This window comes from Xenia sp. Carnegie-2017, unplaced genomic scaffold, assembly GCF_021976095.1.
Source record: "Xenia sp. Carnegie-2017 unplaced genomic scaffold, XeniaSp_v1 HiC_scaffold_23, whole genome shotgun sequence".
Lineage (NCBI taxonomy): Eukaryota > Metazoa > Cnidaria > Anthozoa > Malacalcyonacea > Xeniidae > Xenia > Xenia sp. Carnegie-2017.
The window spans coordinates 4,064,779-4,116,639 of record NW_025813486.1 but is presented as its reverse complement, the minus strand read 5'-3'; the positions used below and the strand labels follow the sequence as shown (position 1 = coordinate 4,116,639).

Genomic DNA, 51,861 nt, shown 5'->3' with positions numbered 1-51,861 from the left:
CACTATCAAACAAATCCATAAACCATTGAGTTCTATAATAACTGGAGGGGAAACGTCAACAAAATTAGTATAAATTATTAGCGCGCGGCCGCGTGGTCAAAAACATGGCGGATTTTGGTGGTCAAAGTCAGCGGAGAGACGCAGGCTCATGAAATAAAATTTTTGTCGCCCACCCTGAATTGACCACCACGATTGCGAGTATAGAAAATATCAAAACTATTTATTTTCCTAACATAAACACTTTTTTAAAATTTTATTTATTAAACTGCCAACTTGTGTGGTTTGCGGATGCTGAAATAGCGACAGAAAAGGGAACATTTCTTGACTCCGGTAAGTAGCACAGTATTAGTTTTACTATTTTGTTTTTAGCACGATACTTGAAGAGTGTTTCTACTACTAAGTTTTAATTTAAAGTTATTTTGATCCAGTCTTGTTTGTTCTTCACTTAATCGCTCGCCAGACGTGGCGAAGCTGTCAATTTTTATCGAGTTTTGCATCCATCTTGTATCATGATCAAGGCATCAAGCTAAACTCTCCTGATTTGAATTGAGTTTACCTCCCAAACATGGGGCATAATTTGTTCATGTTTTTTTTTGAAAAGATGAAGGGAAAGTTTACAACAGAGTTGTGTTGAAATTGAATGCAGTGCCATGCAAAATTAATGAGAACTATGGTACATGTTGTATAATAAAAATAACTATTAAACTGTTTGTCTGCTCAATTTGACTGACTGTATGGTGTAGACATAATGAGATTGGAAAGTTGTATTTATGCAAACAATTTTAAAGTACTACTTAGCGTTTCTGTAAATGAAGTATTTATTGTTATAGTAAGCAGGTTAATACTTCAAAACCAAGATAAAAGTAGTGTGTTGAACAATGTGCTAAGATTGTTTCTACCTTGAAATTTTTGTTCAACAGTAGCTTATGATTATATCATTAATATGCATGAAAAATTAAACATATTATTGTCTCATCTCATTAAATCCATACTTGGTATGATTCCAGGTGATCCACAAATTCACATCGGATGCATTGGTTACAATGAAGTTGAATGTAGAAGAAGCAAAAATAGATGGCAAAAAATTCTTTGTGTCTTATGAAGAATTAGTAGAAATCAATAAAAATAATTCTTTAAACAAATTGTAAACAAATTTAAATTTGCTCATGGTCAAGCAACCTAGTCAAAGAAGCAAAGTCTGTCTTCAACATGTGACCTTTCCAATTATTTAGTTTCTTTGTTCAAAATACTATTTTCGAGAAACTTGATTTGTAAGTCTTTCATTAATATTTTTTTACCAAGAGATAAAAGGAACTAATTCAAAGGCTTGATGTAAAATACAAAGATTTTACAAGTTGTTTATCATTTAATTCCCAAATGTTAGTTTGTACATATAAATAATTAGTATTGGTAGCTGTCAGTTGTTTAAGCAAAACAGAAGAGTAGTAATGCTCGAAGGGGTTAGCATTTTTGAAAAATTATATCTTGTTCATGACATATATTACACAATTCCAAAAAACTGTAAGTAATGCACAATATCTATAGAACTTGATGAATTTCTTCACCTACACTGTCAAATAACTATTTTGCCTTCATGCAGCAATAGACAGTGTTTTTGTCAGCGAAACCAATGCACTTTAGTTTCCAAGTTTGTAATTTCAATGGAAAATTAATGTAGTTCTGTTCAGTAATAGATCCAAGATTCTGCCAAGCTGTTTACAAAATACAAATTACCAAGCAACAGTGTCATGGTGTTTTGAATTTTTTTCTTTTTTGTAGCTCTTCTAGTTCAACATACTTTCTTTATGAGTTTTCAGTAGATTTATCAGGTAATGACAATACACATATGATACTTATCCATGGTAAACTTTCAGTTGACTTATGTCGTAGGACTGAAGCAAACATTTTATCGCTTCCTTAGGAGTTAGGAGCATTTTACACATATTTATCCATTTGAAGCAAGAAAAATAGGTGCACCAAACTGTTTACAAACAGTCAAACACACAAAAGCATGAAATAATGTATAAGTTTGACGATATTGACAGGTCTAGTAAAGAATGCCGTTTGATTTTCACTTTTAAAAGGCTAAAATGTCATAAAATTACTTAAATGTTACATCCAAAATATGCGTTTCTCTACCGTCGATCTTCTTTATTTTGATGTGTGTCTGTACTGTGTTTTTCACGCAATGCTGAAGCATTATTTTCACATGATATGCTGTCGGTATCGTAATTGTTTTTTTCTCACTTGTTTTCGTTCATACAAACAGTATTAGAAATCAGGAGGGAGTGAATATTGAAAAAAATTTTTAAAGTGGAAGTTTTGACCACCAAAATCCGCCATTACCGCCATGTTTTTGACCACGGGGTCCAGGCCCCTTTGCCCCTCCAGGTCTTATAGAGCTCAATGCCATAAACTCTTGCCATTCTTGCAGCCGTCCGCTAAATTTCTTTACTTCCACATTAAGGAATTTTGCTCTTATAACTCTGCGCGTCTCACTACTCAAACTGCTGTACAGCGTGCCATTTAATGTCGTTGTTGCCGTTTCAACTGTGACATTAGACTCCTTGACGACGTCGTTCACATCCAAAATTCCTTGCTCGAGTTCTGCCCGTATCTCGTCCGCATCTTCAATTTCGTTTCCCAATTCTTCTTCCGCATTTTCCTCATTGCTTTCGCTCAGCATATTGATAATCGCGTCATCAAGGATTTTTAATGTTGCGATCTTGTCGTTCAATCCATCTCGTAGTTGTCTTAGTTCGTTTCTATCGATCTCGCCCTCCGTTTCTCGTATTTTCTCTTTTAATTTACTAGCAATTTTCCTCGCTGATCCTCTGTCTCCTGCACGCACTCGTTTCTTTCTCATAAATTTATCCATTCTGCTATTGGACTAACAAACTTGAATTTCCACATAGATCTCCAACTAAAATATCTCCGACTTGAAGAGCCACGTGTAGGAATTTTCTCCTTTGTGCGTTAGCACAAAGCGGTTATGCGTCTGCCAATTCGTTTTTGGGACTGTATCCTATCCTACTGTACGCGCAGTCGACACACAATTCTCAATTTTACTCAATATAACTATTCCGCATCACAGGTAATCTTAAACAGAAGAACCCTGACTTCTAACTTGTCACAACTAATAAAGTATTAACATAAGTTCCTATTTCCGTTCTTCCATAAATTCCTAGTATCAAATAACAATTATCAATTACTTATTTACATAAGTTCCGACAATTAGATTTCAAATACATATTCCATTATAGTGCAGTCAATATTGAAGAAAAGAATTAAACCTGTTTAAGGAAATATTTTTCATTGGCCCTATAGTCGCTTCAAATTTACAACATGCACGAAAAAACAAATTTAAAGTGGTACTAAGACGAAAACTGAACGTTAAAAAATCATCGATTTTAGCATTCAATAGTTTAAACACATATCAATTATTGCTTTCGTAAAATTTAAGCAAAAATAATAGTATAACGAGGGAGTTATGAACATTTGAAATGTCTAATTTTCATGTCCGCCATTAAAATCGGCCATTTTGAATATTTGCAATCAGCAAAGGTCTGTGACGTCATAGTCTTAACACAGCAAGAAGCGCACATTGGAAAGTATACAAAGTAATACATAAATAGAGCAAAAAAATGTCAAATTCATCGAGATCTAGCTCGCTTTCTGAGTCTTCGATCGAGACAAACGCATCGATTTCTTCATCGGAATTCATGACGGCAAATTCGGACGAATCTAATTCGGAAATTTTGCCATTTGCCGATAATATTGAACCGCTTGCTTCGCCCGATGAAATTGCTGAGTACGAAACTGCAGTCGCAGAAGAACAGCAGGTTGAGGACATGCTGCAAGATCGTTTTGATGCCCGTGTTGATGTTACTTCATGGTAAGATGTCATTCTTAGTGTGTTACTTTGATCTGAATCGTCTGCCGTTAGCTATGATAACTTTATGGAAACATACAATTTGGCCAATATTAAAGGTGTGAATGTGGCCATTGTTCGTTGGATCTTGTTGTCAACCCTCAAGAGTGCCGATGCTGCATGGAATTAGAGCAATGCCGTGGCAAAATGAATCAGTTCGAAGTCGATGAAAGGAAATGCATTTTGGATCACCCTGGCTTTAACGAAGTTTGCCTGAACGAATTTGTTCTTCAAGCAGCTTCGTTAGGTTTAAAGACCAAAGGTCATCGCAGTTATGCGACCGTTTTTCGAGATGGTCAAAAGACCAGAGAGGAGTAAGCCTTTTTCTTTGTGAAAATTGCACGAATCTTCTTTCTTCATGCATGATACAGACACTTCATTTTGTATTTCCTTTAAAACCTTAGTATAAATGTATATTATATATTGAAAGTTTGCCTGGATGTATTATTGGTCTCTCAAATTGTGAAAATTGATCATCTGCAATATGTGTAAGTATATAATAGTTGTAACTTGTGCTAACCTGACGCCGCTCTCTTGACGTTGTTGGTGTTGGCGATTTCTTCCAAATAGTAGGTACGGCACCAGGTTTGAGCCGTCTAGTCATACCACCCAAATGGAAAAAACGCTCAAAACAATCATCCGAGAAGTGATTCGAACAAATCATAAATCGAATTTCGCGCGAACTCGGATTAAAGTTTGCGCGCTTCGTCTCAACAAATTTAACCCAAATTCTTCTTAAAGACTCGTCGTTTGGGCTTTTATGTAATGAAATGCCTGTACTTCTATCAGACGTATTACTGCAATCTTGCACGACACAGCGTGTTGAAGGCATGTTAAAAAATTGAGTTATACAACCTTTTATATCTCTATTTGTATATAGTGTTATATTGTAAACAGCCGCGAGTTAAGACTATGACGTCACAAGCACCTTCCTTCTTGAAAATTCAAATATGGCGCATTTTAATGGCGGCTCTTAAAGTACAAGTTTTATCGCTACGTAACTCGAGCAGCATTAAATACATTGCGCTAAAATTTCGCCAGAAGAGATTTTTTTACATACACTATTAATCTATGAAAAAAAAACGGGAGGCAAAATTTTCGTTTTAGTACCACTTTAAGGTACGCTAGACACATAATATCTTATGATCATTACTCAATATGGTGACAGTCTCACTTTCCCCAAGGTAGTACGGTATTTAAAATCTCAAATATAAATGTTGTCAAAGGCATTTTTTAATAAAACGATGTTTTAGTTCAAGCAACAACATCCAAACTAAAAAACTGTGGTGAAATTACTAATATCCTCTCAGTGGCGTGCTGGACGGGGGGGCAGGGTCCGTGGCTCCCTCAGCTGTTGGTATTTAGGAGCGCTAAAATAAATAAGGGCGTCAAATTTTAAAATTGTATTGGAGAAACGCATTTGGCATTATACAGTTTGTATGATTTCACTCCCCAAAGTCCAGGAAATGGCATTTTAGAGCTTCTTAATAAAGAATTTTCCTTGGGAGCATTTACCCCCGGACTCCTGAAATACGACTCGCACCTTAGGTTCTCGGCTCAGCCTTTGGGCCCCGTTTCTAAAGTGTGTATATTTAGGGCCCATTCTCAGTGGTAGCTGACTGCCCCCCTGGAGTGTTCCTAGCACGCAACTGATCCCCCCCCCCTTATATTAAACAAAATTATTCAAAATACCTGTTAACCCAACAGAACTTTGTCGAATCAATTTGACGGCCGCCATACTTTTTCCGTTTCAAAAAAATGTGTTAAATTTTACTTTTCTTACATGACTCACTCACATCACATCACTTTCGTGCATAGAATTTAGGTGTAGTTTCCTTGACGTAAAGTATGAACTTATAGTTTCCTAATTATTTGTACATAATTTCCCTTCTTTAAGTCACATTTGGAACGAAAATTTATTTCCTACGCACGAAACCATTGGTATAAATAGAAGAAAAATTAGGGACTACGCAGTAGAGTTGTTATTGGATAAGAAAAGTCGTAGTTCTTTCTTAATAAAAATTCCATAACTAAGAATCAGAGTACAGATCAATTTGTTGGACGAACCAAACGAATTCTGTGACAATGGTCAACTGTTGTGTTCCGGGTTGTACAAATTACTCGTCGAAGTCAAAATCTTCTGGTGTTAGTTTTCACCTTATTCCGAAAGACCCCTCACGTCAAAAGGCATGGATTGCTAGAATACGGAGAGAAAATCTACCTCCTCTCCAATGCTGTTACGTTTGCAGCGAGGACTTTGCTCCCGATTGTTTTGAATCGGACCTAAGACAAAAACTTACACCATGGCAACCTTTAGAAAGGCGTCTGAAGCGGGATGCAGTACCATTGATCTTTTCATTTGGCCCTCAACCCAATAAAAAGCGTCTGTCTAGCGAGCATCGTACAGAGAAACGTCAGGCTGATCAAGACAAGGAGGAAGTTAGTAAAAGCATTTCTTGTTAAACTTTAATCAAGAAAAAATTTATACCTAAAGTATATTCTAAATATTTCTATTTTTTCTATTTTCAGCTTTCAAATATTTTAGAACAATGTTCCTCCACAAGTACAAATGTTTTCTCAGTGGTTGAGTCTGAAGCAAATGACAGTTGTGATTTGGGTGCGTCTGACAGTCCTGAAGTATTGCCAACTAATTATTTCAAGCCAGAAACTAAAGATGCGTCAACACAGTGTTCATTTGTTGTGAGGAGTTTACATGCCATGGAAGTCCAAACTACACTTTCTATGCTGAATACTGCGGATGCAGAGGTTCAAGTTGAGGAATCTTGCTTTGAAAGCAACACCTCAATGTATGAACAGTGCTATTCTTCTGATTTTGAAGAAACATCATCGCAGATAACAGAGGAGTCTTGTGATAATGCTCATGACGACTGGTTCACTCAGGTGTCAGAAGACTCTGCAACTGATGATGAAGCAATCCAAATTGAACCCCTAGAGGAAAAGAAATATATTGTTTTCAAGTCCTGCCTTATTAATCTTCTTTCAAAGTGTCTTACATGTGGAGAGACAGTAATTGAATGTGAAGAAAACACTGTAGATAGTTTGCTATCATTTAATCTTTTTTGTATAAATGGTCATCACACAACATGGAGATCTCAACCACTCATAAGGAATGCCTCAACTGGAAATTTGCTTTTGGCTGCATCCACTTTATTTAGTGAAAACACTTATGAAAGGATCAGCCAATTTGTATCTTTTATGAATCTCAAATTTATTGGAAAAACCAGTTTTTACAGCTTTCAAAAGTAGTATCTTTTTCCTGTTGTTGACAAGGCTTGGAAAGAGGAGAAATCAGCTGTTATTGTTGAAGCTAAGAAGTCTGGTAGTCTTAATGTGAATGGTGATGGTCGATGCGATAGCCCAGGGTATAATGCTAACTATGGTACTTATACAATAATGGCTGACTTGACCCATTGGATTAAGTCCATTCTTTGGCGGTGCTCTGCAAGTTGTAACAAGAATGCAGAAGAATTGGTGGAAAAATGAAAGTCTGTCCTTAAACACATTTCCAACAAGCATTTCTGGAGGGGGAACTCATATTTCCATCAATGTTGCCACAAACAATTAACAGAAAGAGAAACAAAGCAGAAGAAGTGGTTATCTCCTACTTCACAAGCATATATTGCTGCGGAGAAGGTGATATGTGACAAGAGGCTTCTAAAAGACCTGCGGAAGCTATCTGAGTTTTGTCACACAGGAGAGTTAGATGTTTACTATTCCCTTTTACTGAAATACAGCCCAAAATGAGTGCATTTTTCATTTCCTGGAATGGTAGCCCGCACTCAGTTAGCAGCATTAGATCACAACAATAATATTAAACGTGATAAAGCAGTCGTTAAGTCAGGGACAAACAAAGGGCAAGACCGTTAAAAAATGATTTTTGCTAAAACAAAGAAGCAATGGGTTGTAAAAGCAATAAAAGAAAATAAAGAGTACTAGTACATTGATAAACTACTTGCCGAGGTTGTGAATGCATGCAAAACTGAGGAGATTGAACTTGTACATCATGGCGAGAATCTTCCAAAGAACATTTCTAAATCATGTCCACCCAGGAAAGAAGTACTTGTAAAGGAACATCAGTCTAGATTTGCATAAAATATCAGTGGTGAAGTTAGCTATGGCAATAGGTTTTGCCATGCCTATATAATATGACGTTGAATCAGTGAAGACAACTTTTGTACTACTTAAAAAATGTTCATTCTTAAATATTAATATAGCAAAACTTTTTGCTATAGCTAATTTCACCACTGCATTACACAAACTATTCATGTAATTAATTATAGTTATATTATAACCAGTGTAATAGCCAAGCCACATTTATATTTTACAGTACCGACCTCGAGTAACATGACATAACTCGCGAGTATCGAGTGGCGAGTGGGCGAGTGATTCGCGAGTCAATTGCGAGTCACTCGAGAGTGACGAGTTGCGATTGAGCGAGTGACTCGCGATGCTGTTTGCGAGTGAATCGAAATAACTCGCAAAAATTTTTCTTTCTCCAGTATTTGAAATTGACAAACATAATCTTAAGTGTAGTGACAAGTAAAATTTGTTCAACATTTTGAAGTCAACGGTTTTATATCTTTTTATGAAACATGGAAGCAAAACGACTATTCATTTGAAGCAATATCTCGGGACCTAATGACGTTAAAATCTTTTGAATTTTTTTACAAAAGCATTTTAATAACTTCACATATCTCGTAGCACAAACGTTATTCGTAAAGCGGTAGAGACCATAGAGAATTTAGTGAGAAAATCAAAGTAACTCTCAAAGATTTTTTCTTCTAACAGTCTGAGATTGTTGACATATATTATCTTAAGATAGAATACATTCAAAAACGAATATTGTCTGAGGTCAAATATTTAAGGAATGTAGCTATGCGATGAGTGTGCGTACAATCTTTTAAATTTGGTTCTGAAAGAACTTCATTGACTTCACGTTTTCGATGTGTTACACGGACGATATTGATAAAGGCCATATAGTCCGTGATCTGTGCCTCAAAAATATGCTTTAAAAATGAGTTTCGTTGGACACCTCAAGGAAGGGCGCAAAATTTTCAAAATATATAGAAAGTCACTTGCTGTTTGATATTCTTTTTATTTGTCACTTCTAAAAAGCTGCAGTTTTTTAGTATTTCGCGGTTGAATTTCAAAATTCCTCGCTCCTTCAATTTTGAATGTCGCCATTTTTTTGGTGCGGAACTCTTTGATCTAACTGCCGTTGTCATGGTGAGGCAAATTTATTCACGGGCGCCATCTTGAAAGGTGGCAAAAAGGCGAGACTCTTAATAAATGAATGTTTTATGAAGTGCGGTATTTGAAATTAAATGAAGATATGATCTTCGCACTTTGCTGGACAATTTAAGCAATCGTCTCAGGACCTGAAAAAATCAGGTGACTCAACGGGATTCGAACCCATGACCTGGGTTCGAATCCCGTTGACGATTGCTTAAATTGTCCAGCAAAGTGCGAAGATCATATCTTCATTTAATTTCAAATACCGCACTTCATAAAATATTCTTTCGACATTCCTTTCACGAGAAAACTTGAGCCCAACAATATTGACCTGCTCACCACTGTGTGACTTCATAGCTCAGTAGGTCAGAGCACTGCACCGGCACCGCAGAGGTCATGGGTTCGAATCCCGTTGAGTCACCTGATTTTTTCAGGTCCTGAGACGATTGCTTAAATTGTCCAGCAAAGTGCGAAGATCATATCTTCATTTAACTCTTAATAAAGTCCAAGTAAAATATAAGTTTTAAATGAAGAATTCTGTCGAAAATTTTGGAAGCAAACCTAAACTGTCACCTTTGCACTTATGTATCAACATAGGAGAAGCCTGTTTTAGACCTAAATCTTGTCAGTTTTAAGAACTCATGGTTAAATCATGCGCAACTTCACTTTTCGAAGGTTAGCAACGCATCTTTCCATAAATTTTTCCTTAAACACTAAAGCTTGGTAAGAAATTGATCATTACCACTAAAGAATTTCTTGTTAATAAGCTTTTAAAGAGGCACATCATTATGCATAGGCCTAAGGTAAATGTAAAAATTGTAGAACAAACATTTAGCAGCTTACAGCTGTTACAGATTCCATAAAGTACATGCCTTTCTGATTAACCTGCTGTAAGTGATGCAAGAGCAAAAATAAAGTTTTAAAAGTATTGCTATAAGGCTATTAGACTCACTAAACACAAGAATTACTTTAATTCAATGTTTTGACCACTCTTTCTACAAGGTCACTCCACATAGGATAAGTGAAGTCCATTCTTTACTTTGGAAGAGTAGAATTCTGAAATTTCTCTTTTTAAATATAGAAGGACAACATTTTTTTTGGTTTTGTAGAAGCTGCACTAAACATTAAAGTGCTTGCTCACTTACTTCAAACAGAGGATCTTGTCTCTATTATATACCAATGTCCCAAAACCATCTTTAGTTGCTGTTTCCATGCATTTATTATATAAAGACAACAACAACAAACAAACAACATTTGTATACCGGCCAGTATCAATCCCCACCAGGGGATCCAATTTACAATCCCCGCCAGGGGGGTTGACCGGTCCATGAACTTATATATTTATGAACTTATTTATTATATAAAGAATGGCTTCAAAATTAATTCAGATATTCTGTATTTTAAATCAACATTATAAACTTTTATCAACGGACACAGAGTAAATTAGTAAATTAGTATGTATAGATCAGAATCATAACTGCATTTCTTGTTGAGAAATATATATACAGGATCACTTTTTTAATCAATGTGCCAGAACTCTTTCACTCTCCTTTTCATGGTATGACAAAGACAACTTTTATCTATGATAGTCCTTGCTAATCCAATTTACAATAAAACAAAGTTTCAACCCAAGCAAAAAACCCCCAGCTTTCTGGCTTCTGAAATGGCTCACTGAAAAATATTCTTTCTTGAACTGTAAAACATGATCTTGAGCATAAAGCCTTAACTGAAGGTTAACAATCATCACAACCTATGAAAGAGATTGTTGAAAAATACAAAAGTTTACCACTTCTGACATATTGTAAACAAATAGTGACTAAGTTTGTTCTAAGAATCATATAATGTTGAGTTGCAGCTTGCTGTTTTGAGATTTTATGCTTCTTAACTGAGATTTTTAACTTCTTTTGGCAAAATACCTCACAGTTGTATACAGAATGCAATAAGAATGACTTTAGCAATATTTACACTAACTCTTGATTAGCAATGGAAGTTTATGGAACTTACAGCCTTCTTCATTTTTGTACCAAGCTGCGCTTTGGCCTTTCTGTTTACAACCACAAATGGATATTACTCCTCCGGATGAAAATGAGTGGCAAACGAGTGACGGGAAACTGCAAGTCTGAAGTCGTATGGATGACCATTCCCCTAGCGCCGGATTCCCTACTTGACAACGTTCATTGTGGTTGTAAGACTGGCTGCAACGTGGCTGTAACTCCCAACGTTGTTTATGTAACAAAGCAGGAGTGAGATAGAGATGTATGGTCGTGTACTACAAACACGAATGTAGATTCGTGTAATAAAAATTAATGCCCAACATAAAGTTCTGATTAGAACCATAGAAATAGACCAAAAAAAAACAAATTGTAAAATCAAATTTATTGTAACGTTTCGTCGTTAAGGAAATGTAGATATTGATGACGACAATGATGTTGAGGAAGAGGAGTTTTTAGATGATGACATTGATGACGAACTCGAGGCAGACCTTTAAAAAAAGCGCGCCTTGTCTTGCACAATACGATTATAAATTTCAAAATATTATCTTCGCAACAATTGCTAAAATCCAACCTTATGCAGGAGTGAAATATGTATTTCTTTTAGGCATTTTATTTATGTTGCCAGTATTATCGTGCGGAATAGCTTTCTATTAGGTCTGGCACTAGCACACAAAATATAAATAACATGAAGTTTCCAGGGAAAAATGGCGGATTCCGAAATTGTAATGAGCTACAAATTTTAAAATTTTAATGTAATATAGCAATAAAACTGCAGCTTTTTGGAGATGACAAGAAGTAAAACTGCGTTAAGCATGTAAAAGTTGTTCTGTCTTGAATTTTTCACGACCTTCCTTGAGGTGTCCAACGGGAATGAAAGAAAATCGGTCACAGATCACGGACTAATAGACATTTAATAGCAATCAATGAAATAAAACCACGTGTATAGTTAAAGGACACATGCAACGTAAAATTCGGATTGTTATTTTTGTACTTTACATAAAGGTATAGCTCCAACTAATAGTTCACCAAAGTTTGAGACTCAAAGGATAAATATTTTAGAAGATATGGAGGTTTAAAGTTGATGCTTTACTGATAACGTATTGAAAATGCCCGACGAGCTAACGACGGCTACCGATTGGAAAAAGGTCGTTGTGACGTAATAGTTGACATTCGCTAAACGCGGTCAATTGCGCGCTCGTTCAAAATATATTGGTAAACGACAATTTAGCATTGAAAATTTGGTTTATTGTGCCACATTTAATTGTAAAAACGGTTCTTCTAAGAACCACCAAACGCAGCAAAAAGTTTTTTTTTTCGTTTCCCGAAAACAACCGCATGCGAGATATTTGGATTGAACAAATCCGACGCAAAAATTGGAAGCCAACAAAGAGCTCAAAATTGTGCTCGCAACATTTCGAGAGTTCGTGCTTCGTGCAAAATTTTGAAGCGATGCAATCAGTAGGATGGACAGCAGGACGGCTTCGCCTTAAGAAGGATGCTGTACCCACGATTTTTGAATACTCTGTGGAACCCACAAGTGTAGCCATCTAAAAGGAAGCAGCCAACAAATGTTAGAACTGCATTTGAGAAGAGACGAAGGCAACAGGTGATTATTATAGTTATAGTTAGCAATATTTGTTTACATTTATCAACAACTAAGCTATTAGCATTACCAAATTGAGGACAATTTTATAATTTTAGATTATTAACGACGTTCTTGCAGAACATGACGACTTTCTTGTAGACGACGACCACGATGTGTCGAAATCGGCTCGAAATGTTTGTGCGTTTTAAGTCAAAGGAAGTTTGTCTAAGATAAAAGATGTCAAAATATATGTAGACAGCGAAACACAAACATATACAGTGGTAACTAATTCAGACTAATGTCGTTTGATTTTTTCTTTTTTATTTTAACTCATAGAAAATTCCTTAACGTACCTTAGAAGCGCAATGTGAAATGCCAAGCAAACATAACAATCCGTCCGCAAAAACACGTAAGGTCAAGAACCACTCAAACAAAAGTGCAAAATATGATAAGTAGAGGTATCGACTTTCCATTTCGGCCGTTTTGATTTTTGTGAAAAATCCAGCAATACGATAATTTTATGCTAAGGTACAGAGGTTGAGTTAATTTCAACCACAAATCACAGCACACAGACGACGTCATGTGAAATTGAACATTTTGAGGATAGCGCTGTATGGTCTGATACAGAAAGCACGTCGACGATGAGCAATAGCTACAATGGATCAGACTCTCACTCGTTTTCTTCACTCTCAGGCATAGGTCCAATGTCATGTGTGTACACGACCATAGCTGTTTTTACGACAGCTTCGTTTGTACACACTGTGGCAAACTCTTCCTCTTGTGTGATGCAAATATGATCGCCATGTATCAGTATTGTTTACCTCTTGGCAAGATATACTTCCCGTCCTGTACTCATGACCACACAAAAGCCACACTCACACCTAAAAGATAAAAACATTGTTTTTACTTTGGGAAAAAACAATGAAGCATCAATAAAATGCAACTAACCATTCAACATTTCCAATTCTGTGAATGTGTTTATCTTCGCTTTCCGATGATGGAGAATTGTCATCATTATGACCACCTTACGCGTTGGCCAAAGGCTCAAACATGTAAGGTTGTACCTTATTGTTATTGATGATAATATCATAATCGGCTTCTTCTTCAGAAGAATCTATTAATCTTTGATAAATAAAAAACAGTAATAGCAAACTACCGAAAGCCGTGCAAGCACTGCATGCAAGTCGTAGAACGATATAAGAACGATGCTTGTTTATGTCAACTAATACGTCACTCTTTCCCAGCTCCCAGACTTAAACAATCTCACGGCGTTTTAGCAATGGTCATCGAATATCGTGTTTTTACCGATTATAACCCTAAATATCTTTTGAAATATTTTGCGGACAACTTTGAAACTTGGTAAGTCTTATTTTCACGCTATAGGCATTACAATAAAATAAAGTTGTTTTCTAGCTTGCATGTGTCCTTTAATGGCTAGAACTTTTGCGATTCACTTACCAGTAGAAATGTTTAAAAATGAGATTAGTTTCTGAAACAATCTGTCTACGTATTTAACTATTTATAGGACATGATTTCATTTCATGGACCAATTGATAATTGTGAATCACAACATCTCATTCATTTTTGTCGGCATGTCATTTGTACACTGCTCACTCGCAAAATGTTTTTACTCGCAAGTGACTGGAACTTTTCGAGCTGCTTACTTTACATTTCTCTATGGCCTCTGTTGCTTTACGAATAACGTTTGTGCACATAGAAAATAAAAAATGAGAAGTTATTAAAATGCTTTTGGAAAAAAATCAAAAGATTTTAGAGTCCTTAGGTCTCGAGTTCAAAATGCTGGACGAAGTTTACTATTCACAACACTTATGATTATGTTTTTCAATTTCAAATACTGGAGGAAGAAATTTTTGAGAGTTATTTCGATTCACTCGAAAACTGCTCACACTCGAGATTACTCGCAACTGCATCGCGAGTCACTCGCTCAATCGCAACTCATCATCGTCGGGTGACTCTAGTGACATACACCTATCGACAATATTTCCATGCACTTTAGTTGGCTTGCGTTATACGTATGAGTCATTCTTCGTATATGTAACTATTTATAGGACATGATTTCATTAATTGCTGACTTTAAGTGTCTATAGCTTTTATGAGTAGAGTTTGTATGAAATATGGAAAACGGAAGTCATTACTCGAACGATAATCCTTTTACCACGAGGTGACTTTTTTAAATCAACTATATCTATTATTAATTATTTTTTCATATAAATATTCCTCTTTGCGTGCAAGTTTTGCAGTTAATTTAAGGGAATGACTTTATATTGTACTTTACAACACGCAAGAAAAGACGAATATTTATAAGACAAAATGATTGAATGTATTCTATCCTAAGATAATATATGTCAACAATCTAAGACAGTTAGAAGAAAATCTTTGAGAGTTACTTTGATTTTCTCACTAAATTCTCTATGGTCTCTACCGCTTTACGAATAACGTTTTTGCTACGAGAAATGTGAAGTTATTAAAATGCTTTTGTAAAAAAATTCAAAAGATTTTAACGTCATTAGGTCCCGAGATATTGCTTCGAATGAATAGTCGTTTTGCTCCCATGTTTCATAAAAAGATATAAAACCGTTGATTTCAAAATGTTGAACAAATTTTACTTGTCACTACACTTAAGATTACATGTTTGTAAATGTAAATCGTCCAGGTTGGTACAGTCCTGAGAAGGACTGTTTTTGTTGTTGTTGACTGACGTTTCGACAACCTTAGCGGTAGTCATCTTCAGAGTCAAATGAGGAGTAAACGTCAGGTTAGCCGTATTTGTTATCTGGTTCTTACGTCATTGTATTGTGTTTACAGGAAATGCGTATTGTCATTGTGAATTAGTGTGAAGTGAAATATTTTATTTTTAGTTGTGATGTGTGATTTAGGTGTGATGTTTTTAGTTGTAATGTTTGGGTGTCAATTGTTTATTGTCATTGTGAATTAGTGTGAAGTGTAATGTTTTTAGTTGATCGTTTGTTTGTATTTTGAATAAGTCGTTTGTAAGGTGCCGGTAATTGCTGTGATCTGTTCAGGGGTGTTTGTTCCAAGTTGGTATACCAACTTTCTAATGTAAGCCGTTATGTATAGTCAGTACTGTAAGTAATGCATTTTGCCGAGTTCCAGTCAATGTTGTGCTTTGTGATTCGGTGATGTTCAACAATGTGATTAGTTTTGTCTTGTTTCGTAGTAGCTCGTTTGTGTTCAGTAAGTCTTGTGTTTAAGTTCCTGTCAGTTTCCCCGATATAGGAGGCGTGGCAGTCGGAGCAGTTTATTTTTTAAACTGCACCTTGTCGTTCGTTGGGTTGTTCTTTGTCCTTTATGTTCGTTAGTACTTGTCGTAACGTTGTGATTAGTTTATGTGCGACACGTATGTTGTATGGTCGTAAGATACGCGAGATAGTCTCAGACGTACCTTTGATGTAAGGTATCGTTGCTGTTGGGAAGGGGCGGGGCGGGTGGCTGAATGGCTAATTGCGTGAGCTGTAAGCCAGACGGCGCGGGTTCAATCCCGGCTCGTGGCACATCTGGCAATGTGTCTGTTAAACCTAGCCCGGGTTGACCAAAGCCATGTGAGGGTAATTTAGTAGAGGAAACTATGTCCTCGGATGGACTGTACCTGTATCTGCAATGTTGCAGCGTTGTCACACTGTGTCACGCTGATATCAGCGTTGTAGTTGCGTGAAGGGTACGAGTGATTGTAGTCTGGTCAGCTGCCTTCACTATAATTTCAGTAACCAGGATGTTCCACTTTGTGGAACCCTCATACGTCGAAATCGACGGAGTCCATATTATTATTATTATTATTATCGTTGCTGTTGACATTATGGAGCTACTGGAGCTCTGCCTCACCTCTACCTACTTCCAATATAAAGGTACACACTACAAACAATTACATGGGGCAGCAATGAGCTCACCCGTTTCTGTTGTAGTTGCTGAAATTGTAATGCAATCTATAGAGAAACGGGCGCTCACGACTTACAAACATGCACTACCTTTTTGGTTTCGCTACGTAGATGACACAATCACAGCACTACATGCAGACGAGATTGATGACTTTCATACTCACATCAACAAACAGAACAGCCACATACAATATACCAAAGATGTCGAAGAAAACGGAACTCTTCCTTTTCTCGACTGTTTGGTAAAACATGACAATCAAAAACTACGAACAACAGTTTATCGCAAGCCAACACATACTGACCGACTACTAGACCAATCATCTTACAACCCTACATCACACAAAGCCACCACAATCAGAACATTAACAAGGCGTGCACAAATCATATGTGATTCACCGGACGCTCTACAAAACGAAAACAACTATCTCAAACGTGTTTTTGACAAAAACAACTATAACTCTGACTTTATCAAACGCAGCATTTACAAACCCAACGAACCCAACGAAACGAACAACTCAGTGACAACAGCAACGATACCTTACATCAAAGGTACGTCTGAGACTATCTCGCGTATCTTACGACCATACAACATATGTGTCGCACATAAACCAATCACAACGTTACGACAAGTACTAACGAACATAAAGGACAAAGAACAACCCAACGAACGACAAGGTACAGTTCACAAAATAAACTGCTCCGACTGCCACGCCTCCTATATCGGGGAAACTGGCAGGAACTTAAACATAAGACTTACTGAACGCAAACGAGCTACTAAGAAACAAGACAAAACTAATCACATTACCGAACATCACCGAATCACAAAGCACAACATTGACTGGGACTCGGCAAAATGCATTACTTACGGGTACTGACTATAGACAACGGCTTACATTAGAAAGTTGGTATACCAACTTGGAACAAACACCCCTGAACAGATCACAGCAATTACCGGCACCTTACAAACGACTTATTCACAATACAAACAAACGATCAACTAAAAACATTACACTTCACACTAATTCACAATGACAACACACAATTGACACCCTCAGATTACAACTAAAAACATCACACCTAATTCACACATCACAACTAAAAATAAAATATTTCACTTCACACTAATTCACAATGACAATACACATTTCCTGTACACGCAATACAATGACGTAAGAACCAGATAACAAATACGGCTAACCTGACGTTTACTCCTCATTTGACTCTGAAGATGACTACCGCTAAGGTTGTCGAAACGTCAGTCAACAACAACAAAAACAGCCCTTCTCAGGACTATACCATTCTGGACGATCATCATTTACAAACATGGAACGATACTCCCGGGTTCAAACCATTTACTTTACTTAACATTATGTTTGTCAATTTCAAATACTGGAGAAAGAAATTTTTGCGAGTTATTTCGATTCACTCGCATACAGCGTGTCAATTATTCACTTGCAAACTTTTCGCACTCGAGAGTGACTCGCAACTGCATCGCGAGTCACTCGCCCCTCGCCACTCGATACTCGCGAGTCATGTCATGTTACTCGAGGTCTGTACTGTAAAACATAATTATTCGTTTCTTTGTAAATCTGTTTGTTTTGTAATAAATTAATATTAATAACTGTGCATAGCATGACCTATAAATGGGCTGGCTATGCCACTTTAATATTGACATACAAAGTAATTGTAATGGATATACCTATATCATAATAAAATACTTCATTCATCAGCATAGTGGAAGCCTTCAAATTGAAATTCCTCAGCAGGGCCAGGTGGAGGAAATGTTTCTCTAATGGAAGTAACTGCACATGATGGCAAGACAACTCTTACTTCTCTACCCAAGATACCCCAGCACCATCTTGCCAACTGCCTATAAGCAATATGGCGGTACAGTTTGTCTTCGGGCCCATCATACGCTACCTCATATTGCTGCTTGTACTGGTACCAAGCTGTTTGTAAAACCCACCTGTTAAGACAAACAGGCTCAAAACCAGGATGTTGTGTAATGCACAAAGGGACTTCGGTGGTCTCATTCGTTTCTACTGCCTCTACATTTTTGTCACAAATATTGGAAATCTCTTTGCAGCATAAACATTCCTCGTTATTATCCATTATTTGGCAGTTACCACATTGACACCTGAATATGTTAAAAGAAAGGATCTTGAAAAGTAAATGTCTAAAATTCAATAAAGATTGTATCTTACAATAAAAACTTTAAAATGTACAGTATTATGTGTGTGCGGACGTGGTCAACTTCAAAAACTGAAAACGTTCTTCCTAGATCGAAACATTGGTCTAGAAAGATATTACATTTTATTACTCACCATTCAAGATTTTCGTGCCGAGGCTCATCCTCAATATACACAAATTCCTGTTTTTCGTTGTCCTCAAACTGGTGAGCTTCTTCGTGTTCATCAGCCGGCCATTCGGGCTCAAACTGATATGGCCGAATATTGTTTGTTGGATTGTATTCCATTTCACTATCGATTGCTGTATTAGGCCGAGGATCTTCCAAAAAAGCCATTATAAGCGATTGTTTTGTTTTTTTGTGCTAGGCTGTGCGTTATTATTTTACTTTGTTGTAAACAGAGTAAAATCCAAATCGGTTTGACAATATGACGTCAAAATAAATTCCGCTGACGCATTCTGTGCCCACGCTGCTAAACCTCAAAACAGCTCAAATAGCGCACTTGAAGACGCGATTTTGTCATAAATAAAATGCCTGATTTCACATCAATCTTACCTTGAATAACTTCGTCAATATAGACAATCTAAATTAAATATTTAGCACATCACCTGATACATTATTGAAAACATCTTCTGCATCACCACGTTCTTAATCAATAGTCTGGCATGGAAGGAATCACTAAAAAAAGAATAAAATTTACCAAATAATTTTGAAAACTTTCTATAGTTGTCTTGATTTGAGCAAGAGTTAGATTCATTATGTCCTTTAAATGCCCGCTCTTTTTTAGACAAGACAACATCACTGTTATTTTCTTCTCTTTTCTGGCTTTCACTCTCATTATGTTGCTTCACGTCCATTCTTATTGTTCTTAAAAAATAATTTCGAAACACTTGTTTTAATCCATATTTATCGTGTTCAACATTTTTTACTTCTGAAAAAGCAATTTAAGTTTCTATGTTCCTGGAAACCGTCCAACAAATGATGTATATGTTTATATAACCAATGTTTGTCTAAGTTTTGATTTAGAGAAAACCGAGTGTAGTGTAAGTAAAAACTGATGTCCGCTGACAATAGCACACAAGTAATCTTTATTTTCTTGCCAAGAAGGCTAGAAGCTTATCTTGTTTTTTCTCTGAGTAGCATATCATAGGGATGGCTTACGGCTTACGATCATAGTTTTTCTGCTCTTTAGTATTTTGCCAACGGAAAGGAAATATTCAACAAGCCCATCTTCAGTCAACTGTCAAGCATAAGTCTCTTTATAATTTTTGAAACTGAGGTGATGATCGATGAACATCGAGTACGGTTGAATGCCTTTAACATGTTACATACAAATGCAAAAACATTGAAATTGAAAGGATGGAAAAATTTACAAATGGTACGACATATTTACATTTTCCTAACCCTTTAGTAATTATTTTATAATCAGCAACAACGAATTCGTTCTGCTCTAATTTTTATGATGTTTGACTAATGAATTCATAGTCACATAATGCATCATGTAGCAAAATCTTTTAGTAAGCCTTGGCTCCCGGCTTTCATTTCCCAATGTCACTGCTTTTTCTTTGATTCTATTTTAACCATTTAGACTTCTAGGTATTATTTGCAAGAAATTATATCTTTTTTTCCGTTCTTACATGCTTTCTTTTTGTCGCTTTTGTGCAAATAGAATTCCCACCAAAAAGAAATGAGCACAAATCGTTGACATTTAAACTTAGTATAAATGCAAAAAATAGTTTATCTACAAATAACTTAGTAATTAAGGTACGATATCAATTGCTAAAAGTTAAAGTGCTCCAGCAATACATACACAAATATGAAGTATAAAGAGAGTTTAGCGATATTTTTGACCTTAATAATATGCAATAGCCATTCAATTCAGGATTATAGTATTTTTTATATCAATGAATTTAATGTAAGTCAGTTTTCGTTTTCGTCAGGCCGAAATATGTCAGCACCCCCAATTTTTTTGCTCCCGCACGCCCATGTTTGATTTCCTCATCAAATGAACTCTCAACTTCAACTAAGAGTTATTTATAATGTATATTGAATTTTTGGAATTTCTTCATTTTAATCATGTTGATATATCAATTTTTGTACAGATGGAATCAAGAGGAACAAGAAATCTGTCTTACATTATGCAAATTATTATTGTGGTTCAAAAGGAACTTGCTCAGTTCTTTATCAAACAATGGAACACTTGTTACAAATCATCTCATGGAGAATGGCATGATACACCTAAAAGTGGCAATAAATTTTACAATTTAGAATCACGAAGAAAGTTAGACGAAAAAACACGACAAAAATATCAGGATGGAGACACCAGTAAGTGGGACTGTACGATATTATTTGATGCAATAATTTTTTCAAATTCAATTGGAAAGCATCTTGACAAAAAAGCAAAGGACGCTGTTCATGCACTTCGTTGTGAAAGAAACAAATACGCACATTGGTATGAAAGGGAATGCTCAGATGATGATTTTGATAAAATAGTGAATATTATTGAAAATTCATTTCAAGATTTGAAATTTTCTCTCGATGAAATCATTGAAATAAAAAATCATCGAAACTGTTTTAACTCGTTCCAAGTTCTTCCTTCAAAACCTAATCTTTTTTTTGTTGAACGCACTGAATTACGAGATAAAATTACAAAAGATATTGAAAAGTTAAGAAATGATAACAATGATAAACTGACATATTTTTACATCACTGGTAATCCTGGCAGTGGTAAATCCCAACTTGCAAGACAGGTTTGTGAAAAAATATCGTGTGATTGGAAAAATAGAACTTCGTTTGTAATGACTCTCGATGGAAAAAATAAGGAATCTCTTTTAAAAACTTACTGTGAACTTGGATACCGTTTAAACTGTGACAAGTATATGATTAAAAAATTTGAAGATGAAAACTGTTCCATCACAGACAAAGTGAAGAATTTGCGATCGTTAGTATCCACACGATTAAAATTCTGGCAAAATTGGTTGATCATTATAGACAACGTGGAACAGCTCAGCACAATTTCTTCGTTACTTCCCCAAGTTGGTGATCCCATGTGGATAAATGGTCAAATCATAGTAACTATCCAGAACACAGATGCCGTACCTCAAGACGATGAGTTTAACAAACATATTTCTATCAGAAGTGGAATGAATGATAAGGAATGTTTTCAACTGTTGAAGCATTGCACTATTGAACATGATGATGATAAATTGTTAAATAAAGTATCGCACGCATTAGGTCGTCAACCGCTGGCTTTGGCTGCTGCTGGTTATTATGTCAGTCGTGTAAACAAAGCAAACTGCTCATTTACTTGGAAACAATATTTAAAGAAAATATCTTCAGATGAAGAAGAAAACATGGACGCCACTTTTGTTAAATTTAACTCGGTATATCCTAGAAGTTTGTTACAAGCTTCACTTTTAGCTGTCAGACAAAATGCTGAAGAATCCTCAATATTGGCAAATGTTTTTAACTTTTTTTCCGTGATATCGTTTGATCCTATACCACGAGACATTATTGTTTTTTATGTTCAAGAAATTGATCCCAAACACTCAAAGGAAGATATATGTCTTTGTTTAAAGGACTGCTCATTGTTCTTGCATTCAGAAAATAATGACATTAGTCTACATCGCATTGTTCACAAAGCAATTATTGTTTATCAATCTGAACACTTAAATAAAGAATGAAAATGAGAATGTCAATCAAACGTTGACCAAATATCTAAAGCACTTTACATGTTTAATGAGAGAGACGACGAAAGCAAGTTAATGCCACATCTTGAAAAAATTCTTCAATTAATAAAGACCTACAAGACAAAAATCAACATGAACACTTTACAAGTTTTCCAATATTTTGTTGAGAGACTAAGATATTTTGGAAAATACGATCTTGCTCTTGAACTATTGGATAAATTTAAATCAGAAGAATCTAGTTATGACAAAGCTTGGTATTTTAATATCCTCGGTGTTTTATACCATCACACCGGGAAGTATAGCAAAGCTAAAAATCATCATGAAAAAGCTCTGGAAATTCAAAAACAATCGCTAGGTCGAAATCATGTTGATGTTGCTGCGTCTTTACACAATCTTGGTATGGTGTTTGATGAAACTGGAAATTACGAGAAAGCTATAGAGCTTTACGAAAAAGCACTAGAAATTGAAAAACAATCGTTAGGTCCAAATCATGTTGATGTCGCTACGTCTTTACACAATCTTGGTTTGGTGTTTTATAAAACTGGAAACTACGACAAAGCTATAGAGCTTTGCGAAAAAGCACTAGAAATTCAAAAACAATCGTTAGGTCCAAATCATGTTGATGTCGCTGCGTCTTTAAACAGTCTTGGTATGGTGTTTGATAAAACTGGAAACTACGACAAAGCTAGAGAGTTTCACGAAAAAGCTCTGGAAATTCAAAAACAATCGTTAGGTTCAAATCATGTTAATGTCGCTATGTCTTTAAACAATCTTGGTAATGTGTTTTATAAAACTGGAAACTACGACAAAGCTATAGAGTTTCACGAAAAAGCTCTGGAAATTCAAAAACAATCGTTAGGTCCAAATCATGTTGATGTCGCTATGTCTTTAAACAATCTTGGTAATGTGTTTTATAAAACTGGAAACTACGACAAAGCTATAGAGTTTAACGAAAAAGCTCTGGAAATTCGAAAACAATCGTTAGGTCCAAATCATGTTGATGTCGCTTCGTATATAAACAATCTTGGTACTGTGTTTTATAAAACTGGAAATTGCGACAAAGCTATAGTGTTTTACGAAAAAGCACTGGAAATTCGAAAACAATCGTTAGGTCCAAATCATGTTGATGTTGCTACGTCTTTACACAATCTTAGTACGGTGTTACATAAAGCTGGAAACTGCGACAAAGCTATAGAGTTTTATGAAAAGCTCTGGAAATTCAAAACAATCGTTAGGTCCAAATCATGTTGATGTCGCTGTGTCTTTAAACAATCTTGGTTTAGTGTTACATGAAACTGGAAATTACGAAAAGGCTATAGAGCTTTGCGAAAATGCTCTGGAAATTCAAAAACAATTGTTAGGTCCAAATCATGTTGATGTCGCTGCGTCTTTAAACAGTCTTGGTATGGTGTTTAATGATACTGGAAACTGCGACAAAGCTATAGAGCTTTACGAAAAAGCTCTGAAAATTCAAAAACAATCGTTAGGTCCAAATCATGTTGATGTCGCTGTGTCATTAAACAATCTTGGTTTAGTGTTACATGAAACTGGAAATTACGAAAAGGCTATAGAGCTTTGCGAAAATGCTCTGGAAATTCAAAAACAATTGTTAGGTCCAAATCATGTTGATGTCGCTGCGTCTTTAAACAGTCTTGGTATGGTGTTTAATGATACTGGAAACTGCGACAAAGCTATAGAGCTTTACGAAAAAGCTCTGAAAATTCAAAAACAATCGTTAGGTCCAAATCATGTTGATGTCGCTGCGTCTTTAAACAATCTTGGTAACGTGTTTTATAAAACTGGAAACTACGACAAAGCTATAGAGTTTCACGAAAAAGCTCTGGAAATTCAAAAACAATCGTTAGGTCCAAATCATGTTGATGTCGCTATGTCTTTAAACAATCTTGGTAACGTGTTTTATAAAACTGGAAACTACGACAAAGCTATAGGTTTCACGAAAAGCTCTGGAAATTCAAAACAATCGTTAGGTCCAAATCATGTTGATGTCGCTATGTCTTTAAACAATCTTGGTAACGTGTTTTATAAAACTGGAAACTACGACAAAGCTATAGAGTTTCACGAAAAAGCTCTGGAAATTCAAAAACAATCGTTAGGTCCAAATCATGTTGATGTCGCTATGTCTTTAAACAATCTTGGTAATGTGTTTTATAAAACTGGAAATTACGACAGAGCTATAGTGTTTTACGAAAAAGCACTTGAAATTCGAAAACAATCGTTAGGTCCAAATCATGTTGATGTCGCTTCGTATATAAACAATCTTGGTAATGTGTTTTATAAAACTGGAAATTGCGACAAAGCTATAGTGTTTTACGAAAAAGCACTGGAAATTCGAAAACAATCGTTAGGTCCAAATCATGTTGATGTTGCTACGTCTTTACACAATCTTAGTACGGTGTTACATAAAGCTGGAAACTGCGACAAAGCTATAGAGCTTTATGAAAAGGCTCTGGAAATTCAAAAACAATCGTTAGGTCTAAATCATGTTGATGTCGCTGTGTCATTAAACAATCTTGGTTTGGTGCTTAAAAAAACTGGAAACTACGACAAAGCTAAAGATTGTCACGAAAAAGCTCTGAAAATTCGAAAACAATCGTTAGGTCCAAATCATGTTGATGTCGCTGCGTCTTTAAACAGTCTTGGTATGGTGTTTGATGATACTGGAAACTGCGACAAAGCTATAGAGCTTTACGAAAAAGCTCTGGAAATTCAAAAACAATCGTTAGGTCCAAATCATGTTGTTATTGCTGGGTCTTTAAACAATCTTGGTAATGAGCTTGAAAAAACTGGAAACTATGACAAAGCTATACAGCTTCACGAAAAAGCTCTAGAAATTCGAAAACAATCGTTAGGTCCAAATCATGTTGATGTCGCTGCGTCTTTAAACAATCTTGGTAATGTGCTTGAAAAAACTGGAAACTACGAAAAAGCTATAGAGCTTCACGAAAAAGCTCTAGAAATTAAAAAAAAATCGTTAGGTCCAAATCATGTTGATGTCGCCACGTCTTTAAAGAATCTTGGAGTGGTGTTTGAAAAATCTGGAAACTATGACAAAGCTAAAGAGTTTGAGGAAAAAGCTAAGGAAATTCGCAAAAAAACGTTAGGAACTACTCAGGTTGATGTCGCTAAGTCTTTTAAACAGTCTAGATGTGATGTATTATGAAACTCGGGAATATGACAAAGCTTTACAGTAGTACTTTGGTAGCTATGTGTTTTAAAGAAAATTGTACCTTCCAAATTATGTTAAGCCTATTTTTAACACATAGACCGTAGGAGCAAGGCTTCCACCTGCCAAGTCAACTCCCCTCTCCCTCAGAAGGTATTTTTGGTGCTGAACTAAACGTTTGCACTTTGCATTTTATGAAATAAAATGAACCTAAAGATGCAATGGTCCTATTCTATATATGTTTTCACTGATATCTAGTCAATAAACTTACTCTACAGCCCAGGAATCATCGTAAGTAAAACTTAGAACTGCACATGCCCTGAATCTGACATTGTCCTTCAGACTTTATTTCTAGAGTAAATTGTTTTTATGTTATAATCACGTAGTAATTTTTATTGTATGATTCACAAACATACTAAAGTATATTGGGATGAAAGAATTTTATGACATAAATTATGTTAGATGAAAATTATCCAGTCATTTTCTAATTTTTTTCAATGCATTCAGTATATTTTTACTCAGCTCTATAAGCCTAAGACCATATTCCAGGTTCCTATAATTTCCAAGGGGTACACCTTTCATACCATACATACCACCCCACCATGCTGCAGCCAATATTCCTGTACTGTCACTATCTCCACCATGAAACATAGAACAAGAACACAATTGAAACCAGGAATCTTTTGCCATCATCAAAGCATCGTAAGCAATCATTGGTGCATCATGACCACTGGACCCACCCCAACCTGCATAACTCACAGATTTATAAAAAGCATCACGTTCAGGTATGTTATATGTCACTGGAAACGTTGGTTCACTCATTCTATTGGTTAGTCCACGTAGTTCAAGATATGACTACCAACTATTTTGAAAGTGGCCGCAAGCTTTCTTGTTTTCTTCTACATCTCGACCAACCTTCACAATGTATTCCCAAACTTTGGGTAAAACACTATCTTCTGTATAGCATAGGCTGTATTTAAAGCTGCAGTAACAGCCCCAAGATAACCTATAATTAAAATCGTTATCTTTAAAGATTGCTAATTTCAGGTTACTTACATTATGGTGACCCTATTTACATAATAGCAGCATTTTGATATGGATCATGGATTCAATTTATAATAATAATGGACTCCGTCGATTTCGACGTATGAGGGTTCCACGAAGTGGAACATCCTGGTTACTGAAATTATAGTGAAGGCAGCTGACCAGACTACAATCACTTGTACCCTTCACGCAACTACAACGCTGATATCAGCGTGACACAGTGTGACAAGGCTGCAACATTACAGATGCAGGTACAGTCCATCCGAGGACACAGTTTCCTCTAACAAATTTCCCTCACATGGCTTTGGTCAACCCGGGCTAGGTTTACAGACACATTGCCAAATGTGCCACGAGCTGGGATTGAACCCATGCCGTCTGGCTAACAGCTCACGCCATTAACCATTCAGCCACTCGCCCTGCTTGGATTCAATGGCTGTAGTAGTGAAGATATAAAAGCAAGAACAGCAATGGCAATTCAAACAGTTTTTAGAAGACAGAAATTTGGAAATGTGGAAAAGCGATAAAAAGGATGGATCAAAGATATGGTGATTAAAAGTGAGAATGTTAGAAGGATGGAGGCATTTGAGACGTGGTTCTGGAAAATGATGGATTGCATAGACTTATGCAAACCTAAGGTCAACCTTCTTTTATTTCATTTATAAATTGATATTAGATAAAAGGATATGAAACATTCATGGCAATGGCTTGATCAAGTAAGTAATCGAAGGAAGAGATGAAGGTGAAACATCTAAGAAAAGCAAAAGGATTGAAAAGCTAAATTACTATAAAGGTTTGTTAAAATGAAAAGAAATGCAGATAACAGGAAAACCTAGCAAACTGTATACAAAGCAAAACTTGTTGATAGACAAAACACTAGACATTACTGACTTGATAATCAATACATGATCTGAAATCGTTGCTTTATTAAGAAAGGTGAATACCTGTGGGATGATTATGAGTCATCCTTCCACTTTCAACAGAAATTTCAATTAACATTTCAATTTGATCTTCACAAGGAAACATCAAACCTATACACATGGATCTCATAGCTGCACCACATCCGCCACCACGTTCATTAAATGGTATAATGTAACCTTTTTCCTCAAGACGTTGTAACATGAAACATGCCTTTGTTGTGGTCTGACCAGGAGCTCTTTCCCACATATCCTCAGCACAGCACATGTCTTCTTGTACTTTGTAGCCATAATGCTCAATAACTCTTCCGTTGTTGTCCATTGCTTCTGCTGTAGCAATGTGTAGTACAGTGTCGTCACTAATCCTCCATTCTTTAATGTCAATTTTATCAAGTCCTCCGAGTTTTTCTAGTTCTTCATGAATTTGAGTACCACTGTAACAGAATTCCCACAAACCATTCTTATAACCTAGAGCATCCAACACTCCACTGAGAACCATAACTGCTTCGTATTTCTCTAATAATTCGACCGTATTTTCATAAGCCATTTTTAATGTTTACTTCAGGGTATTTTCATGAACGCTTAACATGGGTTTTTGAAACGCGGAAAACACCAGGCTTACCTCAACTTATAAAAACAAAAATCTTTTCTTTGCTTTGTTTCAATATTGTTTCAAACTATTCTGTTTAGATTTAGACGAGAGCGTTGGGAGACTGGGTCTGTTATTTTGTAATCCTTAATCTTTACTGGATTCCTTGATCTTTAATCTGATTAACATGTTGCTTGTTGCAAAGATACGTTAAGAGTTGATAAAATTTTTCAGCGATAATATTCGAAAATATGGCTTTTGCATTGGTGAATTTTTACAACGAAAATACATGGATATCATTCCATATTCTAACATCATTTTTTAGGATGAAAATATGTCGAAAGACAAAGATGAACTTAAAGGATTCAAAACGTTAGTCATGTGGGGAGATGGAAAAACAAAGGGAAACGGCAAGTCGATGGAATTTCCTGCAGAGATAATAGAGGTTTCAGGTTAGTATTTTTAGTCTGTTGTAGAATTTTTGTAAAATTTCTAAAAGCTTGTATAATTCAGCCAAAAGGCTAATTGCTAGTGCATCAAGCTCTTTCTCTTTGTTATCATTTCTTTCATGAAACATCTTAGCTTTGCTATATATCTGTAAATTTCTGTGTGAAAATCTATTTGTTTATTTCTCTGTCTTGTTTGTAGAAATAGTCATAGTTGATATGAAGGTTGCTGTTGTCAATTCAACTTACTGCTTTTTTAGGAGGGAAATACTTTCTGATAGAAAGCCTTTGCTCAAATGTTGTTCTTTCTTCTACATAGCAATAGTTCAGTTACAATACTGACAATAAGGATGTGTCTATTTCCCATATTTTAACTTGCTTCCTCTTAAATACATGTAGTAATACATTAGGCCAAACTTTGCATAAGGTTGTTTCCTTATAATTTCAGGCATGCTACTGCTTCCAATTGAAAATTATTATTTTTTAATAGTTGTTAAATAGTCATCCATTATTTTGTATAAACAGATAGTAAAGATTATTTACTCAAGACAATGAGAAAAGAAGAAACTTTCTCTATAAATACTGGCAAAGGGTGTCACAAAAGAATTCACAAAGCAAAGTTTACAATTGAAAGTGATAATGAATCAGATGATGTGGTGAGTTGCCCGAAATATTAGATTGACCACATTTTGTTTAAATGGTGTTTACTGCATGTTTATCAATTATTGCTGTCGTCATCTATAGTTAGCACTCATGTCACTAATGTGATGATGCATTCATGGAAATTTGTTAAGTACTCCATATGGTATTCATGATTCAAATGTTATTAGCTACTAATTCTATGTTTGAAGGTCTGCATTGCTGAACAAGGCTATGAGCCTGAAAATTTAAATGAGAAGTAGTAGCTAATAACAAACTTTTCAAACAATATGTATAAAATTTTGCATTGTTGTTCTTTTTACCAGCAGGAGCACAGTATTCCTAAAAAGCTAAAGGCATCCAGGGCAAAGAAAACAGAGGCTTGCTGCTCAGCCAGTCTTGCTTCACTTATAAAGGAGTGATTAACCAAGGTATGTACTATACACAATGATAACACTAATTATTCTTATCTCTAAATTATGCAATTTTATTATTAATGGGGAATGCTAGGGAATTAAGGTCATTTTTCAGAATAAAGTTTGGATATTGTTTTGTTAAAAGCTAAAAAAGTTAATACTGTATGATATGTTCCCTTTAATCATAAAATGCTGTTAATTTGAAATTCATTTCTTGTTTCTAAGTGAAAAATCTTTTAAAATGCAAACATTGTACAGTGTAAGGGTTGTATCGGGCAATCATACAAAAGAATTTTCAATCAGTGTAGCTTTTGAAATTAAAAAATTGAGATTTACATTATAATATATTGTACTTGTTGTTAGTAAATTTCACCTTAATAGTTTGTACTAAAAGGAAAATATTGTTAAATATTTCCTAAGTTCTTGTTGATTATTTAGGAGAGTCAGTCAGATGAAGGTAGTGCACTTTGCAATGATAAATGCAAGTATAAAAAAGAAGCCTTGGAGCTCAAAGAGAGGGTAAAAATGCTGAAAAATCAGATGAAAAGACTTAACGAGCAAATTGACAATGGCAATGGTAAGCTCGAGGAAAATTTACTTCATTTGTATTTTCAAATCAATGTTTTCTCTGCTTTTCAGTTTTGTCTTCCAAAATGGAGAAATTTGTAAATTGCTTGTTCTATTCAGTATATTTTGGATTTGAAATTTAGTATTTGGGTGAAAAACAACAACTCAATATTACGTAGTGTCATCAACCTTTAGAAGGTTATGATATATCGTTTTAAATTTATAGATTAAGAACTTCATGTTTGTAAATGTAAACCGTCCAGGTTGGTATAGTCCTGAGAAGGACTGTTTTTGTTGTTGTTGACTGACGACGTTTCGACAAGCTTAGCGGTAGTCATCTTCAGGGTCAAATGAGGAGTAAACGTCAGGTTAGCCGTATTTGTTATCTGGTTCTTACGTCATTGTATTTTGTGTACAGGAAATGTGAAATAGCGTATCAAAGAGACTTGTCAGAGACAACCAAAGACGAGATCAGAAGCAGGATAGCCTCCACTTTAAAATCGTCCTCTATACGTGACAACAACTTGACAAAGAACGAACAACAAGCACTCAAACGACTAAAACACGACAACAACATCGTCATTTTACCAACAGACAAAGGACGCGTGACTGTGGTCATGGACAGGAATGATTACTTCAACAAAATGGTCACCCTTGTTAACGACAGACAAACGTACCAACAACTCAAACGAGACCCAACACCATCACTAGTACGCAAACTAAAAAGCAAGATCTTCTCGATGAGAAAATCTAACATATCTGAACGTATTTACTATCGACTTAGATGTTCAGTACCACGACCACCCAGACTATACGGACTACCAAAACTTCACAAACCACAAATACCCATGCGACCAATTGTATCATTCTGTGGTTCGCCTACTTACGAACTCTCAAAGTACTTGACTGACATACTGCAACCACTTACAAACAAATCCAAACACAAGCTGCAATCCACTGAAACTTTCATTAAAAAACTGAGCACTGTACAAATACCGGACAACTATATACTAGTGTCTTTTGATGTGAAATCACTGTTCACCAGTATTCCACTTAATCTGGCACTTACTTGTACAAAATTCCTCATTACAAACACCACGGACGTACTGCCATTACCGACAGAAGACATTATAGAGCTACTGGAGCTCTGCCTCACCTCGACTTACTTCCAGTACAAAGGTACACACTACAAACAATTACATGGAACAGCAATGGGCTCACCCGTTTCTGTTGTAGTTGCTGAAATTGTAATGCAATCTATAGAGGAACGGGCGCTCACGACTTACAAACATGCACTACCTTTTTGGTTTCGCTACGTAGATGACACAATCACAGCACTGCATGCAGATGAGATTGATGACTTTCTCACTCACATCAACAAACACAACAGCCAAATACAATTTACCAAAGATGTTGTAGAAAACGGAACTCTTCCTTTTCTCGACTGTTTGGTAAAACATGACAATCAAAAACTACGAACAACAGTTTATCGCAAGCCAACACATACTGACTGACTACTAGACCAATCATCTTACAACCCTACATCACACAAAGCCACCACAATCAGAACATTAACAAGACGTGCACAAATCATATGTGATTCACCGGATGCTCTACACAACGAAAACAACTATCTCAAATGTTTTTTTGACAAAAACAACTATAACTCTGACTTTATCAAACGCAACACTTACAAACCCAACGAACCCAACGAAACAAACAATTCAGTGACAACAGCAACGATACCTTACATCAAAGGTACGTCTGAGACTATCTCGCGTATCATACGACCATACAACATACGTGTCGCACATAAACCAATCACAACGTTACGACAAGTACTAACGAACATAAAGGACAAAGAACAACCCAACGAACGACAAGGTGCAGTTTACAAAATAAACTGCTCCGACTGCCACGCCTCCTATATCGGGGAAATTAAACATAAGACTTACTGAACACAAACGAGCTACTAAGAAACAAGACAAAACTAATCACATTGCCGAACATCACCGAATCACAAAGCACGACATTGACTGGGACTCGGCAAGATGCATTACTTACAGTACTGACTATAGACAACGGCTTACATTAGAAAGTTGGTATACCAACTTGGAACAAACCCCCCTGAACAGATCACAGCAATTACCGGCACCTTACAAACGACTTATTCACAATACAAACAAACGATTAACTAAAAACATTACACTTCACACTAATTCACAATGACAATACACATTTCCTGTACAAGCAATACATTGACGTAAGAACCATATAACAAATACGGTTAACCTGACGTTTACTACTTATTTGACTCTGAAGATGACTACCGCTAAGCTTGTCGAAACGTCAGTCAACAGCAACAAAAACAGTCCTTCTCGGGACTTTACCAATCTGGACGATCTACATTTACAAACATGTAACAATACTCCCGGAATTGTATCGTGGATTCATGTTTTATTGAATTCTGTATAAAATAATGTGTACTACTAGAATCTGTACGGGGAATTTGCTAAATTGTGTTTATGTAACCCTTAGTTAATGAACTACATTATAACATGGATTCATTGGAAAACTGTAGTTTTGAAAACTGTAGTGTTTGGGAACAAAACTATCAATTGTTAAACTACATTTCTCCCAAAACTTTAGTTTCTATATCTATAGTATCCCCAAATCTATAGTTCCGAAAACTATAGTTTATTCATACAACTATAGTTTTCGGAACTACAGTTTTTGTTTCAAAATACTAAAGTTTTCAAAACTATAGTTTATTTTTGTAAGGGTTGAACCAACTTTTTGCAAGTACCTTTTTTAATGCTATCGGTGCCATTGTTTAGTTGGATGTTTTGAAAGGGTTGAACATTGATTACTTTTTCGTGGCTGACGTGGATGTTGAAGTGCATGGCTCAAAGTCTGTCTTACAATACTGCAAAAGAAAGAGCATCTCCGCTTCATTTTTACTTTTGTAAACAGCTCTAGAGGTTTGTGGTCGTCACTTTATATCATGCCTGTGACGAAATACATTTTTCTTCTCAGGACAACTGAGAACTTGTGAATTTTGTTTCTTATTTAATATTATAATCTAATACAAACTTTTTTGGTTGTAGCAATTAAGTCAACCGACAACGTTTAAACTGTTACCGAGAATCGCATGGCAAGATTGAAACAGAAGAGAAAATCTTTGCGTGATATTTTAAATCAGAAATACTGTAAGTATGAAATTGTAACTAATTGTAAAACATTTAGATGGAATATGAAAAGGTTGTTCTTGGTCAATATTTTTTTGAAGTAAGTACAGTTACTTCTGAATGAAAATTTGTAATATTAGAAGCAATGATTAATAAAAGGAGTTGCACACAATCCTGCCGCAATTTCAGTAAGAATAGCTTATACTAGTTTCAAAAAAAAACATTCTAGGTGAAGCAACTGGAATGGAAAAAGCAAAAGTGCCATACACTTCTCTTTTGAAAGGGGATTTCAAATATGTATTATGCATATGACTGTTCAAAACACGCATCATTACGGGATCCATCGATTATGGGAGAAGCAGCATTGGATTTATTTATTGAAAAATCAAATGAGCTTACATATGTAGAAAGGGAGATTGTGTAAGGAAATGATGTTCTTCATGCAGAAAATGTTGAGGAATGTGACAAAGAGCAAGACAATGGCGGCCACATCCAAGAGGCCGTGAGAATGATGATAATAGTCATGGCGAACTTGTTAACAACGTTTCCGACGAATATGATGTTGGCCATGGACAAAGAATTGATAATGTTGATAATGGTTGTGAAAATGGTGATGTTCCCGGCGATAGAGAAGATGTTGTAAATAATGATGGCGATGATGATGGTAATTCTGGGAATATATTTTGTGGACGAGACGGAACAGTTAATGAAGGTGACGGGCGCCTTGTTACACAAAACGCCGAGCCTAAGAAAGTTGATAAAGAACACAGGAAGGGAAGAAGTAACAACAAAAGAAAAAGAGAAGAGGCAAAGTCCAGTGACAGAAAATGTGTGTCTTATACAAAGAAAAGAGCTAGTCATTTGACATCCTATGACAAATGTAAAGCCTTTCTTTGTCAAGAACCTTCTTCCAAAGATAATGGAATGGTGGATTGTGTTGTGATGTTTGTAAACAATGGTACCATTGGCGTTGGCATTACGACGAAGCCGAAAGGAAAATTTGATTGCGGATGCAATGTATCTTACTTTACTCATGGGTAAATTATACATCCACTTTTTCTAAACTACGAACTGTTAGCCTGTTCATTTTTGCGCATCACCGATTTATTTACATACGTATTCATAATAGTTATTAATACGTTCCTCGTGCTCTTAAATGTTTTATTTCTAAAATGTGAGTTTCTTGAACACACACGAATAAATATATTTCATTTCTTTTATCTTTTCCTGACAGATCTGCGAAAATATTTGACATAAATATAAAGGGAAATCCCTCATTCAGAGGATTAAAGGTTATGCTAGAATTTAAATTATTTAATATCAGTTGCAGATAAACATACCTATAATATTTTAACATTGAATTTTAGACACATTTAACAAAAATCGTCAACGGTGCCATACCCAGTAAACGCCACAGGTTATTTAAGCAAATGATCCATGGGCGAAATCAAGCTCAGACTGAACTCACCGATCTCTACATGACGTGTCCTTTAACTCAAACTCAAATATAAAAACATATTCTCTGTTAGAAATAGAGCCCCACTAGTGTCTTAACTCGTCATTTTTGTATATATAGGCAAAAGATCTGTTGAATGTAGTCAAAGAAATAGTCACAGATATTTTTCGATCCTTTGATGAAACAAATTCAATGAACATCAACTACATGTATAACGTTTTATTCCCTGAGGTTTGTTGTTCATCTAACGCCAAATTCCAAGACGTTTTTTTTGTTGTGAAAGCTATGTGACAGTGAAACTATGATATTTTATATAGGCTTGCATATATTGTATACGAAAAATTGAGCGTTGTCTCCGAAATAACGCTGAAAAAATTTTATAATTGTGCGAGTGGAGTTCAAGACGGTGCAGACTCTGAAAGTGACTAACCTTGTTGTCTACCGAAAAACCTGAAAGCTGTAGTGGATCTTGTAAAAATTTGAGGTGACTTGACAATGTATCATACTGATTTACTCTTATGACTCAATGTCGTCTAAACATACTATTGACGATGAGCTAGCGCTGTTTTTCGTTTAGGTTTACTGAATAAGATTTTCTTTTTTAGCTAAGTTCTACTACTTTATCAAAAAATAATGAATTCTTGTACAGGAAACAAGTATACTTCAATTTTTTCTATAGTTAAAATAAAAGATGCTTTAGTTACAACTACAAGAAGCAGAAAAAAATATGTCAAACAGAGTCAAGTTAACGATTAATTGAACTGGTGACTAAGGGCTGTTCATGAGCCCAGCTAACCGGGATTCAGCGAGACGTGAAATGATTTTGAGGTATTGAAAGGAGTAAAAACTTTAAACGCAAAACTTACAACCTTTCTTATAAGTCATGAGACATTCTAGTTGTAATTTTCGAACCTGGCCAAATTATTTGTTTTCATTTTAAAGGTTTTGTGAATTTGCAAATTCCGAACATAGAGAAATTGCTTAAATAGGTTTTTGTTGTGAAGGATTAATCTTTCCATTTGTTAAATGATTAAACGCTCGCTGAATCCCGGCTACCTGGCTCATATGAACAGGCCCTAAGATGGGCCAATTTATAGATATATTTCATATCAAAGTTAGCTATGAATCAAAATAGTTACCTCAAAAACACAAGTAAATCTTTTCACCACCATGCAACGCTATAAACTACATTAGCTGTTTAGATAACATAACAGTTGTTACATATGTGTTTTGATGGACAAATGTATTTATTCAAAAACCTCCACTTTTTCATCACTGTTATTATCCAGCGTACGTACGTTATGGCTATTACCCATGTATATAAAACATCAATTTTCACCATATACTACATTGTATAACTACCAAAAAGTTACATATGACTGTTCAAAAAGTATTTATTCAACAAAAGCTTTTCAACACCTTATTATCCAGCGTACGTACTTTGGGCTATTACCCACGTATATAAAACATCAATTTTCACCATATACTACATTGTATAACTACCAAAAAGTTATATATGACTGTTCAAAAAGTGTTTATTCAACAAAAAGTTTGTTTCAACACTTTTATTATCCAGCGTACGTACGTTGGGCGGCTATTACCCATGTATATAAAACATCAATTTTCACCATATACTACATTGTATAACTATCAAAAAGTTACATATGACTGTTCAAAAAGTATTTATTTAACAAAATGTTTTTTTCAACACTTTTATTATCCAGCGAACGTACGTTGGGCGGTTATTACCCATGTATATAAAACATCAATTTTCACCGTATACTACATTGTATAACTACCAAAAAGTTACATATGACTGTTCAAAAAGTATTTATTCAACAAAAAGTTTTTTTCAACACTTTTATCATCCAGCGAACGTACGTTGGGCGGCTATTACCCATGTATATAAAACATCAATTTTCACCATATACTACATTGTATAACTACCAAAAAGTTACATATGACTGTTCAAAAAGTATTTATTCAACAAAAAGTTTTTTTCAACACTTTTATTATCCAGCGAACGTAAGTTGGGCGGCTATTACCCATGTATATAAAACATCAATTTTCACCATATACTACGTTGTATAACTACCAAAAAGTTTCATATGACTGTTCAAAAAGTATTTATTCAACAAAAAGTTTTTTTCAACACTTTTATTATCCAGCGAACGTACTTTGGACGGTTATTACCCATGTGTATAAAACATCAATTTTCACCATATACTACATTGTATAACTACCAAAAAGTTGCATACGACAGTTCAACAAGTATTTATTGAACAATAACCTTTTTCAAAGCATTTATAAGCATACACAAGCCATGGCTATTATACATGATTTCTTAACACCTTCAAGTGTCCTTTACGTAAATTGATTTTCTAATAAAGGATTTTCAAGAGCTTTAAATGCCTGCACAAACCTGTTATACATCATCGCTGGTGCTTTTAGAGGTAGTTACTAATATTACACAACCTTTGGCGTTTCTTCCGTTGGCATACGGTTTTTGGCTTCCATGAATCGAAATAATAATTAATAGATTTTAGAAAAACTTCACCATTTAGCAACTCAAAACATTCAATTCTCTTCAGCTTTATATGAAATAATACTGAGTAGATTTCGTTTTAATTTTGTGATTAATAAGCACTTTTAAGTGCTTTCTTTGATTTGATTTCGTAACAACTTTTCAAGTGCCCTTTAAGTAAATTAATTTTCTAATTAAAGGATTTTCAAGAGCTTGAAGTGACTGCACAAACCTGTTATACATCATCGCTGGTGCTTTCATAGTCGTGTGTAAAAATATCGCTTTACCATATTCAACATCAAGTACGTTTTCATGGTTAATAAAACTATTCAAAAGTCAGTAATCTTGCCGTGCTGCTGAAAGTAGTGACCCACGTATTTTCCATTTCTTACTTCAATAAGATTTGCTCTTCCTTGGATCTGTCAAGCAAATGGCATAAATCTATAGCCTTCCGTTTAACAGTAAATGGAACTGAACAATCTTCATCAGTAGGTGCAGCTAGATATTCACACCAAAAATCATTGTCAGCATCGAATGTTAATGCGGTATGTAAATGATTAGAATGTGATTCTTTGCCTCGTTATAAGCTGCGATATCTTTATTGACATCCTTTGTTACTCGAGTAATTTGCTTCGAAAGTCTGGATGCCAACGCTTGACCATCTGAAAACAGAACAAACATACAGAAACATTTACAAACATACAGAGAACATTACAAAGAAGGCAACATGTAAAGTAATTTACAAACATTGCAAGTGGTATGGAACAATTATGAGATACGTATAGTTACCACAGTATTTAGACTTAAGATTTAGGAGAAACCATCTTTCAACAACATTTTTTCTCACTGGAGACAAAACACATTTTTCTTTCCTAGACGCAACCTCGCGTTTTGCATTTTCGTACTCTGAGTCAGTATTTTGCCAGCGTGCAGAAATTGAGTTTTCCCTTTCCATGATCTTCAACTGCTCGTCAATTCTAAACACTAAATACCAAATCACATTTAATATAAACGACAACGTTTTTGAAAATAGACATGTTTTGACATCTCATGATGCCATCTTCAGTATGAGTGAAATGATAGGTGATACAGTTATATAAAGTAATATGATACATAAATACAACAATAAAAGGAAATAAGATAAATTAATGAGAGCGTCCGAGCGTATTATAAACTAAATATTTGTATTGAATTTAAAAACTTGAACATTGAGGTCAGGGTTGTTTTATATGTGAAGTGCTCTTGATTTTAAGGGTGAATGAGGTACGGTGTGTCGATGATTTTGAAACAAGAGGTGAATAGTTGGTTTTGCATGAGTGAGATTTAAGAAGGCACGGTAGATATGAGAGTTTTGTCTGTTGTGGTATGTTCCCCTGATTCTGGTGGATAAATGGCGCGAAGTTCTTTGCCAATGTATTTGAATTACATCCCGCGCAATTGAATTCATATACCACCATAGATTTAAAGACACAATCCCTGATTCATTTAAATCTATGGCGTATATGAATTCAATTATAAGGGATGTAATTCGATACATTGGAGGAAACTGCGCCATTTATCCACCAGAATCAGGGAACATACCACAACAGACAAAACTCTCACATCTACCGACACCTTCTTAAATCTCACCATGTAAAACCAACTATTCACCCTCTTTGTTTCAAAATCATCAACACTGCTGACACCTCATTCACTCCTAAAATCAAAGAAGCACTTCCCATTAACAAACAACCTGACGTCAATGTTCAAGCTTTAACTTCAATACAATATTTAGTTTATAATACGCCTGACGCTCCTCTTAATTTATCTTATTTCCTTTGTTGTAATTTCTATGTATCATATTGCTTTATATAAACCCTGTATCACCTATTATTTCACTCATACTGAAGATGGCATCATGAGATGTCGAAACATGTCTATTTTCAAAAAAGTTGTCGTTTATATTAAATGTGATTTGGCAATAGTGCTTTTACGAAATTATGGAAATACCAAATCATTACAAATATAAGGCACGGTCAGACAAGCACCTTTAAGTTGCATATACATCTCTACTTGTAATAAAATGTAGAAAACAAGAAATAATTTTATTCGATATTCAAACTTATATTCATAATGTTATTGACGCATATTCATAGCTTCAAAATTTCCCAGTTCATTTTTCTAATATCTCACTGTTTAAGACTTTAATATCTCTAGAAACAAATTGAACTTTTCGAACTTTTGAACTTTTGCACTTGGATCAGTGCAACCATTTCATCGCATGTAAAGATCAGCGTACAAGTCCAGGTATATAACGTACTAGCATTTCCAATGTTCTTCTGTAAGTTGTTGAAGATTTACGTATATTTTTAAAAAAAAGTTTTCTGCGCGTAGAACATTTCCAAATAATGAGCATCAGTAATTATGTGTCAAATCTGTTCCTTAGCTACAAGCCATTATTTCTCAATTACTAACCTGTCTCAATTTCACGACCAAAAAAAGTCGATTCGTCCTTCATCCTCTCACGAATATCATCTATTGAAATGCTGTGAGCTTTAGATAATGAAAAGAAATTTACTGTTATAGATAATGAAGATGATTCGTATACTTTGTTGGATTAATTGTTAATTGTTCAGGAATCGATAAAAATCAGACTCAACGGGTTGAGTCACCTGATTTTTTTCAGGTTCCTGAGACGATTGCTTAAATTGTCTGAAAGCAGTGCGAAGATCATACCTCATTTAATTTCAAACACCGCACTGCATGTTTTCTATGCTTTCATGTGAGTCGTAAATAGTTCATATCCAAAATCAGAGTCAAATATAATCACACAACAAATACAAACATATACTCACACGGAAAGCACCTGCATAACTTTTCAATATCTGATTTTGCTTCTTCCACTTCAACAGCTGCTTCCATTGCCATCCAAACCCAAACAAAATTTAATTCATCCTCACACATATACAAATTCAAACAAAGAAAGAAACTAGCTATACCTAAACGCTTTCATTGCAAGAGCATCACTGAGTACATTAACTCTGTAACTTGACGCATTTCTTAGTCATTCTGTTAAATTGCGAATGTAAGACCACAATCTCTCCAACATCTCACCGTCAGTTAGGCCAAATCCTTCTTTACGACGGGGACTAAATTTAACCTTTTACAAGAAAGATTTAGTAAACAATTATTGAATTTTTATCATTTTATCATCTACAATACCATTAGTTATGACAGCATAGGTATCACAATCTGCTAATATGTATAAAAATAACAATAACAACTAACTTGGCATCGTCCAACATACACATAGCAGTAAAAATTGGAATTGAAAATTGAAAAATGTCAACAATCGGATCCTCCAAATTCTTTGTAAAAACAAAATAAAGAAAACATGTGAAAGACTACCTTTTCAAAGAAAAAAGTGTTGAGGGAAGTTACTGACTAAGGAAACAGGTAACAAAGCAACTATTGTCAATTGAATATTACCTGTAAGTGTTTCACCAACATGCATGCAACATCATACAATATGTTTATTTTGAGTGCAGGATTATCAGCATTATCTTTCTCTAATTTTGGAGAACATAAACCATCGCTCAATCTATAAAATATGTAGAATATTTTTAAATAATGCAACCACATGTATGAAAAATGCTTCAGCACTTGCACAAAGCATTAAAAGTAGCAAACCAGCTGAAAAAAATACATTTACACCATCAAATGCATGCATCCTAACCACCTCTTTCAAACCAAGAACATTTAGGTAAAAATAGACGAATGTGTAACAGACCTCTTCCATGTTTCAAATTTAAGAATTTTTAGGAAACTCATGTCGATAGCCTTGTTCAAAGATTGCTGTTTCATCAAGAGCCTGTAGCGATTCATAGATCAAACAGCAGTCCCAGCAGAAAATATTGACATTCCTATAAGTATCAATATGTAACAAACAAAAGTATACAAGAGCTTTATTTCTAAAAGCCCATGGCAAAAATTTATTGAAAATAAAAACTATGTGGTAAAGAATGTAAAAAAGTGAAATCTATTCAAAGCACTGTGACTTCCATTCCTTCATCTTGAATTTTTATTAGAATAAAGTATTAAAGCTACATTGACCTTGTTTGATGTGTGGTATAAATGGCAACAAATTGATCAACGTGTTTCTGATCATGGAACATCAGTTGTCCAAATAGAGGTTTTCCAAGACACTGCCCAGCTTTTTTCCTTCTGTCCATAAATAGAGCATCAAAGACTCAAAGATCACACCATCAGTCCTCAATAAAATGACGAAGGATCAATGATGCAAAATGATGCAGTCAAAAGGTGTTTGAGATAGCATTTGCTAATGCTTTTTACTAAATTGTCATTGTTAAACACACTAGCACACAACCAATTTCTTTATTATCAAGAAGGTTAGAAGTCGCTACCTCTCGTTTTCAGTCTGACCATTCCATATCATTATAGAGTAAAGATCTGTTTCAACTAAAAGTAAATGAACTATTTAAATACTTATAATTATATTATATAAAGAAATTTTACCGCTACAAACAAATCTTTAAGCCAATGTAAAACACGGTTATGTGCTATCCAAACCATTTGTCATTTGTTACTAATTGTTACAAAACAAGTACAGTCCAAAAGTCGTTTCTAAACAGGTCCACTAGACTCAAGAATGCATTACTAAACAATTTAAATGTATGGCAACAAGATCAGCCTTAGTCAATTCAAGGAAAAGCTATGAGTATGTTATAAATTATCCTTAGAAACAATACATGATGACAGTGACGGTTCAAGAACATGGAAAACTATATTTCTATCTTGTGACAAGACACGTCAACTGTCCAGTGGAATATTGTGTTGTTTTTAATGTTTGTGACATCATGTTGGCCTCCAAAAGCTGTAGTATGTTTTCATTTAGTTATGTATGTGTTGTATTCATAGCAAGTTGAATAAATAAATAAAAAGTAAATAATATTGATTTCGTTATGTATATTCTCAACTTTAATTAAGAAATAAAAGATGTTAACTGTGTTTGCACAGGCTATGCAAATGAGAAGACCTTTTGGGAGTACTGAGCAGATCAGTGCAGCCCGAGACCGAAGGTCTGGTTGCACCTGCTCGAGAGTTCTCGCAACGTTTTGTAATGAAGTGTAACTAAATAATAAAATTTCTGAACTTACTCCTAGTACTGCGTTTGTACAGGAGTCTAAAATGTTAGAAATCTTCACAATAAGGGTCTATAAACTGAATCAACTTAGTACAACCTCTTCCAAAAACTCCTTAAATTTCTGTATGTCTAAATAACAGGTCAGGAACTTCTTTTTTGTGAAGGTTGTGTAAGCTGCTTCAATTTTTTATTTTGATAAAGTTTTTTATTGCTTATTAATGTCGTAACTGGCCACTGGGGAAAGTTTGAGTATTAAGTGACGGTTACCCTAGAGCTTTAGGCTCCCTGTAAAAATTATCATGAATTCTTTTTGTAATTAAATTATATTTATTGAAAATCAATTTACGAACTAGTGATTGTGATACAACTTTATGATTTTAGTTATTGTCAATAAAACAGAAATATTTTGTGTGTTTAGAAATGTTTTTGAGATGTACTCTCAACTAACTAACTGATATAAACAACACACAAAAAGAAACTTCCTCCAAAAATTTACTGTTATAAAATCTAATTTAATAAATTCCAGGTAATTAAACACAGCAAAAATTAGACTTGCTAAATGCCAAGTGAAGAATAGAGTCCTTTACGCTTTTAAGATGGACGTGTTTTGCAGTGAAAAAAAATCCAATTCTGAATTGATTATTAAAAATTGTTGTAATCAGTTTCAGCAAGTATTCAGCAACATTATTTTATACGTATTAATCAGTTTAAAGAATGCCCATTTATCGCATCAAAACAGGGCAATCGCAATTGGCATTTTAGAGTTTGCAGAGTTTCATTCATTTAGCAGTTATTATAAATTCATCAAGAGGGGAATTTTCTTTTTGTGTGGTGTTCAGATTTTTCTCAATTTAAATCTGTAAATGAAATTGATTTATGTATAAGCACTATAAATTAATAAATAATCATTCAGACCATATCTAGCAAGGTCAAGGAGGGTCACCAATTATTGATTAACGGAGCGCTCAGTGGTTGTGTACAGTTGCTTTTACTATGGCAAATTTAGGAATATTTTTAAACGTAATCAATTTTATTGTACAATTATTCAGTTGTTTAATTTCATTTTGTATTACCACAAGAGAGACAACATACTCGTATTTGTTATTTTAAGCGATAACATTTAGTTGAATGTGATGTTGAAAATATGATATGGTGTTGGATTGCCTTGGTTGATTGTGGTGTCCAATTTAACACACGTCTTCGCTTTCATTCTTTGTTAAACTGTTTGGCATAGCAATCTTAGTGAATAGATTGGCAATCTATTCATATGACACTTAACTTTCAGTGCGCTAAATATCAAAACTAGAAAGTTTCAACCGTCGACCAGTAAAAGGTTTGTAAAACAAAAGACAAAGAATTATCTTGCGTGTTTACAATATATAAATGTGACGTTTTTAAATTGTTCGCCAAGTGTTAAGTCATTTTACATTTTGAATAAAATTTTAATCTCATTCATTACCTATTGCCCTCAAAGAATCGTTCTTTCTAATGTCTATTTAAAAAAGAATCGCTGCTCACTTTCCCAAATAATGTCGTAATATTTAAATTTAAATACTTAGCTAAGTTTGTCGTCTATAGAATGTAATTTAATGTTTTAGGAACTGTACTTTGCTAAATTAGTATTACCGTAACTGCGTAAAGGCACTATTGATATTGCGCATTTAATAAAAACGACAAATTTTTTTAAAATAGACATGTTTCGACATCACATGATGCCGTTCGGACGCTCCCCATCAATTTATCTTATTTCCTTATTATTGTTGTAATTTATGTATCATATTACTTTTATATAAACCTTGTATTATTTATTATTTCACTTATACTGAAGATGGTATTATGAGATGTCGAAACATGTCTATTTTAAAAAAAATTGTCGTTTTTGTTAAATGCGTAATTTAGTTTTCTTGTTAAATTTGTTTCTGTAAAATTTGCGCACGCCCCATGTGGAAAATAACTTGCATGTTTGCAATGGTTCGCGTGTTGAAATAAATTATTCATTTATTCATTCATTCTACTGTCATGTCTTAAAAAACCCTTCAAAATAACAAGTAAAGCTTCCCACAATCAACCTCTTGGCTCCAGCAACCCTGCCAAAATACCATAAATGATATATTATAAATAACCTTTAGAAATTGTAATTCTGTAATTATAGACCAATGAAACAAAGTTACCAATCAAAACAACAACAATTTGCTTACCAAAGACAAATCACTGTCATTTGAAGCAAGGTATGTTTATCTTTGTAAAATATGTGTGTTATTTCTATAACTTTGTCGTGATATTAAATGACATTTATAAGTCACTAGTTGTTTTGGAAATATGGAAATTTTCTTCATTAAATTGATTTATATCTGCAATAAACTAGTATCACTTATTGTATTTAAGTTCCAGTTTTTTTAAGCAGCTAAATAATTTTGCAAATATTTGTTGTAAATTGCAAATGTGTTTTGTTTCTCTTGGTTTAGATGTATAAAAAAATATGTATTTGAAATTTAAAGTACTTTTTAAACAACTCTATCGGTAAAAGTTTAGTTTCAAAATATTCTTTTAAAATTTTCAACCCACAAAATTATTCATATTGTATTTTAAATCTATAATTAGGTGCTATATAATGTGTTCTGTCATAACCTAGATCTTCCTCTATTTTGTGAAAAAAATTTGTAAAATGTTTTTGTTGTTAATGTAACATGTTTTCTTATTTAATTTAGGTCCATAAAAACCATGTTTTATGCTACAAACCCTTTACCTGACATCATTGAGAAATGGCAAACTTGTGATTGAAATATGGACAACTTTGTGTAAAGTTAAAGGTACCATACACTTGCCTTTCATATCTGTGCATGCAAAGAAAAAAAGAAATTTTGTCTGACAAAGTAAACATTTTCGATCATTTTATTTTGATACATTTACTCGAATGTACATCACATCACAGTCATTTCTTACTCATAACCTTCTCCCCTTGACCCAAATATGTACACTAAGGAAGATATGAAGATTTCAGTATAGAATATTGTGAAATTAACTACATGAAAAACACAGTGGAATAGAGCATGTATATGTGACATCATTCATGTCACGTGTTCAAAGTTAAATGTTACAACTGGTTTATACATGCTTCATTACACATGCTTCAGTAGTTTTTCTATATACACATGCTTCAGTAGTTTTTCTATCTACACATGCTTCAGTAGTTTTTCTATCTACCCATGCTTCAGTAGTTTTTCTGTCTACACGTGCTTCAGTAATTTTTCTACCTACACATGCTTCTGTAGTTTTTCTATCTACACATGCTTCAGTAGTTTTTCTACCTACACATGCTTCAGTAGTTTTTCTATCTACACATACTTAAGTAGTTTTCTATCTACCCATGCTTCAGTAGTTTTTCTATCTACACATGCTTCAGTAGTAATTCTATCTACACATACTTAAATAGTTTTTCTATCTACACATGCTTCAGTGGTTTTTCTGTCTACACGTGCTTCAGTAATTTTTCTACCTACACATGCTTCAGTATTTGATCTATCTACACATGCTTCACTAGTTTTTCTATCTACACATGCTTCAGTGGTTTTTCTATCTACACATGCTTCAGTGGTTTTTCTATCTACACATGTTTCAGTAGTTTTTCTATCTACACATGATTCAGTAGTTTTTCATCTCACATGCTTCAGTAGTTTTTCTATATACACATGTTTCAGTAGTTTTATCTACACATGCTTCAGTAGTTTCTATCTACCCATGCTTCAGTAGTTTTCTACACACATACTTCTAGTTTTCTATCTACACATGCTTCTGTAGTTTTTCTATTTACATGCTTCAGTAGTTGATCTATCTACACATGCTTCAGTAGTTTTTCTACCTACACATGCTTCAGTAGTTTTTCTATCTACACATACTTAAGTAGTTTTCTATCTATCCATGCTTCAGTAGTTTTTCTATCTACACATACTTAAGTAGTTTTCTATCTACACATGCTTCAGTAGTTTTTCTATCTACACATGCTTCAGTGTTTTTCTATCTACACATGCTTCAGTAGTTGATCTATCTACACATGCTTCAGTAGTTAATCTATCTACACATGATTTATTAGTTTTTCTATCTACACATGCTTCAGTAGTTTTTCTATCTACACATGATTCAGTAGTTTTTCTGATCTACACATGATTCAGTAGTTTTTCTATCTACACATGCTTCAGTACTTTTTCTATCTACACATGATTCAGTAGTTTTTCTATCTACACATGATTCAGTAGTTTTTCTATCTACACATGCTTCAGTAGTTTTTCTATATACACATGCTTCAGTAGTTTTTCTATCTACACATGCTTCAGTAGTTTTTCTATCTACCCATGCTTCAGTAGTTTTTCTATCTACACACATACCTTAGTAGTTTTCTAACTACACATGCTTCAGTAGTTTTCTATCTACACATGCTTCAGTGGTTTTTCTATCACACATGCTTCAGTAGTTGATCTATCACACATGCTTCAGTAGTTTTTCTACCTACACATGCTTCATTATTTCATCACACATGCTTCAGTAGTTAATCTCCATCTCACATGATTCAGTAGTTTTCTATCACACATGCTTCAGTAATTTTTTCTATCACACATGTTTCAGTAGTTTTTCATTCACACATACTTAAGTAGTTTTCTATCTACACATGCTTCAGTAGTTTTTCTATCTGCACATGCTTCAGTGGTTTTTCTATCTACACATGCTTCAGTAGTTGATCTATCTACACATGCCTAGTAGTTAATCTTATCTACACATGATTCAGTAGTTTTTCACTACACATGCTTCAGTACTTTTTTCTATCTACACATGTTTCAGTAGTTTTTCCATCTACACATACTTAAGTAGTTTTCTATCTACACATGCTTCAGTAGTTAACTATTCACATGATTCAGTAGTTTTATCTACCTACTTTTAGTAATTTTTTCATTCACACAAGCTCAGTAGTTTTTCTATTCACATTCTTCAGTAGTTTTCTATCTACACATACCATAGTTTTCTATCTACACATGCTTCAGTAGTTTTTCATCTACACATGTTTCAGTGGTTTTTCATCACACATGTTTTCAGTAGTTGATCTATTTACACATGCTTCAGTAGTTTTTCTACCTACACATGCTTCAGTAGTTTTTCTATCTACACATGCTTCAGTAGTTAATCTATCCACACATGATTCAGTAGTTTTTCTATCTACACATGTTTCAGTAGTTTTTCATTCACATGCTTAGTAGTTTTCACTCACACATGTTTCAGTAGTTTTTTCTAACTACACATGCTTCAGTAGTTTTTCTATCTACACATGCTTCAGTAGTTTTCTATCTACAACTGCTTCAGTAGTTTTTCTATGTAAACATGCTTCAGTAGTTTTTCTATCTACACATGTTTCAGTAGTTTTTCTATCTACACATGCTTCAGTAGTTTTCTACCTACACATGCTTCAGTAATTTTTCTAACTACACATGCTTCAGTAGTTTTTCTATCTAACCATGTTTCAGTAGTTTTTCTATCTAAACATGCTTCAGTAGTTTTTCATCTACACATGCTTCAGTAGACCATCTACACATGCTTCAGTAGTTTTTCTATCTACACATGCTTCAGTAGTTTTTCTATCTTCACATGCTTCAGTAGTTTTTCTATCTACACATGCTTCAGTAGTTTTTCTATCTACCCATGTTTCAGTAGTTTTTCTATCTAAACATGCTTCAGTAGTTTTTCTATCTACACATGCTTCAGTAGTTAATCTATCTACACATGCTTCAGTAGTTTTTCTATCTTTACATGCTTCAGTACATCATCCTTTACACTGACCATTCCTTCCATTGTACTATCTTTAGAAATTTAGAAATTTTGTACGTTCTTTAGGTTGCAAACCTATGAGTCCATACTTCTAAATTTGGAAATTCTTTTGCAGCATACACCTTCTCTGTTTGAGTGACCTTGACTACAGTACCGACCTCGAGTAGCATGACTTGACTCGCGAGTATCGAATGGCTAGTGGGCGAGTTAATTGCGAGACACTCAAGAGTGACAAGTTACGATTAAGCAAGTGGCTCGCGATGCAGTCGCGAGGCACTCTCGAGTGTGAGAAGTTTGCGAGTAAATAAAATAACTTGCTTTTTGCGAGTGAATCGAAATAACTCGCAAAAAGTTTTTTCTCCAGTATTTGAAATTCACAAACATAGTCTTAAGTGTAGTGACAAGTAAAATTCCTTGAACATTTTGAAGGCAACAGTTTTATGTCTTTTTATGAAACATGGAAGTAAAATTACTATTCATTTGAAGCAATATCTCGGGACCTAATGACGTTGAAATCTTTTGAGTTTTTTTACAAAAGCATTTTAATAACTTCACATTTTTCATGGCACAAACGTTATTCGTAAATCGGTAGAGACCATAGAGAAATGTAAAGTAAATGGCCCTTTTTATACTAGAGACGGATCATCCGTCTGGACGAATCATCCGTCTGACAGATCATCCGTCTAAGTATAAACACGAGACGAACTATCCACACAAAATTCATATAGACGAACGAGACGAACTTGTCAATTCGGAGGCTCGGCAGCAAACGTCTATGGCGGAAAATTCAAATTCAAAATGGCGGCAGAAATGCAATTGGTGAAGCATTTATCTCGAAAAAGAAAATTAAATGAAGAAAGATTATTTTTGTGGCAAAGAGAGAGCGTTACACGAGCAAAGCGTCGTTTCGAAGATGAATTAGCTGATGAGATCGAACTAGCGCTTGCTGCAGCATCATCTGTTATTTTTCTTACTAGAAAACAAAGGAAGGACAGGCGTCCTGATGAGCGCAGGAGAAATACTTGGTGGTCTGAAGGCTATCAGTCTTGGAGTGATGCAGCATTCAAGAGGCGCTTCAGAGTGTCTCGTGCGACGTTTGATTTTCTTCTAAACGAAATTGGTCACGAAATTGTTAAACAACCAACTCGAATGAAACCCCATCCAACAACTCTTGATACACAATTGGCAATTTGTTTGTATTGGTTGGCACATGGAGTTACCTATCTAACAGTAGGAGATTTATTTGGTGTTGCTGCATCAACTGCTTATTGCATCTTCATGGACGTTTGCAAAGTGCTGGTCAAGATCTTGTATGACAGGTTTATTTACCTACCAAAGACAATAGATGAATGGACACACGAACTCCAAGGGTTTCTTGAAAATTGGGAGTTTCCATGTGTTGGGGCATGGGATGGCTTTCATGTATATGTTTCGAGTAGATTGAAGAATTTTTATAGTTACAAGAAGCGATATTCTGTTACTAATATGGGGTTTATTGGATATAATAAAAGGTTTATGTTTGCTGCAGTAGGTGCACCTGGCTCAACTCATGATTCAAGGCTTTTAAAGAATTGTGAAGTATACTCAGAAATTGAACATGGCAAAGTGCTGCCAAAAAATTCACTGAACCTACAACCCTATGGAGAAATACCACTTACAACTGTTGGTGATTCAGCCTTTCCATCCCACTCGTGGTTTCTTAAGCCATACAAAGAAGGAATGCGAGAACCCCAAAAAAGTTACTTCAACAGGAGGCTTTGTTCTGCCCGAGTTGTGTCCGAGCATGCATATGGAATGCTTAAAGGTAGATGGCGAATCTTGTACAAGAAGACAGAATGTCATTTGGATAATATTCAAATATTAATCATGACTTGCATTTTGCTACTTAACATTTGCATTGACAGAAATGATCCATGTAAGCCCAGATGGCGCCTTGAAGTAAACCAGCTCAATCTCATTCATGGATCTGGCCAAGCAACAAATGCAGCTGAAGATGTAAGATGCATGATAACTAATTGGCTATGGACATTGCGGCAAGAAAGAGCCATATAAATTATGAATAAGTTTTAATAGTTTAATAGTTTAGCAATTTTTGCTTTTGTGTTTCATAAAAATCTGTTGTTGTTACAACATAAGTCATCTTCTAATATGCATTTTCCTCAGTGAGGTGCATCACTAACCAAACTGTCTTTCAAGCATTTGGCTATTTCTCATCTGCCAGTAGTTTGTGGCCAGAGAGACTATTACAAAAGTTAACTCTCACACAGAGAACAAACCTAACCAGAATAAAACATATACTTGTATTTAGCTGGAAAACTCAGGGAAAATTAACATTTAGTGTAAGACTCACGTTTATTGATGAAGTTAAATACCTATGCAATATACTTGTAAATTTGTTGTAAATTTGTTTCCTTCAAAAAAAATTTCATTTTAATCAATGATACATCTGGCATTCTGATTTGTGTACAATGTATACATTGTACACAAATATACTGGAATGTGTTCACTTAATGGAAAAAATATCAATATTTTTTGTATTACATGAAAACAGAAAAAATATCAGCATCAAAATATTAATAAAATCAAATAAAGGAATATTTTACATTGATATTTCCAAAGTCACAATTAACATCCAATTAACAAGCATATACAAGTAAATTAAATGTTTCCATGCATTTATCACAATTTGTCATCAATATATAGGTACTTTGACACTCAATTAACATTATTGATTCAGTTTTATAACACAGAAAAAATAAAAAACAAACAACATCAAATCTTTGGAATTGACAACTAAACTATACTATTTAATTGTTGATGCTGACCATGTAGTTAATGCACTGCTGTTTTTCACTTAACTTAGTTACATTCATACCAAGGTTGGTTATGCTGATTTGACATTGGCATACCTAGACTTGCAATAGTGGTACCCTCATGTGTGGTTTGTACTTCAGATTCAAGTTGACTGAAATTAAAACCACCATAGGGATACATGTTGTGAGGAGACTGCTGGTGAGCAATCTGGATATTTGGAGGGCGAAGATGTGGGGCTTCTGATTGATAAGGTCTACTGTACTTCATGATCATTTCCAACATCTTTATTTCGTGTTGCCTGTTGAGCTCTGCTTGTTCTCTTTGAAAATTTAAGAACTCCTGTTGCCTTTTCTTTTCAGCTTCAGAAAATAACTCTGAACGCTTTCGTTGCATCTCTCCCATATCAGAAAAAGACTTGGCCATATTCTGAATTGCTTGTGCTTGGCTTTTTACTCTTTTTTGAAAAAAAGGTCTGATTTCAAGTTTAGCTTTATGTTTCCCTTTGGTGTTACTGCTGGAGCTACTGTTTGTACTGGCTTTTAGTACATCATAATCGCCACTATTATCAGTTG

General features: G+C 34.8%; 5 protein-coding genes and 2 long non-coding RNA genes across 10 annotated transcripts; 4 read left to right on the top strand and 3 right to left on the bottom strand.

Annotated features, from left to right (window-relative positions):
* The first annotated feature begins 3,830 nt into the window (after positions 1-3,830).
* LOC124448200 lies at positions 3,831-4,260 on the top strand. The gene is made up of 2 exons (XM_046999211.1): positions 3,831-3,895; positions 3,991-4,260. Exons 1-2 carry the CDS (start codon positions 3,852-3,854, stop codon positions 4,247-4,249), a joined length of 303 nt encoding a protein of 100 aa, XP_046855167.1. The 5' UTR covers positions 3,831-3,851; the 3' UTR covers positions 4,250-4,260.
* A 14,136-nt stretch (positions 4,261-18,396) lies between these two features.
* On the bottom strand, positions 18,397-19,201 carry LOC124448192 (P2X purinoceptor 7-like). The gene is made up of 3 exons (XM_046999201.1): positions 19,002-19,201; positions 18,644-18,814; positions 18,397-18,547 (listed from the first exon to the last, which is right to left on the bottom strand). The coding sequence occupies exons 1-3, from the start codon at positions 19,199-19,201 to the stop codon at positions 18,397-18,399; spliced, it is 522 nt and encodes a 173-aa protein (XP_046855157.1).
* Positions 19,202-26,215: 7,014 nt separating this feature from the next.
* Positions 26,216-28,243, bottom strand: LOC124448191 (protein ADP-ribosylarginine hydrolase-like). The gene is made up of 3 exons (XM_046999200.1): positions 27,724-28,243; positions 26,675-26,744; positions 26,216-26,561 (listed from the first exon to the last, which is right to left on the bottom strand). Exons 1-3 carry the CDS (start codon positions 28,241-28,243, stop codon positions 26,216-26,218), a joined length of 936 nt encoding a protein of 311 aa, XP_046855156.1.
* Positions 26,248-33,926, top strand: LOC124448199. 2 transcript variants are annotated; one of them, XR_006948965.1, is made up of 6 exons: positions 29,119-29,387; positions 29,697-29,801; positions 30,225-30,363; positions 33,191-33,334; positions 33,461-33,562; positions 33,771-33,926. XR_006948965.1 is itself a non-coding variant. In XM_046999209.1 (4 exons), exons 2-4 carry the CDS (start codon positions 28,620-28,622, stop codon positions 29,790-29,792), a joined length of 345 nt encoding a protein of 114 aa, XP_046855165.1. In that variant the 5' UTR covers positions 26,248-26,523; positions 28,611-28,619; the 3' UTR covers positions 29,793-29,882. The 2 variants fall into 2 exon arrangements, 1 of the variants encoding a protein (XP_046855165.1); XM_046999209.1 differs by lacking the exons at positions 30,225-30,363; positions 33,191-33,334; positions 33,461-33,562; positions 33,771-33,926 and adding exons at positions 26,248-26,523; positions 28,611-28,737 and having other exon boundaries at positions 29,257-29,387; positions 29,697-29,882.
* Positions 33,927-34,515: 589 nt separating this feature from the next.
* Positions 34,516-37,856, top strand: LOC124448483. 2 transcript variants are annotated; one of them, XR_006949075.1, is made up of 5 exons: positions 34,516-34,578; positions 34,776-34,833; positions 34,909-35,228; positions 35,315-35,481; positions 37,722-37,856. It is a non-coding gene; the product is annotated as an uncharacterized LOC124448483 (long non-coding RNA). The 2 variants fall into 2 exon arrangements; XR_006949074.1 differs by lacking the exons at positions 34,516-34,578; positions 34,776-34,833 and having other exon boundaries at positions 34,851-35,228.
* Positions 37,857-38,101: 245 nt separating this feature from the next.
* LOC124447664 lies at positions 38,102-38,499 on the bottom strand. Of its 2 annotated transcripts, none has more exons than XR_006948788.1 (2): positions 38,427-38,499; positions 38,102-38,183 (listed from the first exon to the last, which is right to left on the bottom strand). It is a non-coding gene; the product is annotated as an uncharacterized LOC124447664 (long non-coding RNA). The 2 variants fall into 2 exon arrangements; XR_006948789.1 differs by lacking the exon at positions 38,427-38,499 and adding an exon at positions 38,311-38,361.
* Positions 38,500-49,273: 10,774 nt separating this feature from the next.
* On the top strand, positions 49,274-50,527 carry LOC124448190 (protein ALP1-like). The gene has a single exon (XM_046999198.1). It carries the CDS (start codon positions 49,274-49,276, stop codon positions 50,525-50,527), a length of 1,254 nt encoding a protein of 417 aa, XP_046855154.1.
* The last annotated feature ends 1,334 nt before the right edge of the window (positions 50,528-51,861 follow it).

Bases quoted from the DNA above. Each gene is read 5' to 3' on its own strand.
- LOC124448200 (XM_046999211.1), top strand. From the start codon at position 3,852: ATGCTGCAAGATCGTTTTGATGCCCGTGTTGATGTTACTTCATG. The intron at 3,896-3,990 runs GTAAGATGTCAT...CCAATATTAAAG, and splicing joins CGTGTTGATGTTACTTCATG to GTGTGAATGTGGCCATTGTT.
- LOC124448192 (XM_046999201.1), bottom strand. From the start codon at position 19,201: ATGGCTTTTTTGGAAGATCCTCGGCCTAATACAGCAATCGATAGTGAA. The intron at 18,815-19,001 runs GTGAGTAATAAA...TAACATATTCAG, and splicing joins CGGCACGAAAATCTTGAATG to GTGTCAATGTGGTAACTGCC. The intron at 18,548-18,643 runs GTGGGTTTTACA...TATTGCTTATAG, and splicing joins GAGCCTGTTTGTCTTAACAG to GCAGTTGGCAAGATGGTGCT.
- LOC124448191 (XM_046999200.1), bottom strand. From the start codon at position 28,243: ATGGCTTATGAAAATACGGTCGAATTATTAGAGAAATACGAAGCAGTT. The intron at 26,745-27,723 runs GTATTCACCTTT...TTTTAATTATAG, and splicing joins GACTCATAATCATCCCACAG to GTTATCTTGGGGCTGTTACT. The intron at 26,562-26,674 runs GTTTGGGAATAC...ACTAACCAATAG, and splicing joins AAGATAGTGTTTTACCCAAA to AATGAGTGAACCAACGTTTC.
- LOC124448199 (XM_046999209.1), top strand. From the start codon at position 28,620: ATGTCGAAAGACAAAGATGAACTTAAAGGATTCAAAACGTTAGTCATG. The intron at 28,738-29,256 runs GTTAGTATTTTT...TTGTATAAACAG, and splicing joins AGAGATAATAGAGGTTTCAG to ATAGTAAAGATTATTTACTC. The intron at 29,388-29,696 runs GTGAGTTGCCCG...TCTTTTTACCAG, and splicing joins ATAATGAATCAGATGATGTG to CAGGAGCACAGTATTCCTAA.
- LOC124448190 (XM_046999198.1), top strand. From the start codon at position 49,274: ATGGCGGCAGAAATGCAATTGGTGAAGCATTTATCTCGAAAAAGAAAA.